The sequence below is a fragment of the Psammomys obesus genome, unplaced genomic scaffold (assembly GCF_907164565.1).
Source record: "Psammomys obesus unplaced genomic scaffold, mPsaObe1.curated_primary_1811, whole genome shotgun sequence".
NCBI lineage: Eukaryota > Metazoa > Chordata > Mammalia > Rodentia > Muridae > Psammomys > Psammomys obesus.
The window spans coordinates 6,401,767-6,473,509 of NW_026596091.1; the positions used below are offsets into that span (position 1 = coordinate 6,401,767).

General features: G+C 41.4%; 1 protein-coding gene across 1 annotated transcript; it reads right to left on the reverse strand.

Moving 5' to 3' along the window:
- Positions 1 to 39,667: 39,667 nt before the first annotated feature.
- On the reverse strand, positions 39,668 to 60,304 carry Gas2l3 (growth arrest specific 2 like 3). Its single transcript, XM_055627935.1, has 9 exons — positions 60,260 to 60,304; positions 59,773 to 59,801; positions 56,935 to 57,103; positions 55,460 to 55,575; positions 52,819 to 52,960; positions 48,867 to 48,930; positions 48,130 to 48,268; positions 43,261 to 43,368; positions 39,668 to 40,948 (listed from the first exon to the last, which is right to left on the reverse strand). Exons 2-9 carry the CDS (start codon positions 59,794 to 59,796, stop codon positions 39,668 to 39,670), a joined length of 2,043 nt encoding a protein of 680 aa, XP_055483910.1. The 5' UTR covers positions 59,797 to 59,801; positions 60,260 to 60,304.
- Between the last annotated feature and the right edge of the window lie 11,439 nt (positions 60,305 to 71,743).

Here is a 71,743-nt window from a genome sequence, read left to right on the forward strand (position 1 = left end):
GATAGGCTAAGGGCAGATGGTAGGAGAGGAGGACTCCCTCTTTCTGTGGTCTAAGGGAAGAGGATTGGGGGAAGATGGCGGGAAGGAGGGAGTGGAAGAATTCGAGGGAGGGGCCTACAATCAAGATAGAAAGTGAATAAATTATAAAAACTAAAAAAATAAATTAAAAAGTGGAAAAAAATACCTCTCAATGAAGGTAGAAGTTCAGATTTCATAGAGATGTCCTATTTAACCAAACACATTTGCTAAAATTTTCTACTTTATCTGTTCTCAAATTTCAAAAATCAAATAAAGTAATTTCTGGTCATGGAGCCTTTTATATCCAGCCCATGTACATCAAAATGGTAAACTATAAATATTAAATATAAGAATTCAAACTTATAGTCACAATAAAAATAAAAGTGTTTAAGAGTTTTCCCCAACAGTGAGTGAAGGCTGTAGCTACAGACTTAAAAGCTCAGGAGGTGATCCAAGTCCCAACAGAGATTTATCAAGCCAAATAAGTAGGAACATTTACACATAATAAATCAGAAATAAAGCAGCCCCTGAGAGAAAGAAAAAGTCATTAAAGCTAGAAAGAAAAAAAAAAACTACAAAAGTGACAGTCAGATGTAAAATTCACAACCAGCAAAAACAAACACCAGAACAAATGTAGTGATGTTTCCAACATGCTAACAAAAATCAACACTCTGTCTCGAGTCTACACCCAGCCAAAAGATGCCTCATTTGCTTGAATTTCGTATATGTGAAGGCATTCCCTGTTCATAAAATTAAGGACAAATAAAAAGAGAAAAATATTTTTTAAGCAAAATAATCCCCCCCCCAACACACACACACAAGAGCAGAAAGGAAATGCCTGTCTTCCCACAGAAGCTCAGCAGGGTTGTTATTGGAGTTTCCCTCACAATTACTAAAGGAAGTGGGAAAGTAAATTCATGAGGAAGGGAAGGATGCAATTATTGACTATAAAATAGCAATAATTACCAGCTATAAAAATAGACATAATAATTATTTCTTATTGAAGCTTTGGGGGATAAAACTGTAGATCACAAAGACTCAAAAGGTGATGGGAATGGTTATGAGGTAAAAGGCTGAGTTCCTGTTCTGTCAGAGACTTGTATTTTGTATGTGCTGAAAATTTAAATGTAACCAGGAAAACAAGTGAAACAGCGAATGAAAAAAGAAAGAAAGGGAGGACATGACTGCTCCTAGGTACGGCAGAGGAGAAGGTTTATTGTAGATAAGAGGGAGAGCATAGCCAGAGGCAGAGGCATCTAGGAGAGTCCAGGGTAAACATAGCCAGATTGAGCTGAGCCATGTGAAAGGTGGGGGGGAGGGGGGAGAGAGGAGAGAGGAGCTGCCTGCAAAAAGGGGTAGCTTGACTGGGCTAAGAGACTGGCCAGGAGAGTAAAGAGTAGACCAAAAGGAAAGACCAGGTAACCCAAAATGCCTGGATTACATAAGGAAGGGCAGCTAGGGGAAGGGCAGCCTAGTCCAGACTGGAGAAGTTTAAGGTGTGTGGGGTGGAGGGCAGACTATGCCAGCCAGGAAGGCCCAGTAACAGGTAGAAACTGAGGGATGCTGGGAGAACCTGGCAGCCAGCATCTGCTTTGATATGTTAATGGCCATCTCAGCCCATCCTCTCAGGTTTGACACCTAACAAATAGAATGTTAACAAGCTTGTAAATTGAAGAAGAGAGAAAGAGAACATAAGATGGTAAAGCTTTGAAAAGCAGGGGAAAAACAAATTATGAGACCAGAAACTCACCATGGGTTAGTGACATCAAATATATCTCTCTTTGGTAAGGGTGGGCAGGTTAAATTCATGCAGTAGAGACTCCTGAACTGAACTAAACAAGTAAGATGCTTTCCTGTAACTCATCCGCTTGTCTTCTGAATATTTGTATTTACACCCATAGATTACTGTATACTCACATTCTTTTTGCAGTGGCTGGTAGTTCCTGCAGAGATGATTAACCGGTCAAAGTACTAAGAAAAAGTAACTGTAGAGTAATCAGCCCTAAATACATTTGCATCACTCTCTCTTAGGTCCAAGGAACATCCCTGAAGAAACGATGGAAAGGATGTAAGAGCCAGAAGGATGGAAAGAGTGTTGCAGAATGGCTGTGTCATTACACTCATGAACTCCTGGCAGCTATGACTAACTGCACAAGATAGGGCTTGTCAGCACTGAGTCATGGTGCGGAGGGACTCACAAGGACCCACACTTTGCCTGGGGAGCAGTTAATAGTTGCTGGGGTGGGGTTGACATCTTCCTCAAAGGCAGAGCCATATTTAGTTTTCCACCTTGCTGGAAAAATCTCTTTCTTGGTTCGTCATCTTTCTGCTTCATGTTCAGCATTCTACAGAATAATTAAGCTCACAAAAACAAAACAAGAGTTAGAAAGGGACTCATTTGGAGGAGGAAAGGACTCAGCAAAAGTAGAAAGAGATGTGAAAGAGTAATGGTGTGAATAGGATAAAAATAAATTATAGACATCCATAATGAAACATGATTATGTATAAATTATATCCTAATAAATGATGTGTGCACAAAACGTATCGAAGCAGGATGCAGCTGTTTTCTCTGAGCATATGTACACTCCTGTGTTCATACGTGTGTGTGTGTGTGTGTGTGTGTGTGTGTGTGTGTGTGTTGGGGATACTCTTCATCAGTCTACATGCTCTTTGTTCAAGACATTAGCAGAAGTCTTATGGACCAAGTAGCCCGACTTTAACCTGTGCACATATCCTTTTACATTCTGCCATTCAATTGCTTTTACCCATTCATTAAAAACAAAACAAAACAAACAAACAAACAAAAACCCTTCATCTAAAAAGCACAGACTTCGGAATAAGACACGGAGTGGTAAGTAAGCACAAAAGCGAGATCTGGGGCTGGAGATACAACAGAGCTTTCAGAGCATTCCGTCTTCTGCCAGAGGACCTGGGTCAAGTGACTCAAAACCATCTGTAACTCCACTTTCAGGAGAGTCAATGGCCTCTTCTGGGCTATGTGGAAATGTACACATGTCATGCACAGGAATACATGCACGCAAAACACCCATACACATAAAATAAAAATTTAAAAATATTTGTAAAAGAAGAAAGTGAGATCTACAAAAGTGATCCGAGATATCTCCAAGAGCTCAGCTGTTTGCACACTGTATGTTAAATGGGTCAACATTCTGAGTTCTTGATGTAGCCCTTAACATCCCCAGGAAGGGACTGTTCACACATCACTGATTATTCATCTGACAGTTTTAGCCAGGAGACCTTCATTCCTTCCCAGGGCCTGCATAAATCAATTATAACACACTGTGCAATTATCATTCTTGCAAACTGACTGCTTGTGGCAGATTTAAATTCCATTTTGCAAAAAAGCCAAAAATAAAAAATGAAAAAATCCCAACCTCTCCTTTGGCTCATAGGCTCAGAAGCCAGAAAGCAGCTGAGCAACTGCCACGGTTTTGCTCTTGAATGAATGGAACTAATTACAGAGTTGTCTGCAGTGGGGATGGGCCCTCAGCAGTCAGTGTGTAAATAGGGACAATTAGAGCCTGTTTTAAGCACACATTATGTCCAAAAAAAGAAACAGAGTTTCAGACTTTAATTACTTTCATAGGGATTATTACATTAAACAGAACCTGACCATTTTTTTCTCAATACAGTTCAATGAACATGACAATTCTCTGTCATAAGAATGCTCTAATTTTAACTCTTCCACAGATGGTTTGGTAAGGATCTGAAGTTGACTCTTCTCATCTTTTCTCACTGGGTTTATTTTAATCCTATATCGCAGTTTAAAATAATTTGCATAGTATTGAAATATGTCTGCAGTGTACTTTGCTCTTACTCTTTAAAACTTTTAATTCTGATGTTTAAAATTTAAGCAATTGACCATTTATGAAACCTTCACTCTACTTGCCACACATGGTACCCAACACTTCGGAAAGCATGATTTTGCTTAGTCACAGTGTCTACCTTAAAGGGAGTGTGTCTTGGTTAGGGTTACTATTGCTGTAATGAAACAACATGCTCAAAAGTATCCTTGGGAGGAAAGGGTTTATTTAGCTTCATACAGAGTCACAGTCCATGAGAAAAGTCAAGGCAGGAACTCAAACAAGATAGGAGCTGATGCAGAGACCATGAGGATTGCTGCTTACTGGCTTGCTCAGCCTGCTTTCTTATAGAAACCAAGACCTCTAGCCCTGGTGGCACGATGAGAGGTGGCATCACCTACAATGGGCTAGGCCCTCCCTCACTGATCACTTTTGAAGGAAATGCCCTATAGGCTTGCCTACAGCCCAACTTCATGTAAGCATCTCCTCAGTTGAGTTTCCCTCTTCTCAGATGACTTTAGCTTGTCTCCTGTAGACATAGAACTATCCAGCACAGGGTGTCACCCACTTCATACTAAAGGAATTGAGATGTACTGAGCTGCCAAGGTCATACAGCCAGTAAGTTTTAGCTCTCAGATACAAAACTGTTTTCAGAGCCCTCACTCTGGGGATTTCCATGTACTGCCAGCAGAATTTAGAACTCAGAGGCACACACGGCCCTGACTAGGGCCTTGGCTAGGGTGACATTGTACTTTTCCAAGTACTTCAGGAGTGTAGGTTATGGGTGTGGCCGTGTGCATGTGTTTCTGTACAGTTCTAGGACAAGGAACCTTGCAATACCTATCTAGTGCAAAAAGTTAGGGACATTGTGGTAGGAGTAGAGAGAGAAACAGCCAAAGAAACTCCTCAGATCAGGCGGCTCGTACTCTAGTCCAGTTTTAGGTTCTGTTGGAACAAAGGGTTTCCTTTTCCCCATGACCTGTTAAGTATGTGGATAGGTAATTTCTTTGAGAAGCTCTTTCTTTTTCCAAATATAGTTTTATTCTTTGGTTTTCTCATTTCAGACCACCTCAGATTGCATTCTCTCAGCGACATGATAATAATCCATCTTAGGTAACATGCTACAGATACATCCAGTTTCCGGTCACACTTTCTTTCTTCACGAAGCAACCACCATTCTCAGTAGAGTGTTTGCCCTTCTCTAGCCAGGTCATCCACTGTCTGGGTTTGTCTGCAACAGAGACTGTTGTAGTCACTGTTCTATTGCAGTGAAGAGACACCATGACCACATCAACTCTTAAAAAAGAAGCATTTAACTTTAACTGGGTCTGGCTCACAGTTTCAGAGGGTTAGTCTGTTATCACCATGTGGGAAGCATGGCAGCATTCAGGCAGACATGGTGCTGGAGAAGGAGCTGAGAGTTCTATATCTGATCTGCAGGCAACAGGAAGACAAGTTTCATTCTTTTAACGAGTTCATAAATGCTATTTCCACTGCCACAATTAAGTCTCTTTTTATAACTCTACCTCAAAAATAAAACTTGTAAACTTACGTGTGCAGTGCATATGGGGCCTATGTTTGTTTGCAGATAACAGAAGTAATTTCTTTCCTGATAATACCTCTCAGTTTCCCATAGAAAGAAAATATTTATACTTAGCATTTTTGCTATATTGGCTCTGAATATGATTTATCTAGAAGTAATATACATATGTTTGTACAGCAAGATCCAGCTCATTACAGTAGATTCATGGTAAAATAATTGATAGCTGCATTCAAAAAAAATCTACTGAGAAAAGGATTACATAGGATTTTTAAAAATCTTTTATTATTCTCCATATTCTTTCTTTGAGAAGTTCCATGCAATTTCTATTCCTTTGTTATTGACATATATGTTCTGAATCTACATTGTTCCAATTTGAAATTATTTGTAGATTACTGTTGGTAAAGCACTTTTTAATCTTTATGCGAATGTTATGTGAACGTACATTAATTTTTCTATCTTCACAACTCTGAAATTACATGGAAGACAAGTACTTAATCGACTCTGTACCACTTAAACTAGAACAAGTGTTCAATAGAAGTTTTCTGGAAATCTATACACCTAAAGAAAATAAACAAGAAAGAGGACCCGGGGTAAGATGATCAGTCCTCACTTAGAAAGATAAATGGGAGGTGCTTTGGACATAGGAGAAAACAAGTAACAGGACAGGAGCCTACCTCAGAGGGCCTCTGAAAGACTCTACTGAACAGTGTATCAAAGCAGATGCTGAGACTCATAACCAAACCTACGACAAAGTGCAGGGAATTATATGAAAGAAGGGGGAGTTTGTATGATGTGGAAAGGATAGGAGCTCCACAAGGACCAAATATATCTGGGCACAGGGGTCTTTTCTGAGACTGACACTCCACCAAGGATCATGTATGGATATAACCTAGAACCTTTGCTTGGATGAAGCCCGTGGTAGCTCAGTAACCAATTGGTTTCCCATAATAAGGGTAACAGTGACTATTTTTGACAGGAACTCAATGGCAGGCTCTTTGACTCCCCCACCCCCGCAAGGGAGGAGCCCTGCTAGGCCACAGAGGTGGACTTTGCAGCCAGTCCTGAAGATATCTGATAAACTAGGGTCAGATTAAAGGGAAGGAGGTCCTCCCCACTCAGTGGACTTGGAAAGGAGCAGGGAGGAGATGAGGGAGGGAGGGAGGGTTTGGGAGAGAATGAGGGAGGGGGATACAGCTAGGATACAGAGTTAATAAAATATAACTAAGAATAAAAAAATTAAAAAAAAACAACAGGAAGACAAAGTCTGCAACTATCTTGATTTTTTGAAACCTCAAAACACACGTCTATCGATACACTTCCTCCAACAAGGCCTCAGCTAATCCTTCCCCAGTAGTGCCACTCCCTAGTAACTAAACATTCAAATAATCAAGCCTATGGGGCCATCCTTATTCAAACCACCGCAGAGAATATATCTGTAATGGAAGTTTTGATTTCTTTAAAAACTCAGTTATGTTATGCAGAGATTTTTTGTTTTAATCCCAAGTGTGGGATTTTAGTTTGTCCACAGCTGATAATTGCCTCATGCAGGGGGGTAGTCTTTGCCAGCTGAAATTAGTTGAATTCTGAGGACTTTGAGGGGTTTTAAATACAAGAAGGCATGGCAGCTTGGAGGAGACAAATGGAGAACTGCTTACTGTGTTTGCTGGTTACCTGGCCTGCTAGATACCCTGACGACTGAGATTGGTATTGCCCCCAAAAGAACCTGATGACTCTACCCAGCCAGAAGTCAAGAGGACTAGATCCTCTGTCCCTTCTCACCTTCTTTTTCTCCTACCTAGGGCTGGGGAGTTGGAAGAGAAGTAGAGGCTTAAGGACCCCCAAATAAAGCAGAGTTTAAAAAACTAGCAAATACATACCTATACCAGGACATATGATTTTCAGTGCTAACCCAAAGAACGTTCTAGTGAGATTGTTGTTCACACTATCAAACACAGTTTATATTTTCATATATATATATATGCATATGTGTATATAAATCATGTGTTATTGTTCTCTTTATGTGAATAGTTTCATGCTTTAATACCATTGTACTTTGGTATTATTATTAATTTTGTTTTGTTTTGTTTTGTTTTGAGTCAGGGTCTTACTATGTAGCTCTGGCTGTCCTGGAACTTGCTCTGTAGACCAGGCTGGCTTTGAACTCACAGAGCTCCGTCTGCCTCAGCCCCCTAAGTGCTGAGACTAAAGGCATGCTCCACTGCACCCAGATTTTGATAATTTAAAAGCTGTGTATATTTGTGATTTTGAGTCATGTAAATAATTATAGTTCAACTCCATTCACTTTCACAGTTCCAGAATATTGTTTATTTATAACCAAAACTTATTTATCTTTTCTGCTACTAATGGAATCTCTTGTTTATTGCTGGCTATTCATTTCAAACAGGGCTGTAATTAGCATTAAGAACATGTATCCATGTGTACACATGAGAGACTTTGGGAGGACAGTTGCTGTTTTAGGTCACTTTTAATGGGTAGCTGAGAAACTGCTCTCCAATATGCTCTATGAAATATGCTTCTTAGCTTTGTTTGAGGGTTTCCACATTGTCCTTTGGCTGTCAGAGTTAGTATGTTGAGAATTTTTAAATATTGAAATTAAAGGGATATGAGATTTCCATTTTATTTTTAACAGTATCACCATTGCATCTGTTCCTTACTGATATTTTAGTTGCCATTTATTTATTTGTTTGTTTGTTTGTTTGTTTATATGTGTATTGTAGTTTGCATGTGTCAGAGAACAACTTGTGCTTCTCAGTTGTCAGGCATGGTGGAGAACCTTTGCCCTCTGAGCCACCACTAGCTTCCCCACTGATTTTTATGTACATGAAAGCAGAAGTGGTCACTGGATCTTGATTCTGTAGGATAATGGCTTTACTTGGTATGAATGCCTTGAGGACAGAACGCAGGTCTAATGATGCTTTGAGGGCCCAGGGCCCATCACAAAACCTGCCACAGGGTTTTCTCCATACTTTACTCAGTCCACGCTCTTTGGTTCTGTTGGTTATCTCACTTGCCAGCTTAAGGACTTTGAGAATCCTCTGTGAGATGGGCCTCTGGGCATGTCTGTTTTTCTTTCTTCCCTCAACCCTCCTAGTCTGTCTGGCTTTGTTGAAGGGGGCCTTTACGTATGGAGAGGGAGGGGGAAAGGAGGTCTGGTAGAGATTATTTTAGTAAAATATAATCAAACATTTTTTTTAAGTCTTAAAAAATAAACATAAAGCAGCCTTTTCTCCCGGGCAACTAAGCAGAAAGTTTTTGTTTACCGGAACACACTGATGAAACCGAGTGTGCGGAATGTGTGTAGGTACACGCAGTAACACAGCCAGAGCTTCCTGACGCTGGCCCCAGCGATGTCACTGCAACGTGACTGACACCTTCTTCACGCCTCCTGGTCTGGCTTGAAGAGGAGGGTTGCGACTTGCCAGATAGAAAAACGGAGGAAGTGCTTTGCCTCGTGTACCCGGGGTATAGTTGCCAAAATTTTGTCTCATAGTACAACACCAACTAGGATTGTATTTCTTGGGGAATTCCTTCATTTTAGATAGCACTGTTCTTCTCTGTTTGCTTCCTCATCGCTTGTGTGACGTAATCAGCATCATCCTGTTGTAGGTCCTCAGAAAGGCCCACCTTTTTGATCTCCACCATATGGTCAGACGTCATGACAGAAAGTGTGGTTAACTCTAATCAATTCTATCACTGAAAGGTCTCCAGCCAGTATGGATGATGACTTCCCCATAGCTGGATAGATATCCCCCCAAAAAATATGTTTCCTATTCTTGATTACTTTTCTTGCTCAAATTTATATAGATATCCAATATTCATTCATTGCTTTATCCAGCAAATGTTTGTCAAGTCTGCACTGTCTTCTCACTACTGTTCTTAATGTCTGAATACATCAGTAAACAGACGAGATTAGATCCCCTGACCTTGGGAAGGGATTTTTGTGTTACATACTTAGCTCCAAGCTAAGGTGGATGAAGACACAGTAGACCAGGTAGGCTTTATGAACATGAAACCATAGTTATCCCTGAAGGACCGTGTACATACAATATCCCCAGGTGAGGCTGGTAGGGTAGCTCAGTGGGTAAAGACATTTGCCACCAAGCCTAACAACTGAAGTTCAAACCTTAGACTCCGTACCGTAGAAGGAGAGAAACTACTCCTTCAAGCTGCCTACATAAGCCTCTTGAGGATCCTTTCTGGGACACTCAAGAAAAATGGCCACTCCTTCCCAATGAACACTTTTTATCTGCTAACCCAACTGAATCTGCAGTCATTCTGCTAAAAGCCCATCTTCACAGCCAAAGAGCAAGCCTGCACTCGACGTTTAGCTCCATGTGGAGGAACCCCTGTCTACTTCGTTTACCATAATGCAAAGCTGAGATCGTAGTAACACATCTACATTTGATTCATGATAGATAGAAAGCCCTGAATTAACGAATAATGAATGAGTGTCTGACTACTCATTGAATGAATTAAAAGTGTTAGGCTATAGAGGGGTTGAACTAATTTTTATCAATCATCTAATGAGTGACATTTACTAACTGCTGTTAATAATTGTAAAGTTAGCAATCCCCAAATACCAAGCTATATGGCATAGCTCCCCTGCATTGTTCTCATATACATTATATATTATGTTTTTAGCATGTATGATATGTATTATATTAACATCTGATATGTATTAATATTACGTATCTCCGTATGTCAGATGGCTCATAAGAAATTAGTTAGTGTACATAGTGTGGAAGATAGCATGAAATAACCACTGTTAAATTTTCAAAAGAGCTGGAGAGATGGTTCAGAGGTTAAGAGCACTGGCTGCTCTTCCAGAGGTCCTGAGTTCAATTCCCAGCAACCACATGGTGCCTCACAACTACCTATAGTGAGATCTGGTGCACAAGGACACAGGTAGGCAGAAGGCTGTATAAATAATAAATAAATAAATGTAAAAATTTTTCAAAAGGGCCTTAACCCCAAAGATGATACAAAGTCTCCCAATCTGCGCAGCACACCAAGATGCATTTACCATTATTATTTTTTTCACATTTTTGCACAGTCCATTGATAGCATGTGAAAATTAAGACAATACACTTAATTTCCTTAAAAAGCCAACCAGAGCATACAATCTTGAGATTTTAAAGTGTGACTAAAGTGAAGGACCACTTTATGTACTTCATGAATATCACAGATTTTTTTTTTTCTTTTAAAAAACCAAAGGCCTTTTCCTAGGGTGCTCTCCAGACACTTCAAAAGAGAAGTATCTATTTGCAAATCCAAACAGGTGGCTCCTGTTGACCTCAGCAGAGTGACCAGCTCACTGTGGGACCTCACAGAATGTAGACAGGAATGATCACCTTCTACTGTCCTCACCAAAGCTGGCAAACGCAGAACTGGAGGGAAGCCCTGGTTTACATTCTTAGTTCTTCTTCTGAATTGTTTCACTTCGTATCTTAGAGCCCAAATATTTCCTTCCTCCTGCTGATACTTCATAACTAGAGATAAATTACCTTAATTCTTTTTCTTCCTTCCACAACTTCCTTTTTTTTTAGACAAATGCTCTTTTCCTCTTTGTGGAAGGCACAGATCTACCTCCGAGCTACCAGCCGACTTCTGTTGGGTGGCACTGGGAAAACTACCTTGTGCTGGAAGATGGGAGGCCCGTGGCTCCCCTGCTGTTGCTCTGCTCTGAGCTGCGGAGACAGAACGTCCCGGATTCCAGGCTCAGCCAGCGGAAGCACCAGTGGACCATGAGAGGACAACAGAAAGAAACCGAAGTATTTCTCTTTTTCTCTGGCTGCCTTAGGCAATATCACTGGCAGCATCTGAAGCTCCTTCTTGGCTCCAGCTCCTGCCAGACAGACCTGCTGTGGTTTCAGTTTCCTCAAACAGAGAGGCACCAAGGGAGTCCTGCGGATCTCAGTTGAGCCTGGCATCAGATATGCCTGTAGCACTTGGCTGTGCTCTCATGTGTGAGCGAAGACACCTTCTAAAACTCACCCCATCCATGTTTTTTGTTTTGGTTTGGTTTTTGGTCAGGTAGTAAGGAAGCTATTCAAAGGATAGACAGGTCAGATATGTTGTCAGGATCAACAATGGGCCACAGTTAAACTTAAGCCATTTTAACTTGCTTTTTTTCTCTGTGACTTTATTAATTTATTGTGCCAACTAAGAAGTAACTTCTCATTTATCAAGCAAGTTTTAATATTTTCAAATCATTATAATGAAACAGATAAATTACTACCTAGTGTACAACACATGTGGAAATTAATGGGGGAGGTGGCTTCCACTGTGACCATGGGAGGAAAAAGCCAAGGCAATGTGGCCTTCATTCTTTTTGGAATGGAGTGGGTAAAGGGGCAAAGCAAGAATGATTGTGTGTCTGTGTGTGTGTGGGTGTCTGTGTGTGTGTATGTACACCTGTGTTACAGTTTGTAGTCTAGGGCTCTCTGTGTATCCCAGACTGTTCCCAAAAGATACCAAAGATTTTTGAGCAGTATGATGTCAGGATTCCACAGGCCTGGCCTTGTAAAGCCATTTGGAGGGGCACTGCAGGCCTACAGCACTGCACAGCTATGGGAGTTGCCATTTACCTAGAGTAGGTTGTGAATGGTGTCCCCTAGAGTCATACAATTTGCAGCCTTGAGTCATGGGGAAAAATTGAGCATATGATGATATGACTCCTGGGAGGCCATTGTCCTCCAAAAGAAAGAAAAAGCCAAAAGTGTAAGCATGACAGAAAGATAGATGAATGTAAGACACATTCTAAAATAATTTGAGAGTTTAGTTGAGGTGGGGAAAGAGATATTAACAGAAATAAAGGAGTCAGGAGGAAATATAGTTTTCCTGGGGATGTTTAGAGATGGATAAGAAATATTTAGGGCATGACAGAAGAAGGCCAATGGCTAAGAACAAATAAATTGGGGCTCAGACAAATTGGGCTGCAAATAAACATCTAGAAAATATTCACAAAGAAACAGTACTGGAGACCATGGTTTCTAAGAAACTACCAAGAAAGAATATTTGTTAGAAGAGGGGCAAGGAATGGTGCTGTTCCAGGAACAGGAACATAACTGAGGAAGAAGGCAGGTCAGAAAACACTAGTAAATGATCATGTGATTCAAAAACTCAGGTCTGTGATAGAAAAACCAAATGACATTTCTTAAAAGACAAGCTATTCTCTTCTTCTTGCCCATGATGTCACTGACTCATTCATCAGGATGGACCCTCTAGCCTGGATCCCTCAACAACTGCAATGGAAGCAGACCAGATGCCCAATGCATTTCCAGCACAAGCTAAATGCCCCCAAGACGCTTACAGTTCCAGCAGCACAGCTTGGCTTCTCAGGCCCAATACAAGGTGGGCCCTTAGCATCAAAGAATTAGAGACTAAAGAAGAGAAGACATAATCAGAGACTCTGAAAAAGCTGGAAAACTTACCCAATACAGCAGTATTGAATGGGGGTTGGAGAAGGGCAACTTTAGAATTTGGGGAAAGGGAGAATCTGAAGATCTAAAGTCATGGTCATGGTCAACAGTGGCTCTGAAGGATTCCAAAGGCTGAATCTCCTCTGCACTCTGGAATACTATGGACTAGTATACTGGATATGTGGCCAACATACTCTTCTACAAGACATTCTGTGACCAGCATCACCAGCATAATTTTCTGCCTGGTAGAAACACCTAGTAGGAGGTAAACAGCTGACAGCCCAGCCTTTGTCTGAGATGATTTAATGTTAGGCTTTCCTCTATGAGTAGAGTGTTTTAGTTCAATTGTGCTGTCATAACAAAATAGAATAGGCTGGGTTACTGGTAAGTTGGGGTTTTTTTTTGTTGTTGTTTGTTTTGTTTTGTTTTAAATGTATTTCTCTCCATTCTGGAAACCAGAAGGCTTGGGGTATATAAAGATTCGTTCTTCCAAGTTGTGTCCCGCCCTGTGGGACTCAGTTATTCATGGGGGCGAAGGGGGTCAATCCTGAAAAAGATGGGGGAGAGAGAGAAAGGACACAAGCAGACGGTTGCCGGTCAAGTGTCTCTTTTAATGAACTTTGGTGTTTCTTTTAAAACGTGGTTTTGGTAGGGTGGGGGAGAGGGGCGAGAAATGGGAGTAGTAGTGGAAAAATACCAAGGCCCTTGGTGGGAAGTTCCCAAGGCTAAGAAGGTGGGTTAAAGAGTTACAAGGCCCGAAGATAACATCGGTGGTCACATCGGTGGTCACGGATGTGTCCCAAAGCAAACAGTTTTGGAAACAGTGGGTTGTAAGAAGCTATGGCCTGCTGGCGCCCAGTGCTTTTCTGGCAGGTCAGGCCCTTAGGAAGGGTCCCAGGGCTATGTTCCCAACATCTCCTCCCTATTTGTCTTTTAAAAGAGGAGGGGGAGGCCTCCTAGGACTCTCAGCGATTTTATAAACAGTTTGGGAATTTTATAGGTCTGGGGACTCACATTTACAAAGGTTCGGTGACTCAGGTCTCACTGTAATCGTAGGCAGGCCTAGGCCATTTCTGGTGCAATGGGAAGAATCCCTCAGAGTGCAAGGCCCTAGGTATATTAGCCGTCTTGATTATGTGAGAAAAATTATTTGTCACGAACGGCACAAACGGGGTCTGAGTCTGTTAGAAGAGTGGTGCTGGACCCTTACCCGTCATTGGATCGGCCTCCTCTGGGCGAGGTCGTCCTGTCTTAGGTGGGCGGAGACTTATCCACTCGTTCCGTCTCTGACTTGCCAGACCACTCACTTTGTGGTAGTGTAACGTGTTTGTTTTCCCGATAGGACCTATTTATCGCTTGGTTTTTAAGCAATTATATAAAACGAGCCAATCATTGCGCCAATTAATGAGAGTCAAAAAAAACCCAGGTCTAACTGGAAGAGCGGCCCCAGAACTTCCATCTCGGGCCAGGAGATACTAGGGTGGAGAAATCAAGGGGGCGGGAGGCCGGGGCATCAGGTGGAAGCTCCACAGCAGATTCTTCTTCCCCAGCCAGACGATGGTAGTGGACTCCAACAGGCTTGATTGCGGAGCTCACCTGGTTCTTAACAAAGTTTGTGAGACAATTAAAGGCCCAGGGGCCAAAAGAGAGAAGCAAAAGGATACCTACAAAAGGTCCTAGCAGACTGGGAAGCAGAGTGGTTAGCCATGGGGATGTGGAAAACCAATTTTGATACCAGGACTCTTGTATCTCTCTGTTCCATTTTCATTCCTCCAAACTGGAGCAAACCTTATCGATACTGCTTTGTACTAAACCTGTTTTGTCAGTGTAAAAGCAGCATTCTTCCTTGAGCGCAGCGCAGAGTCCACCTTCCTGGAGAAAAACCAAATCTAGACCGCGCCTGTTTTGTAAAACTACCTCAGATAAGGACACCATAGAATCTTTTAGGTCCTGTAAGCCTTTTTGCAAATCTTGTAGGTCTTTGTCCACTGCTAGGGAGAGTTGATTAAATTGTTGCTGGGAGGTAATTAGGGAGGCTATGCCTGTACCAGCTCCAGTGGCTCCAAGCCCTAGAATTACAGTTGGAGTAATGGCAGTTAAGGGCTCACGTTTAACTCGAGATGGACGTACCCCTTTTTCCCAAAACTGAAGGAACTCATCCTTAGAATGTATAGTCAGCCTTGGGAAAAGCCGTACAAGGACGCAGTAATCTCTATGGACTAAAAAGGTGGAGCTTACAAGATTAGGAGTAAGACCAGTGGAGCAGGCAAAATAAGTGCCATTAGGTGCAGCAATATATGTAAAGCCACCGGGGGAAGCATAGAAGGTCCCAATAGGCACGTTCCAATTCCGGACACCTGTGTGACTGTAAGGCTGACTCCCTCTGGGTGCTGCCACTGTAAGGCATTAGAATTATTAGTTGTAATTACTTCTAAGGGTAAGGCTATGCCCTCGTAGAAGGGTGGCCGTGGTGAGTAACACACCCAGCATTCCTGAAAATCAGTGGCGTTAATTTGATGTATGGCCTCTTCATTGAAGGGCAGAAGCAGAAGGAATGTAATTGACTTTGGCAGGGTTACTAAGTGACTAGAAATCACAGGATGGCCCACCAAGATGTGTTAATAATGATAATTTGGAAAGTTCCTCAGAAGAGTTACTTAGGGAGCCCTGAGGGAGATTAGGATTTAAGGTATTTCAGGAAGATGATCTTATCGAAAGCTCCAGGTCAGCCAGGAATGCACTATTGTATCTGGGCAGTAGTCCGGTCAAGCCAGATGCCAAAATTTAGGGGGCAGCAAGGTGCCAGAAGGTCCCCCTTTCTTTTATTTTTACAAGGCCATAATTGTATTGAAAAGAACAGGTCCTATTGAAAGAATTATCAATAAGATAAGCAGGGGACCAAGGAAAGGAAGGAGATAGGGAAGGAGCCCATTCCTGTGCTGCTTAAGTCCACCATGAACCTATATCAGCTGGAGGCAAAGGATCACAGTTGTTTTTTTTCTTCATTATTTCTGTAAAGAGATATAAAAGGAATATGTTCTCAGGGTAATTCTTTTACCCTGGACTGATGAGTGTTATTATTATTATCTATATGCTTTACTAATCATTCTGGCAACCATCTGGCTGCATCTATCTCTTTAGGATTGATGCAAACTGCTTCTCTGCCCTGTATCAGGACAGGATCTGGACCATGCCATTTGTTGTCCAAAGGATCTTTCCATAGGACAGTAGCAAACTCTCTTTCTGTATCCATATGCCAGAAACATTCCACAGCTGAATGTCCATATTTTCGAGTTTCTGGACCTTGTTAATTAAAGTGTTAATTAAAGCCTCACAGTACTTTTCCAGAGTACAGAAGAAAGTAACCGCCCCAGACTCTGGTCCTCTGCTTGGGCAGAGATAAGGAAGTGAGCAAGCAAAGACCTCCACTCTGCAAAGAATGACCAGATCTATGCTTGAGAGATAACATCACCTAGCAATCAACCCAAATGGACTCAATTCTTCTGAAGAGCCCCTGACCTTCTCTCAGGCTCGCTCCTCAGAGAAGACACAGGTTGAAGCTAATTGCTCTTTTATCTTTGGCTGTAGCCACATCCCCACTAGCAGGAGGTTCTGAACGTGAATTAAAGATCAGATATTCCTCAGGTGTCTGGCCAGGACTGACCAGACCTGAAAGTCAGCTACCTAATTCCTCATCCAATTATGAGTAGCCAGGACGGCAACCCCTGAACTTCCCTGTGCCTCATCTCCTAACAACCTGAGGCTTATGTCTCTGGGGGCCCACTCTTAAAATTTTTAAAAACATATTTCCAACATAGCCAGGGCTATTATCTGTTTTACGTTGTGTTGGAAGTTTTAATATAGCAATTGCTGACAGCGTATGAGCAATAACATTTTTTCCAGCTTTACCAGTTTGGAGTGTGGAAAATATAAACCCACTACAAGTGTCAACAAAAACATGAACATATTTTAAATTACCAAATTTAGGAATATGTGTAACATCCACTTGCCAAATAACATTAGGTACAAGGCCACAGGGATTGACCCCAAGATGGGAAGTAGGCAAAAGGACAACACAATAAGGACATTGTTTAAACAAGTCAGCTTTATAATTACCTTAGTTAAAGGTCCTGGAAGGTTAGAATGAGCTTGTAAATGTCCAATGTAAAAGGAAAAGTTTTTTTTTGTATTAAATTTTGAATTTGTAAAAATAATTTTAGCAGGAGAAGATGTTTAAATTTAATTTGCAGTCTCTAACCTAGGCAAAGACTAAGCTACATAGGCACTATCTGTAAAAATGTTTAAAGACTGTTTATTGAAACTTTAAAACACAGCCAATACTGCAGGTAACTGTTATTTGCACAGATGTGCTAGACACTTGAAAAGATGCATCAACAGGTTGGACTTTGTCATAATAAGCTTACGTATGTTAAAATGTCATATTTATTAGATCTCTGACAAGCTTGAAGAAGGCCAGCATATTTGAGTTACTCTTTATCTTTATCATCTGCTCTAAACTGTGTAAAAAAAAAAAAAAAAACTAAACAAAGACACTAGGTATAGCTTAACATCTTAACCAACTATAGTTGTTAGCATAACTTTAAATCTGTTCTTTTTGAACTAAAATTAAAGCAAACCTTTTAATCAGATACAGTTCATAGAGAAGCTAGCAAATCTTGCTGCTCCTACCGCTTGCATTAAAATTGAACAGTAAAAAGCTTTGCATTTAGCACTAATCAGATGACTGAACATAACTCAGAGACCTAAACAAAATGGTGGAAAACTCATAGCTCCACCCTCTTTATCTCCGGACCAGCATGGCGGCTGGCCATGTGTAACTGAACTCAGCTGTAAGCCCCAAACGAATATGGCAGCAAAACTACAGCTCCACGCTCTCTCTATTGCTGAACCATCATGGCGGCTAGCCACGTGTTAGCACAGGCTGCGACTGACAATACCAAACATAGCCATTAGGTGCTGATGATGATATAGCAAACACTGTGGAGCATCCACAACCTAACTCTCTGGCTTTTTATAATACATTTACTAACCTTTTGCAACATTCTGTATACCTTCAGGTTCCTAGCTTTCTTTTTCTGGCTTAACTAGACATTCTTACTTTTTTGCTCTTTTTCTCTTGCTTTTCAGACAACACAAAAACTCTCATCAAAATCCTTTCCATCCTAACATGATCCTGCTGGAGCCCAGTGTCTACGATTTGCTTTTTAAAGGCAAAGCCAAAACAAGTTACATTATTACAAAAGGTTCTGAAACTGCCAATTTTTTCTATAAACAAAGCAGTTTAACAAACAGCTCTCCACAAGATACATTTTAAAAACTGCGATTTTCTCAATTAGCACAAACAATACGGCAGGGTTTCATTTAGTAAAATTGATAAAATAAATACTCAAAATCATTGTCATACCCAAATGCCTGATAAACTTTAAGCATTTTATAGCCTTAAACATTTAAACATTTTTTAAAACCCGTTTTTGCAATATCAAAACAAAATACCCCTTTTGTAGGAGAGAAGTCACAAGGCATAACCATAAATCTAACAAAACTAGATTTTAAAACCAGAATTTACCAATGTAAACAACTTAATTTTTAAAACCAATGCCAATTTAAAATAACTCATTCTTTTAACCTAGAAGGAAATGAGAATTATTTGACCAAGGTTCTTTTTTTTTTTAACCCATACCAAGATGGCGGTTAAATTATAACCCACTTGTTAAAGTCAAGATGGCGGTGAGGCACTGAGGTACCTCATACACCACGTGGTAACCCATGCGTTCATAGATCTAATGAACACATAGACACACATTTTAAACAAGTTTCGTGAGGCCTTTTAGAACAGAAAACAGAAGGTACGAATACTGCACAGAGACATTGAGACAAAAAGAAACAATAACCAGCTGGCCAAATTTATTGAAAATACTGATGAAGTTAGGGGCGTCCCCCTGAACTTCGGCAGCTGTGACCACCTCGATCATGTCTTGCTACCCAGATACAGGCACCTCGAGCTCTGAGGAATTTTTAGAACAGAGAACAGAAGGTACTACACGCACAAACATTGCACAGAAACATTTAGACACGGCTGGCATACAAGAACAAAACACAGAGACAAAGACAAAAACAACCGCGGTACCTGCTTTTTAAACATTTAAATATATATACAGAGCATAACCATGATTTTAAGTCAGAACTAGAGAAATTCAGAATTTATCAGTGAACACAATTTAATCTTTAAAACTAGAAGTGGCTCCATCTTTCTGGTTTCTGTTCGAGAGCTGGCTGAAGCTGACACTGGCTGAAGCTGGGAGGGGGCTGAGTAAATTGCAGTCCTGCTGAGCTCTGCAGCTGGCAGAGGCAGGTCTTAGGCCTCTGAGGGTTTAGGCGTTCTCATCCACCCAGTTCTCTGAAATCCTGGCCCTTGGTAGAGGAGTGGGAAGGAGACAAGTAGAGTTCCAGTTCCTCCTGCTCACCGTGCTACGGCTCCGGCTCCGGCTCCAATCCATGCCCTTTGCCCCAGCCCACTTAGGGGCCTTCTTTGGGAAAAACGGGGAAAGCTAGGGAATTAACAGTAGTAACAGGGGGACAATTATTATCTTATCTCGACCTCTTTCTCTAAGGTCCTCGAGAGGGCAGGCTCCAACCTGATCCCACTTTTTGGCATATCTCTGGCCCATCAATAACAAACCATGGACAAATGTCTGACACAAAAACCAAGAACTTAATTAAGTCTTTTTTTCTTAACCCGAATTCCTCTCTCTCTGAGGGAAGTCTTTAATTCTTTAACGAATGATTGCCCCATCTTGAATTTAGACGGAAATGTAAAGCATTTACTTACCAGACTCTTGTTGTCCCACGGGTGATGGTACGGGAGCCTCTAATCTTGCCTTGGCCGAGGTCTTCGCTTCAGGGTCCGTCCGGAGAGACCCATACTTCGAGCCCTCACGTTGGGCGCCACTCTGTCCCGCCCTGCGGGACTCAGTTATTCGTGGGGGCGAAGGGGGTCAATCCTGAAAAAGATGGGGGAGAGAGAGAAAGGACACGAGCAGACGGTTGCCGGTCAAGTGTCTCTTTTAATGAACTTTGGTGTTTCTTTTAAAACGTGGTTTTGGTAGGGCGGGGGAGAGGGGCGAGAAAGGGGAGTAGTAGTGGAAAAATACCAAGGCCCTTGGTGGGAAGTTCCCAAGGCTAAGAAGGTGGGTTAAAGAGTTACAAGGCCCGAAGATAACATCGGTGGTCACATCGGTGGTCACGGATGTGTCCCAAAGCAAACAGTTTTGGAAACAGTGGGTTGTAAGAAGCTATGGCCTGCTGGCGCCCAGTGCTTTTCTGGCAGGTCAGGCCCTTAGGAAGGGTCCCAGGGCTATGTTCCCAACAAAGTTGGCATCTTGTCACTGTGTCCTGTGGAGGGGAATGGCGTGCTCTTACATGGCAGAAAAGATATACTTAGTCTTTCTAGCTCTTTTTTAAGGGCAGTGACCTCCACTGACAAAGATGGAGCCCTCATTCTCTAATCACTTTCTAACCTCCTGACACTGTTTCAACATGAATTTTCAGTGAACCCAAACATTTAAACCACGACATAGAGAAACCTTGGTTACTTCATTGTAACTGGAGATGGCATTAGAAACCACCTTTCTGAGTTACTAGGCATAAAGCACTTAGAACAATGTCTAGCATAAAAAAGTGTGGTCTCTAACCCCTTCAGGTTTTAGGAAGACATTCTCTTAGGTGGTGAAATCTGGCTGTTTTTACAATCACACAAATAAGGAAAGGTGTGGAGAGCAGCAAAGGTCTGTTGACCCAGGAGGCAAAAAGTAGGTAAGGCAAGAGATAAGGACAGAGATCCAAATATCTCTCCCAGCCTCGGAGCTGCCGTTAAATAGAAATTAATCTAGTTTACCCAACACAGTTGTACTATTTTGTCTAATAGAAAACAATTGAAGACTCAGAACAGGTTTTAAAAAAAAATTCCTTGAGTACTTTTAAAGGAGGCACTAAATTTTGTCATACTAGGACAAAATTTAAGAGATAATGATTGAGTTCTATCAGATAAACTCTGAACATTTATAACTATATCTACAAAATATTAACCTTTTAACAAAGTTAACTTATTGTTTATTTAATAATTCTCAAGAACTGGTGTAACTTATGGCTGTTTTTTTGGCATAATTGTTATCTAAAAGTAGGACTGGTACGTCTAGAAATTAGAAAGTATGTTAGTCAGTTTTGAATTGCTGTAACAAATGTCTCAGATAAGTCAACTTCGGATTCCAGCTTCATGGTTACTTGGCTCTGTGGTTTTGGATCTGTGGAGACAGTGAATGTGGTAGAAATACATGACTTGCCTTTGGTCTGTGGCTCCTCAGGAAAGGATGGGGTCCCAGTTACACCTTCAAAGGACTGCTTCCAAAGACTAAGCTTGCTCTGGAATAAGAATACCACACAAACCACCAGACTCTGGTCTCAGTTAGATCTGGATGGCCTTGAATGCCTTTTCCAAGCTGATCGATCAGGGTCACAGTAAGGACTCAGGAGTCTAACTGTGACATCTAGAAGTTCTCACATCAGAGTTTCTATAGAAAGAATCAAATGCAAACGACATGGGAGGGCAGTAACACATTTTGGCTAACCATACAAAGCAATATTATATTTTTGGCTAATTAGACAAAGTATTATCAGCTAACCTTTAAACTGACTGGTCCTAAGTGAGCTAAGTAAGGCAGAGCTTAGGGTCTTCAAGAGTCCATCCAAAGTGTACCAAGGTGTATAGATAAGAAAGGTACAACCAGAGTATAGCCAAGTGAATATATAACAAAGTGTGAGTTATGACACTATTGAATCATAAGGTCAGCTATGAACAACTGCTTCCAGAAAGTAGAGTTGAAAAAGTTTAAATATTTTAATTTAATTTCACCTTAGAAACAAAATGGAAGCTGAATTCAAAGATGGCTGCAGCTTTGTCTCGAATAATAGGCTACAACATTTCACTGCAGCTTTGTCTCAAATAGAAGGCTACAACAAACTTCCTGCCATTGTGTCCCAGCTCCCCCTGATGCCACCATTTCCCAATAATATCATGGACTTGGAGCTAATTTTTTTAAAGGGTCTTTGGGGGACATCTTGAAACACAACTATAAAGCAAGAACGTAGAAAAGTTTCTTTCCCACTCTGAAAAGGACTTTAAAAGATCCCCATGTACGCTCTTTAGCAAGTGATTTTCCTGGATCTAGGGATAAGACAGCCTTGCTGACTTGAACACTTTACTCCTTCTCTGCAACATCCATATATTTGAGGCTTTCTGGGCACCAAAAAATGCTGTTTGGGATTAGGAGGAGCTGTTTAATGGATACATTTGAATCATACTGGGCACAAGAACTTAAAAGGTTGATGCTGCAAGTTAATGGTTCCTTAACAAAAAAGACCTCTCTAGATAACACAAACCAAATTCAAGCAAGTATTGGGCTTTACCCAAGAGTATTAGACAAACGGTCTTCTATGAAAAACTATCTGGCATCAGCGTCTGCTGAGAAACATGAGAGCCAAACTATTCTTTGTCCTGACACAGTCAGCATCTAGAACACGCGGCTTGTCTGTTCACACACTGATTTGTCAAGGTTTGAAAGCTGCCAAGTCATTGGCTGACTGGTGACCTAGGCAGCAGTGGTCTGTTGCTAGAAGCTCTGACCAGCAAAGGCACAACAGCGATAAGCCAAACAGATTGTTTCTCGGATTGAACTCAAAAACAGTATCAGGTAGATTTTCCTTTTTGTTGCTTAGAGAAAATGAGAAACCTCAAAAGTAGAAGCTTGAAAAGAGAATATTCAAGGCAGAGAACAAAGGAGGAGGTGCGAAGCTGGCTGCAGGCGAGGAGATTGATCTGGATGACTCTTTAATCCAAGCTCCCATGAGGCTCACTGAACAGAGAGTTTTGGGGCTGATGCCAGATTCCTGCTGTCCTTTCGGCTGTGTGTGTCCATAAAAACAACTTGCTATTAGGAAAAGATGGAGTAAATTTGTTTCTTTTTAAAATTTATTTTATATATATATATATATATATGTATATATGTATATAGTATTCTACACACATGTACGCCTCCACACCAGAAGACAGCACCAGATCTCACTATAGATGGTTATGAGCCTCCGTGTGGTTGCTGGAACCTCTGAGCCATCTCTCCAGCCCATGAATTTGTTTCTTTAAACCCAAAGTGGTGGATTAAAGATGCCAGGTCTTGTCAGGATCCCCATGGGTCCCTTGGGTTATAGAGTCCCCAGGAAGCTGGCTCAGGAGAACTTTCCTATGGTTTATAGCTATTTATTTTACAGGATATCTTTCCTCTGTCATTTGCTAAGGCAGCAGAGACGTCCCAGGGAACGCCATTCCTCTTACTAATTAAAGTGGCTGGAAAGAAACAGTGTACTGCTCGGTGAACCGGTGGAGTTCTCACCAGTTTTCATGGTGGACTTGGTAGGTTTCACTCCATCTTTCAGAAAAGGATTTTTCTCATTTCCATGTCTTTTTTTTTTTTTTTAAAAAAAAAAAAACAAAACCAAATCATTTCTTAAGGCAGTGCCTCATGTAGCCCTGAATATATTTATATGTGCTGTGTAGCTGAGGCTGGGGTTGAACTTCTGATCCCCCTGCCTCAGCCTCCCAGGTACTGGATTACAGGTGTAGAGCTCCACACTGAGCTGTATATAATGTACCTGGCAGTGTTGGGGTGCAGTTTAATAAGAGTGGGTGCAGGTAACACTAAGGATTGGTCTTTCCTACCTGCACCCACTCATATTAAACTGCATCCTTAGATCCAAGATGTGTTTCTTGATCTTAAACCAATGACTTACCCAAAGACAGCTTGGGTTCATCTCTGATGAACTCTTATTTAGGACTTGACTCTTACTATTCTGTTTTCTGAGCAGCAGTTCTCAGCATCAGCTGTCTCTTGTTTTTTTCAGGCTTAAGCATAAATACTAGAATACTAGATGTTTGTTAGTTGGCTTTGTTCTGGCTTCTGTTTGTTTGTTTCATCTTTAAATGAGCTCCTGATCCCAAATCAATATGAGAAAATACAAACTGTTCTCATAGAGGTATTTTATCCCATGAGTAAAATAATCACACACACACAAAACCTTGAGTGGACAACTGTTTAAAAAAAATTTTCCTTTTGTGTGTGTGTGTTTTTACCTAAGCCATCGTAATAAATTTTTGACCTTAAGAATTGTGGATGGCTAATCACCAAACCCCTAACACTTAGCTGAGCATTAGAGTAAATGCTGAGTGCTAAGCATTGAAAACTGTTTGCTGAATAAGCAGCTGGATGGATTGGTGTTTACTGCTTTAGAACAAATAGTAAACACAGGTAACACAAGAAATGGGCTGGACTCCACCCAACTTACTGAGCAGCTCTGCTGGTGGATCCAGTGCCTGGAGCATCAGTGGCTACCTGAATGACTGTCTCTCCCACTTTGACTTCTTCCTGCTCCAACACTGTTTTAAAGAATTAAAACTGGACACACAGGGCGGGGCAAGATGGCGGCGCCGGGAGGACTCTCATTCTGAGGAGCAGCACAGCAGGATTGGCACAGTGACCAGCAATCAGAACTCGCGGCCATAAAACACAAGTGATTGTGTTTCACAGGTGAGAGGATACCCCACAGTGGGGGATTCAATCAGCTTTAACTCACCCGGCTAAACCGCAAAAGAGATCCCGGTTCCGCCAGGTGCTTGGTCGCCAGCCCAGAGCTACACGCCAGCGCGATCTGGTCACGGTCCCAGACTGAACTGTGGGCCCACAACACCATAGGCTGGATTTCCCAGTCGAGAGATAACCCTACGGAGCAGGAAACAATTGGGACCGACCTCAGGTCACCCAGACATCCCCTGAAAAGACTCGGGTTCCGAGGGTGCCCCAAGAACCAGCCCGGACCCAGAGCTGGGACCCAGGCGCCTGCACAGAGCCCTGCCTGTGCGCCTGATTCGCTGCCTCAGATAGAACTGTGGGCACCAGGGCACCAGGGCACCAGAGACTGTGTTTCACTGGCAGGTGCAAACCCACAGGGAGGGAAACTGCTGGTCTGATCTCAGAGCACTCAGCCGACACCCCCACCCCGAAACGGTCTAGGGAAAATAACCCAGTTTAGGCAGCAGCCAAGGCTCCGAACGACCAGAAAGGCAGAGCCACAAGCGGGCAACTGTGCCTGTGGGTTCTACTCGCCACCCCAGACAGAACAGCAGTCCCCAAAGCAAAGACTGCATGTCTCTGGCAGAAGAAAACTCCCAGCGGAGGGGGTCATCAGCTCTAACGCTTAGGACACCCAGCACCAAAACACTTCCTGGACTCACGCAGACTCTAGTGCAGGTAGGAGCGCTGTGCTCTGCCACCATTATTGAGTTCCCCTAGGGCACTGGGACACACAGCTGCATCCTCAGACCTACAAAAGCCAGAGAGCCATTACAGCAGCCCTCAGATACTGTGCCAAGGATCAACCAGTTATCCCTAGCTAGACTGTCAAAAATGTGGGAATCCCTGGTCCTTCAAGAGGGCTGCACCCACAGCGTCTGGACCAGAGCAGTGCCTGCAGCCGCCATCCCAGACAGGGACACACAGCTTCTGGTCCAGAGTAAGGCACCCAGCCTCCAGACCAGAGCAGCGCCCCCAGGCGCCAACTCAACCTAGGTGCACATTCTCCAGGTCCAGAGCGGAGCAATCAGCCTCTGGCCCAGAGACTTGCTGAGTGCACCTTTCACTTTCCTGGACAGAACTGTGCACCCCAGGATAACAGACTGAGTTTCCCTGTTGGGAGAAAACCCCACAGCTAGGGAATCAGCAGGTTCTTCAAGAGGACTGTACCTGGAAATTTAGTGAGCAGCAGCACACTAAATTTATAACAAGAAACCCAGCAGTGGGGCAGCTGCCTTGAGAAATTCTATGGGTAAGAGGAGATCCCCCCCTGCCTAACATAGACCACAGCTACTACTCAGGGCTATAAACCTGAGGTGAGCAGTGGCAACTCCTAAGAAACACTGGCCATACAGTGACCATAAACAAAAAGCAGAGAAGGACTCCTTCAGGAAAAATCATCTTCCGGCCAAGGGGATACTCCCTATCTCAGGACTCCAGGAAGCACAGAAACTAACAGCCAACACCTAAATCAGCCCAATGGGTAGAGGTCAGCGTAAAAGCTCAACCAACAAAAGACAGAGCAATATGGCATCTCCAGAACCAGGCCATCCAGGGGCGAACAGCCCTGAACAATGCAGCATAATAGAAAATCAAGAAGATGACCTTACATCTATGCTGATGAAGAGGATAATAGAGGAAACAAATAAAATACGTAAAGAATTAGAGGAAGATAAAACCAAACAGATCATGGCTATCCATAAAGAAATGGAGGAAGATAAAGATAAGCAGATTATGGCCATCCGTGAAGAAATACGGGAAGATGCAGCCAAACAGCTTGTGGCCTTCAGAGAAGAAATAATTAAATCACTGAAAGAAATAAAAGAGACAGAGTTGAAGGAACTAAAAGAAAAAGAGGAAAATACAAGCAGACAGGTGAAGGAAGTAAACAAAACAACTCAAGACCTGAAGATAGAACTAGAAAAATTAAAGAAAACACAAATGGAGGAAATAATGGAGAGGAAGAATTTAGGGAAGAAAACAGGAGCTACAGAGGTAAGCATAACCAACAGAATACAAGAAATGGAAGAAAGAATCTCAGGTGTAGAAGATACAATGGAAGAAATTGATGTATCTGTCAAAGAAAATGTTAAATCCAAAAAATCCTGACACAGACCGTCCAAGAAATCCAAGACAATATGAAAAGACAAAACCTAAGAATAATAGGAATAGAGGAAAAAGAAGACTCCCTTCTCCAAGGCCCAGAAAATATTTTCAACAAAATCATTGAAGAAAATTTCCCTAAGTTAAAGGAGAAGCCAGTAAGGATACATGAGGCCTACAGAACACCCAACAAATTTGACCAGAAAAGAAAATCCTCCCGTCACATAATAATCAAAACAGTAAGTATACAGAACAAAGAAAAAATACTAAAAGCTGCAAGGGAAAAAGGCCAAGTAACATATAACGGCAAACCCATTAGAATCACACCTGACTTTTCAACAGAAACTATAAAATCCAGAAGGGCCTGGACGGATATCATGCAGAACCTAAGAGAACACAGATGTCAACCCAGGCTACTATACCCTGCAAAACTCTCAGTCCTCATAGACGGAGAAAACAAGATATTCAAAGACAAAAACAAATTTCAACAATACCTACACACAAATCCAGCATTACAGAAGACACTGGAAGGGAAAATAAAACCCCAAAAAACTAGCTTCTGTCAAGAAAACACAGGAAATAATTAACCTTACTACAGTAAAACAAAAAGCAACCAAGCACACAACCTTATGACCACAGCCAACATCAAAATCAAAGGATCTAACAGCCACTGGTCATTAATCTCTCTCAACATCAATGGACTCAACTCTCCGGTAAAAAGACACAGATTAACAGAATGGATACGTAAACAAACCCAGCAATCTGTTGCATACAAGAAACACACCTAAGGCACAAAGATAGACATTACCTGAGGGTAAAAGGTTGGAAGAAGACTTTCCAAGCAAATGGACACAAGAAACAAGCAGGAGTAGCCATTCTAATATCTGATAAAATAGACTTTCATCCAAAATTAATAAAAAGAGATGAGGAAGGACAGTTCATACTCATCAAGGGAAAATTCCACCAGGAAGACAACACAATCCTGAACATCTATGCCCCAAATACAAGAGCACCCACATTTGTAAAAGAAACATTGATAAAATTTAAACCACATATAGATCCCCACACATTAATAGTGGGAGACTTCAACACCCCACTCTCAACAAAGGACAGGTCAACAAAACAGAAATTAAACAAAGAAACAATATCTCTGACAGAGGTCATGAATCAAATGGACCTCACAGACATTTACAGAACTTTACACCCAAACACAAAAGAATTTACCTTCTTCTCAGCACCTCATGGAACCTTCTCCAAAATAGACCATATAGTTGGCCACAAAGCAAGCCTCAACAGATACAAGAAGACTGAAATAATCCCTTGTATCCTGTCTGAACACCATGGAATAAAGCTGGACTTCAACAACAACAGAAATAGCAAAAAGCCTACACACATGGAAACTGAACAACTTGTTACTAAATGACAGCTGGGTCAGGGAAGAAATAAAGAAAGAAATTAAAGCCTTTCTAGAACTCAATGAAAATGAAGACACAACATACCCAAACTTGTGGGACACAATGAAAGCAGTGCTAAGAGGAAAGTTCATAGCACTAAGTGCCTTCAAGAAGAAATTCGAGACAGCTCATTCAAGCAACTTAATGGCCCACTTAAAAACCCTAGAAAAAGAAGAAGCAGACACACCAAAAAGGAGTAGATGGCTGGAAATAATCAAACTCAGGGCTGAAATCAATCAATTAGAAACAAATAAAACAATTCAAAGAATCAATGAAACCAAGAGCTGGTTCTTTGAGAAAATCAACAAGATCGACAAACCCTTAGCCAAGCTAACTAAAAGGCAGATAGACACCACCCAAATCAACAAAATCAGAAATGAAAAGGGGGACATAACTACAGACACTGAGGAAATCCAAACAATCATTAGGACTTACTTCAAAAGTCTATACTCAACAAAATTTGAAAATCTAAATGAAATGGACAATTTTCTTGATCGATTTGACTTACCAAAGCTGAATCAGGACCATGTAAATCAATTAAATAGTCCTATATCCCCCAAAGAAATAGAAGCAGTCATCAAAAGTCTCCCATCCAAAAAAAGCCCAGGACCAGATGGCTTCAGCGCAGAATTCTACCAGACCTTCAAAGAAGAGCTAACTCCAATTCTCTTCAAACTATTCCACAAAATAGAAACAGAAGGAACATTACCAAACTCATTCTATGAAGCCACAATCACCTTGGTGCCTAAACCTCACAAAGACTCAACAAAGAAAGAGAATTTCAGGCCAATCTCCCTTATGAACATTGATGCAACAATACTTAACAAAATACTTGCAAACCGAATCCAAGAACACATCAAAGATATTATCCACTATGACCAAGTAGGCTTCATCCCAGGTATGCAGGGGTGGTTCAATATACGGAAATCCATCAATGTGATCCACCATATTAACAAACTGAAAGAAAAAAACCACATGATAATCTCCCTAGATGCTGAAAAAGCATTTGACAAAATCCAACATCCATTCATGTTTAAAGTATTGGAGAGATCAGGGATACAAGGTACATATCTAAACATAGTAAAGGCAATATACAGCAAGCCTATAGACAACATCAAACTGAACAGAGAGAAACTTAAAGCAATCCCACTGAAATCAGGGACAAGACAAGGCTGCCCATTCTCTCCATATCTCTTCAACATAGTGCTGGAAGTCCTTGCTAGAGCAATAAGACAGTTGAAGGAGATCAAGGGGATACAGATGGGAAAGGAAGAAGTCAAATTATCACTATTTGCAGATGATATGATAGTATACATGAGTGACCCCAAAAACTCTACCAGGGAACTCCTACAGCTGATAAACACCTTCAGCAAAGTGGCCGGATACAAAATTAACTCAAAAAAATCAGTAGCACTCCTGTATACAAAAGACAAAAGGGCTGAGAAAGAAATTAGAGAAACAACACCATTCACAATAGCCACAAATGACATAAAGTACCTTGGTGTAACCCTAACCAAGCAAGTCAAAGACTTGTATGAAAAAAATTTCAAGTCTCTGAAGAAAAAATTAGAGGAAGATATGAGAAGATGGAAAGATCTCCCATGCTCATGGCTTGGCAGGATTAACATAGTAAAAATGGACATCTTACCAAAAGCAATCTACAGATTTAATGCAATTCCCATCAAATTGCCAACACAATTCTTTACAGACCTGGAAAGAAGAATTCTCAATTTCGTATGGAATAACATGAAACCGAGAATTGCTAAAACAATCCTCTACAATAAAAGATCTTCTGGAGGTATCTCCATCCCTGATCTCAAGCTGTACTATAGAGCAACAGTTATAAAAACTGCATGGTACTGGCATAGAAACAGAATGGTGGATCAATGGAATCGAACAGAAGACCCAGAAATAAACCCACACACTTACGGACACCTGATTTTTGACAAAGATGCCAAAACCATACAATGGAAAAAAGATAGCATCTTCAACAAATGGTGCTGGTCCAACTGGATGTCTACATGTAGAAAAATGAAAATAGATCCATACTTATCACCCTGCACAAAACTGAAGTCCAAGTGAATCAAAGACCTCAACATAAAACCAGACACATTAAATCGGCTAGAAAAAAAAGTGGGGAATACCCTAGAACTCATTGGTACAGGAGAAAACTTCCTGAACAGAACACCAACAGCACAGGCTCTAAGAGCAACAATCAATAAATGGGACCTCATGAAATTGAAAAGCTTCTGTAAAGCAAAGGACACCGTCATCAAAACAAAGCGACTGCTTACAGATTGGGAAAGAATCATCACCAACCCTTTATCTGACAGAGGACTCATATCCGATATATATAAAGAACTAAACAAGCTGAAAAGCAACAAACCAAGTAATCCACTTAAAAAATGGGGAACAGAGCTAAAGAGAGAATTCTCTGTAGAGGAATATCGAATGGCAGAGAAGCACTTAAAGAAATGCTCAACCTCATTAGCCATTAGGGAAATGCAAATCAAAACAACCCTGAGATTTCACCTTACACCCATCAGAATGGCCAAGATGAAAAACTCAAGGGACAACACATGCTGGAGAGGTTGTGGAGAAAGGGGAACCCTTCTCCACTGCTGGTGGGAATGTAAACTTGTATAACCACTCTGGAAATCAATCTGGCGCTTTCTCAGACAACTAGGAATAGCGCTTCCTCAAGATCCAGCCATACCACTCCTAGGCATATACCCAAAAGAGGCTCAAGTACACAAAAAGACATTTGCTCAACCATGTTTGTAGCAGCTTTATTTGTAATAGCCAGAAGCTGGAAACAACCCAGATGCCCCTCAACTGAAGAATGGATGCAGAAACTGTGGTACATTTATACAATGAAATATTACTCAGCAATGAAAAATAAGGAAATCATGAAATTTGCAGGTAAATGGTGGGACCTGGAAAGGATCATCCTGAGTGAGTTGTCCCAGAAGCAAAAAGACACGCATGGTATATACTCACTCATATAAACATACAACATAGAATAAACCCACTAAAATCTGTACATCTAAACAAACTAAGCAAAAGAGAGGGCCCTAACTAAAATGTTCAATCCCCATCCTGAAAGGCAAAGAGGATGGACATCAGAAGAAAAAGAAAATAGGAAACAACCTCGGAACCTGCTACAGAGGGCCTCTGAAAGCCAGAAGAAAACAGGAAACAACCTTGGAACCTGCCACAGAGGGCCTCTGAAAGGCTCTGCAGTATAGACTGTCAAAGCAGATGCTGAGCCTGATGGCCAACTGATGGGCAGAGTGAATGGAATTTTATGTAAGAAGTGGGAAATAGTAAGAGCTGGAGGGAACAGGAACTCCACAAGGAGAGCAACAGAACAAGATAATTTGAACACAGGGAACTTCCCAGAGACTCATACTCCAACCAAGGACTATTCGTGGAGATGACCTGGAACCCCTGCACAGGTGTAGCCCATGGCAGTTCAGTGTCCAAGTGGGTTACATAGTAATGGGAAGAGGGACTGCCTCTGACATAATCTGATTGGCCTGCTCGTTGATCACCTCCCCCTGAGGGGGGAGCAGCCTTACTAGGCCATGGTAGAGGACAATGCAGCCACTTTTGATGAGAACTGATAGACTAAGATCAGAAAGGAGAGGAGAACCTCCCCTATCAGTGGACTTGGGGAGTGGCATGCATGCAGAAAGGGGAGGGAGGGTGGGATCGGGAGGGGAGGAGGGAGGGGCTTATGGGGGATACAAAATGAATAAAATGTAATTAATAAAAAATTTAATAAAAAATTAAAAAAAAGAATTAAAACTGACCACATCAACGGTTGCTTGACCTAGGTCCCCAGATTTATTCAGTGTGAGGGTGGAAAGGGGTGGTGAGGAGACACTGGCTTAGGCAAATCACTGCGTGGTTGAGTTGGCTCTCACTACCTGAAATATTTAAAATAAGCCTGGGTGGTAAATGTGGGTATTTCCCACCTTTTACTTCTGTAAAAGCACTACAATCTCTAAACGTCCGCCCAAGTAAGGAAATCCATCACTTCAGGGCCTCTTATTCTTCTCCAAATAAGTGAGGTTGTCTTTGCTTTTCCAATCCTACATTTGGCATTTTCTCTGGAAAATTCTTGTTCTGTTGTGCGTCCGAAAAATGAAGCCTGGAGTTCATTTTACATAAGGAGAGTGTGTTTCCCTCGCTGATATGTCCTTCCCTCCCTTCACAAACTATCAGGTGTTGTGTTAAATGCGGACGTGGTGACGGATGAGATGGCAATCGGGTGCGGGTGGGGTAGACGATGGAAAATTCCCCTGCTGCGCTCAAAGCGGTAAAAATCTAAAGAAGAGCTCAGTTAAGTATCCACCCTCGCCTGAAGGCTCCGGCAGCCTTTGAGTGATATTCAGACTGACACATGAAGGTAGGGCCGACCCAACCGGGTCAAGAAAGCTGGGGGAAAAGAATGAAGTCAAAGAGGAGCTCTCGGCGCCCTGGCCTCCTGCTGGGATCTCCTCTCCGGCACTCTGGCACTCCGGTCCTTTCTTAACCTGCCCTTAAGCCTTGGAGATGCGGGATTTCAAAGGCTGTCATTCTCAGCAGGGATCATTTTTAAAGAGAGGAAAGGAAAGAAAGAGAAGAACCCGTAAGGACTCCTGGGGCTTCCTGAACTTCAGAAATCGGCCCTGCCGGTGCTTAAAGTAAAAGGAAATCACTTCAAATTGCAGTTTGCATTTTATCTCAAAGCTTGGATGCTGAATGTCACTCTCCACTCCTCTTCCAGCACACACCCACAATTCATCAAGCACGCGAGTTGCGTCCACGCAGCACTTACCAGGCGGCTTCCTCGGAACACAGCTCTAGCACACTGTCAAGGCTGTGCAGTGAAAACTGCTGACTCGAGAGTACGACTGTTGTTAAAAATGGTTTCAATAAAGGAGATTGTAGGGGATAGCTATATTGCTTACTTCCGCTATTCTATCTATAATTTTAATTGATATTAAATTCTATAGTATATTTAACTTGTTTTCTCTGAGTCATTCACTTACCTGCAATAATTACAGAGCACTTTTGCTCTATTTTATTCTACCTAATGCAGTAGTTCATTATTTTAATAACAATGTTTTAAACATAGTAAAGCACTTTATAATTAAACTGAAACTTAAGAATAAACTAATATCTAAATCTTAACATTCATAATATTTATGAAAAGGTTATTAATTAAAAACATTTATATTGAGATTTTTCTAAGAAAGTAAAAAAAAAAATAATAATGAAAAGAAGATCTTCAAAAAGATCATACATAAATCCTATTTTCTGGCTCACATTACCATAAAGAGCAATTCAACATTTTACGGGAGAATATTAGTAGTTTTTAAAAAAAATAACAAATCAGTGGCATGACTCAGTTGGCAAAGGCACTTGTCACCAAGGCTGATGACGAGTCCATTTTCTATAATCCATATGATAGAGAGGACGCTTGCAAATTGTCTTCTGGCCTTCATACACAAGTGCACCCACACACAGAAAATAAATGAAATAAAAAATTCCCTTTAAATAAACTTTAATTTAGCAGTTGTAGTAGGTATTTTACATATACTAAATAATGTAGTTTCCTCATATACTGAAAGTGAGTTCTAGGTTGGCAAGATGGCTTAGGGAGTGAAGGTACTTGCTGGGCAAGCCTGGTCGTCGGAATTTGATCCTGGAACTCACATAAAGCTGGAAGAGAAAAGTTGTTCTCTGACTTCTACACACTCACTGTGGCTTACGCACCAACTGTGTTCATGACATATACATATACAAATAAATGATGATGTAAATTAACACAAAACCCCCCCAAGCTTCATTGAGTTAGGGAACAATTGGACACAATTTTTATGAAGAGGAAAATGGGAAAAACAGTGGGGGAGGAATGGCAACACGGAGTGCTGAATAAGACCAAGGATGTTTGGAAAGATAAAGGGAATTATTTTATGACCACATAAAATTACATACATATAAAGAGAGAGAGATTAATTGAAGTTAACACCAGTTGGGGTGGCAATGTTCTTGCTCTCCCTAAAAACATGAGACTAATAAAAACCCGAGTGCCAGGCATGGAAAACCCCCTTTTGAGTTGTTGGTCAGGAGAATCCAAGAGAGCCCTGCCCAAAACAATATAGGCCATTGCCTTTGTCCTTGGTATTTTGCAGAAAAAGAAGGTATTGCACCACTTGGGACACGGGAGAAACTCATCTAGAATTTAGAGAACATATAACTGGCAGTTTCCTAAGCCAGTATAGGCTCTGCCGTGTTCTAGAGTGCATTCTCACATGCAGAGACCAGTGCAGCTCTCATCCCTCATCACAGCAGCTTCTTTTCATAGCAGACGGAGACCGTTACAGAAAGCCACAAAGGGTCAAAGGGCAGAGATCACTCAGCATGGAAAGCTTGCCCTTGGTTAATACATATACAACACAACCCCTGCACTTAAGGCTCAGGGAACCTCACAGAGGGGGGCAGACTGTAAACGCCTGAGGAGCAGGACATCTGCTGTGGGACAGTCTCTTTTAAAGAAAGAAGAGGAATTGACATGAAGAATGTGGGGAGATACGATTCTGGAAGAAACTGGAGGAAAGAGTGGGCATAAACAAGATCAGGATACAGTGTATAAAATCCTCCACAATAAAAAATTACTAAATGCCTACCATGTGCCAAACTTTGGGTCTTGAGAAGAGGCAGACAGCATAGCTATAATGCCCACCTTCCCAATGGATCTACTGTGGAGAATACCCATCGCATGGAATCCTTGGAAATCGAGGTGTTGTGATGTACACCCAAAGATCTTGACCATAATATCCATCTTCTTCTCTCTCCCATAGCAGCCCAACACTGTTGTTCAACTAGACAGTCACACAACTTCAATTCATTCTACTAGTTCATACCTTTGTAATATATTAAATAAATTAAAGGGACATAAGAAATTTGGTATGAAGTCATAAAAGATGGGACACAGAGGCTAATCTTAATTGGAATGTACTGAGGCTGTAACTGCAACCAGTAGTTGAACCGCCCCATCTAAATGGGGAAAGGTTGAAATATATTAACTTTCTATTATTTCTTTAAGATTGTTTTTTTTTCTACATGAATAGTATAGATGTTGCCAAGCCACTTAATAAAATTTGTCTGCATTCTCATATTTGCTCAAACAGGTTTTAAGTGTTCCTAAGGCTTTTGAAAATGTCATAAGATAAATTTACATTAACATTTTGTACATTTATAAAAGGCTAGGAAAACATAAAACTTCATTTGTGATTTTGGATTTTATTATTGGAAATAGCACAAGAAATAGATACTAGAATAACTGTTTTTTAAATAATTGCTCTACTCATTAAAAAGGAGACATAAAAAGACAAGGATTTCAAATACATTTACATTGTATCAGTGTATGAAATTGAAACAGGACTATGGGACTAGGAAATTTGAAATTCTATTACCAGTGACTTTCTGTAAACATAGTTTGTGTGACCTGTGGAATTTGACTTTAATAACTAATGATTATTCACCATGGGTCTGGTCTTTCTGAAACAACATCTAGGAGCACTACAATAAAAATATTTAAAATAACATAAAATTTAAAACTCTTCTCAATTTAGGAGTTTCATATACAAATTTCCAACATGGATCAAATAGTCAAAAATGCACTGAGAACACACACACATAAACCCAACAAAGCAAGCAGAGATTGATATATGTTTACATTTTAATACTTGAGAAAATATAAGTTAAAATGGATACAAATACTTCTGGCACAAAAAAGCAGATATATATACAAATTCAATTTCATGTAGAGTGTATGAAACTTGGATATAAGAATACATCATAACCTTTATTAGCTCCTTTTAAGGAAGTAACACTTTAAATTAGACAGCTATAAAAAGATCACACAAGAAATTATTTTCTCCAAAATATTCCTTTATCCACTAAGAACGACAGCTGGATATGGTGGCTCAAACCTGCAAACTCAGTACTCAGGAGGCTGAGCCAGGAGGATTGCTATGACCTCAAAGCCAGCCTGGGCTACATAATGAATCTTGTCTAAGAAAAAAAAAAAAAAAAAAAAACGCTTTAAAGAGGTGATGACATTTCAAGGTCACTAATTACTCCAAAGCATTCTGACAGTACACTTTTTATTCACTTTGTATCCCAGTGGTAGCCTCCTCCCAATCCCGCCCTCTCTCCCTCATCTCCTCCCATGCCCCTCTCCAAGTCCACTGATAGGAGAGGTCCTCCTTCCCTTCCATCTGACCTTAGTCCATCAGGTCTCATCAGGACTGGCTGCCTTGTCTTCCTCTGTGGCCTGGTAAGGTTTCCCCCCCTCTCAAGGGGAGGTGATCAAAGAGCCAGCCCCTGAGTTCATGTCAGAGACAGTTCCTGTTCCCCTTACTAGGGAATCCACTTGGAGATTGAACCACAATGTAAAAATAATCATTTCACTTTCCTGTTAAGTTTTATGTAATTATACATTAATAAATTATAGCAAAGAAAAATAAAAACATCTATTTAAAAAATGCATATTTTGTCTTCCAGGTACTTCAGCATCTTATGCTTAGTATTTTGTTTTATTAAATATTAAACACAAAACCTTAGATGATTTCATGTCGTTACTAAGAAGAAATGAATACAACTGCAATATAATTTTTTTTAATTGTGGCAGAGATTCATCAGCTCCTTTAGAAAACTTCAAAATATATTACAATGGATTTAATTTTTTTAATTTGTGAGAAAAAAGATTTAAGATGTATTTATTCATTACATGTATGATGTTTTGCCTGCATGTATGTGTACCATATGCATGCTTAGTGCCTGTGGAGGCCAGAAGAAGGCATCAGATATGCTCTACAAAATGGTGGATGGTTGTCAGCCACGATGTGAGCTCTGGAAAAGGAACACAGGTCCTCTGCAAGAATAACAAATGTTCTTAATTGCTGAGCCATTTCTTCAGCCCCACGGGATTTATTCACATAAAACCTACATATGGGGAAGACAACATACACAGAATGGGATAATTCATCCTAAATGACTATAGTTGGATAAATCCCCCTCTGCTGAAGAACAAATACACTTTATTTTCCAAATGAATAACTCTAAAGTTAATTCTGGAATCTGTGCCATCTGTCTGGGGAGTATCTTTATTCTTGATTACTCAGCACAAAAGATAACATTTATAAAATTGTGCAATCCACTGAACCACAGGCTAGGTCTACCTATAGCATAACTTACAATTTTCTTTAATTCTCAGACATTGCAGATCCAGAAACAGTTTATGATCCTCTCGATGGGGAGTAACCTCTATGAAGGTACAGGTGCTCCTCTGCTTTCTAAATATTGCCATTCTCGAGGCCCCAGATGGAAGGAAACAAGCCTAGTACTTGGTGGCTCTGTTGTAAGTATCTGAGATCTTTGATCGTACCCACAGTCCTCGGGTATACCCCTGGGGTATAAAATCACTGACACTTACACAAGGTTCTCCTGCTGTACAGCTAGAGGATGCCGGCAGCCAGCTAAGATGCTTAGTCACTCACTCATTGCACTTCTGTGTAAACTATCTTGTTTGGCTTTAGAAACCCTATTTAAAGGGGCTGGAGATGAAGCTCAGTGGTGATGCTTATCTAGCATGTGGGACACCCCAGAATGCATCCTCAGTATCACAAAGAAAATAAAGGAAGAGAAAGAGGATGGGCAGGAGATAAAACAGAAAGGAAGATAGAAAAGAGAGAAGTCAAAATGCCAATTTGTCTTTTTTTTTTTGAGACATGTCTCCAGGACATAGCTGAAGATGACCGTGAATTTCTGATCCTCCTGCCTCCATTTCCCAAGCGCTGGAATTATAAGCATGTAACACCATACCTGCTTTTCCCCCTAAAGCTTATGAAACTGATAATATCATAACGTTACTTAAAACCTTAAAACTTAGCACAGTACATTAATACACTTGAAATAGTGACAAGCCTGTACATAAATTATTTACAGTGTCCCTGTGGGTGGAAGGAATTCATGCTGTCATTATACCATTGGATGTTCCTAAAGAGAATCTGCCTACAGAACAGAAGGCAACACACATACACTGATACACTGTCTGTCTGCTGGCCCCTGGAAAACGGAGCACAATATAGCTTTATTGAAAAGATTAACATAATTTGGAGAACCTAATTAAAATCAACAGTGTGCTATCAAAAGAAGTACACGTTGCCTGATAGAATGTGTGCACAGATCACTAATTCTAAGACTCTCAACACCACCGTAACTGTACGTGCCTACGGACGCATGCGGTGTGCATAAAGTTTAGTGTGCACACGTGCATTAGACCAGAAATTGACTTTGGGTGTCTTCCTCCATTACTTATTAAGGCAGGATCTTGAAAAAACAAAAAAAGCTGGAGCTCATCAATTTGCCTACTGTAGCCAGCCAGCTTGTCCAGGACATCCTGTCTCTTCCTCCTGAGGCTGGAACTACAGGCAGAGCATCACGCCCACCAGATTGTGGCCAAGGTGCTGGAATCTCATCTCCAGTCCTCACGCCTCACAAGAACTGCCTCTCAATTTTAAGATCGTTAAAACGTAATTATGGTATCAAAACACATTATTTTAATGCAAAAATACTTATCTGTACACATAGGAAATATCTATTCACTTAAAATATTTTAATATGCCAAAAGCAATGAAATCTGTTTCGCTGCCATACTGCAGACTTCATCTAAAAATATAAGATACAAGTGTCTAGATTGTTATCTTAAAAAAAAAAAATCTTACTTCTTACTAAATTTCAGGTTATGTTTCAATTGTTTCAAAAAGTTAACTTGGTTGGGTTTTGTTGTGGTGGTTTTGTGTGTGTGTGTGTGTGTGTGTGTGTGTGTGTGTGTGTGTGTGTGTATTTTACCAAAAAAATACTGGTTATAAAATGCTACCAATATTATCAAAAGCCCGATTTAATTAAAAACAAAACAAATAAAACAGTCCCTTCTGATATAAAAGGCTGGAGATTTAAATAATAAGAATTTCATTTAATTCAGAATAATGTCAATCTAAGCAGCAGCAGCCATTGGATTGCTGGACTAGGATTCCTGATCAGGAAATTAACTTAGGTGCCTCCTGCAGCACATGTCAAACCGTTGCTAGGTTTACTGTGTAACCCTGCCTCAGCCATCAGAGCTGGGATTACAGGCACACACCAGCGCCAAGAGAACACTGCTTTGTGACAGACACAGTAACTAGTGTTTAAGAGCATTGGAGTTGCTATTAGCAGAAAATCTCCATAGTTAATACCTAGTCAAAAATACAGCGACTATAGTTACAGTTCTGATAGTGTTGTCGGACTTTTACGTCTCCCTCACGCAGTACACATCATCATTCATGCATTTGTCTATTAATATAAAAAAAGCACGTGAGTCCTCTCCTCACCCCAGCCTTGTTCCCTGCCTCCCTCTCCCATCTTGACCTCTTTTCTCCAGCCCTCTGCACAAATCGGAAGGTCTTTTGTGATCACTGGGGATCACCATTGACTGATTACCATTCCGCTTGGTCACCCTGATTTGTTAAAAACAATACAAATGTACTTATTTTCTAAGCTTCTTACTTCCAGTCATAACAAAATAATGGTCATCATCTTCCTTTTTCTTGGCAGTAGACTTTTTCTCTCCACTGTCTGTTCCCTTACCAGATGAGGGTGGTGTCCTGGCAGACGCTGGTGACTTGCCACTTTTGGGGGGCCCTTTAGCTGAGTACTGGCCCTTCATGGCAGTCTGTGCTGACTTTGAGACAGTTTCTGTCTTGGCAGCAGATTGAGGAACAGTCACAATGGACAGCGGGGTACGGCCAGGAGACTTCGAGGAGCCGGGTCTCGTATTCTGGCAGGTACCCTTACTCTGAGGTTGCTTTTTGGCAACTGCAACTATATTCTTACGTTTTGATTCCTGAGTAGCTTTTGCAGAGGACACAGCACAGCCAGGAGCGGCATGATTTGAACTCAAGGTAGACTGAAGTCCTTGTGCTGAGTCTGTCCTTGATTCCAGAGTGCTCTCAGGTGGCTGAGGCTGTCTCCCCGGACCTAGGGCTCTGGTTTTAGCACTGGGTTTTGTCACTTTTGCAGGCGACTGGAAAGGAGAAGGGTTAGGCCTTTGGTGCAGGGTTCCTTTAGGTAGCTTTGGGCACTTTGATGATAAATTTACAGGTGACCCATCCCTGGAAGAAAGATGATTGTGTTTCAAATGCTTTGGTTCCACTTTTCCAGAATGCTTACTTGGCAAAAGTCTGGGCTTGGCCAGCTCTCTTGACTTCTGGGCTGGACTAGCCTTGGTCTTGGTAGTCTTGGGGGCTGTGACGCAGTTTCTCAGTGACCCCGAGGCACACTGTGTAGCGCTAGTTTGGCCGGCTGGATTTAGAGCTGCCGGGGAAGAGGATGCACTGTTGGAAGGAGCATGTGTCCTTTTTGCTGTGTCCTTCAAAGACGCGACCCTGGGATGGGAAAGGGATGCTGGAGGATCTGGAGGTTTACGAGTAGACGACGGGGGAGCTCTCACTGTCGGTGCAGGGGGCGGCACACCTGGTGGGCGGACCTGCTTTTCCTTGCTTTTCGCAACACTCACTGGCGTGCCGGGTTTTAAATTCTGTTTCTGAAACATGCTAACCGCAGACAAAGGGTTCATTTCTGGAGGCTGAGGCGTTCTGGCAGGCGAATCTGGCACACTTTCATTAGAAACTCCTTTTTGAAAGGCTAAAATTTTTTGTTCTAGTGTAGCAAACTGCAGTATTCGACAGGGGTCATATTTCAGCAAAAATCCTTGCAGCGTATCCCAGCCTCCACCAACACGGACCATAACGTGTTTTCCATGAAGCATCTGTCACAAAAACAAAAATAAAAAATAAAACAGTGAAGCTGCAGGGTTTATAGTTTCAATTTGTTCACAATTATGATTTGCATTTTCTATGACCTGTGAAACCTGTATTCGCCAACAGCTTTATTTCAAATTGACAGTCTTGTATTAAAATAATAAATTTAGTATTAGATTAAACAACTAATAATAAAAGCCCTCCACTTTGTAATTAAAATATGTACAAATAATTTGTATCCTAAATCCACATAAGTAATATAGAAAACTGAAATAAAAAATATCGTTCAATGGACTGAGTACTGAAGGAAGAAAAGGAGATAGGAGAGGAGAAAGACAGGAAAAAACCTCATGACAGACAAAAAAGTAATTAGAAAAATAATGACAACTTGTACTTTAAATTTAAAAGTTATATTCGATCAATTTCATCTTTCAAACACATGTAAATTATTAGTATGTCCTGGCAGATAAGAATGTCTGAGAGATAAGAAAGTTAGGGCTAGCCTCAAATACACAGGCTTCCCCTGGCTCTGTGAAGGCAGCCCACACTGGATTCCAGGGCCCCGTCCACACAGCTGGGGGTCCTCCCATCTTGGAGCTCAGCTTTACAGTTTAGCTCGAAGTCCCATTCTGTGCATATCACCTTTACGCCACAGCTTAGGCAGGACTTAACTCCTGGCCCACATCAAAGATCCTGTCTTTCCAGTGAACAGCGGTGGATGCAGACTGGGGGCTGCACAAAGCGCTGAGTGAACGGGATGAATGAGAGCGCAGCACTGAGTCATTTCCACAGCATTCCCTCTAAGGTGCAGGAAACATTCTGGGGGAAGGGCGGAGTGATTTCATCTGCTGGGCAGGGCGCAGCCATTGCAGTGACGAACTACCAGCTGCAGGAGATGGCTGTGCTGAGCCTGCGCAAGGCTGGGCCCATCAGTCAGCCATGGATGGGGAGGGCTTTGGGAAGCCTACCTCTCCCTGCTGACTCCCTGCTAAGAACGGAAGACCCTACAGTCACTTGTTCTCAAATCTCTCTTCCAGTTAGTTTGGGCTAATTAATGTTAAGGAGTCAACTCAACCTGATTTCTGCTTCTATTTGCTATTGTTCAGATTCAGGAAGAGGGGAAATTGCCTTAAATTGTATATCCATTGATGATCCTACCAGACGCCACTGAATAGTTTCGATCCAACAGTTACTCAGATGGTCCTAATTAAACTCAGTCACAAACAAAGCCAAAAGTCATAAATCGGGATGATGAAATTGAGTTGATAGGGATCAGAAGAAGGTAAAAGAGAATGAAGGAGAATAATTAAAATACAATCTATACACGTACGAAATTGCTCAACAACAAAATTGGCAAATAAAAAATTTTGAAGAAAGCTACTTAAAAACAAATGAATTTGGGTGTTTCTCTATGAGCTGGGTACAGGGTGGGAATACTATGATTCTTTGTGAAGTAGAGAAAAATGCAGATGGCTTAATTGTATGTTTAAGTACTTTTATGTTATGTTCCTAAATAAAGAGAAAACAGTTCCTACATTATAACAAAAGTAGAAAGATGTTAAACAGGTGAACATTCCATTTTCTGATCAACAAAAGGGCTAAGTAATCAACTACAGCCAGGACAAAGAAAGGCCATGAACATGGGCATCATGGGCATACTGGCGCATGATCTAAAAGAGATCTGCTTACTCCTCAGAGTACCCATCATTGTGAATGGCAGTATGTTTATGTTTATTTTCTTACTACTAACATTAAACTTAGTGGACATTCTATTTTGTTCATTTCTTCTTAGGGAGTTGATGGATAATTATTCCATTTAAAAAAATCTGAAAAAAAAAAATGCAGTAACTCCCTAAAGTACATGACATTTTTTTCTTTGTATGTTTGTTTGGCTGGTTGGTTTTTGTTTTTGTTTTTGCAGACAGGGTTTCTTTGTGTAGCCCTGGCTGTCCTGGAACTCACTCTGTAGACCAGGCTGGCCTTGAACTCAGAGATCTGCCTGCCTCTGCCTCCCCAGTGCTGGGAATAAAGACGTATGCCACCACCACGCAGCTATATGAAGAGATTTCTCTTTATTTGGATAGTCTCAGCTGTCTTCTGGTTAGTCCCTTGAGTGTGAAAAGCATCTATTCAAACTCATTTGAAATCCATGAAATCAAGCATACCATATTTTCTCTTGTACAGTAAAATTCTTCCATCACTAGCACCCTCTATTCTAATTCTTTTACAAGTAAAGGGGATCAAAAGAAAGTTGGTAAAAAAAAAAAAATCAATTCCAAGACACATGTGTATGAATATAGGCTGTAAACAGCAGACCTACCCTTATAAAGAGTATTTTCTCTCCGAGCCGGTACCTTCCTTCTGATAAATATTCAATAGAAAATCGATGAGAACAACTACAAGGAGGATCCTCAGCAATGTGTTTAACCTGAGATTAAAAACAAGTATCAATATTCAGTGCCTAGTTAAAAACAACAACAACAACAGTCTATTAAAAGTTAAAATGCAAATCTCAAAGATAAAAATTCAAATTCAAAGCCTGTTCAACTATTGAATATCTCTTCTCCATTCCTTGCTGATAAATTTTGGAATCAGACACAGCTAATCTGGCAACATTCATCCTCGAGGATGTCCCCCTCCCTCTATCAGACCAAGGGAAACCAGGCAAGAAGCCACAATCACTGAAGGAGGGCTGACAATGGAGAAGGCAATAAAGTCAATTCAAAACACACGAGCTCATCATTAAGTCTGAACTGTTTTAAGCCTGAATAATTACATTTGTGTCAAAGGCCATCCCAGTCACAAACAGGCTAAGTAAGAATTCTCACTTTTCCCTTAAGACAATGCTAAACTAATATTGTGGGAACACAGATTTGTTGCAAGTTACTGCTAAAATAAGCAAAGCCATATGTCTATATGTTCATGAGTGGGTAAAATTCTTAATATTTCAATTTGGGAAGCATTTTTTCTAGAAGTATTTGCTCTAGTTCAAACACCTCATGAGGAAATGGAAGGAAGGCAAAACATAACTTACTTCTCGCTCTCAAAATCTTGTTTTTTCTTAACAGTTTCAAACATGCACACAATGTATTTTGACCATATCTACCTCCGAGTCCCCCACTTCAACCCCTGTCTCGCACGTGTTTATGTCCCCCTGCCAACATCATCCCTTCTCTTTGACAGTCCACTGAGTACAGGAAGTGCTGCCATATACAAGTGGGTGCTGGGTTAGCCACTGGATCGTGGACAAGGGGCCTCACCTGAAAGTTCTGACTCTCCCTCCCTAATATCTATAGATGCCAACCTGCATCTCAGTTAGGGGTGAGACCTGGCAATCCTGGCTGGCCCCGCCCATGCTGGAATGCTGCCTGCTTGACCTCGCTGTGCAGGCTTATGCAGGCAAGCACAAACACTGAGTTCATGAGTACATCAGTACTATTTCACAATGCGCCTCCATGGCCTCTGGCTCTCAGTCTTTGGACCTTCCTTTCCTTGAGAGAGGCCTCAAGGAAATGGTAAAATTAAAGTAGCTAGGAAAAGACATTCTATATTGTAAACAAAGAAAATAAAGTAAATTGATTAAATGAAGATGTATTTTGAAATATGTTTAAATGAAAAACATTACATATTAGCAACTAAGACAAATATTGGGTTTCTCCTCAAATTACATTAAAAAAAAAAAAAAAAAGGTCTGTTTGAGGCCAGCCTTGTCTACATAGTGAGCTCCAGGCCAGCCAGGGTGGCATGGTGAGACCCTGTCTTAAAACAACAACAAAGTCATAATTATTTTTCAAACGTACTTATCACACCAAGTATATCAGAATATATTCATTTAATTGAACTTAATCCTAATGTTTTAAACACCCTCTACAGATATGCCCAATTTAGCTGTGCACTAAGAGAAATTTATGCTTGCCTTAATTATCTACCAAAAATAAGTTAACAATCACGGAGTCACAGGGTCTGATGAGAATATTATACTAACACAATCTATTTCCCTATGCTGTTCATTTAACAAGAAAATTTCCTTGTAAACAAAGGGGGTTGATCCCTACAAGTCCTCAATAAAGTTCTCTTGTTCACAGACTGAGCACATAGGCACAGAGTGAACATACACACATATTCATTCACCGTCACATTCGACACACACATGAAACAAGACACTGAAATCAGGCGAAGCTGGGAACTACTACATGTTTCTACGCTAGTTAACTACAGTAACTTCACAGGAGGTGTTTCTTTTAGCCATTATGTGATGCAAAATTTCATCTGCATATTTAAAGGCTCCAACATGATGAATCAAATAGTAATTGTCCTATATGCTAAATAACAACCCAGGACATCTGTATACCATATCCATGTATAGGAGGCCATAGAATGTACATATGTAAAGAAATATGCCTGCTTTTATTTTTCACAATAAAAATTCAGATCAGAGCCACTTATTTTCCCGATTAGACTGTCCAAATCCGTGCTAACATTCGGCAATATGAAGTTGTTTGTGCTAGCAGTCATCAGTGGCAGAGTCTACACAAGGTAGTGAGCTGTGGTTAGGAGCTTTTTCTAGATCTACTGACTACATAATTAACAACACTAAAGGAAATAGCTAAAGAAAACAATCTACAATAAAATTGCCTTATTTTCATTCTCACCCCAATATTTTTGTCCATATAGACATAGTTTTTATTATATCAGCATTTTCTCCCTGCTACATTCTATGACATGACTGTCATAGCAATCACATACAATTATTATTCTATGATGATACTGATTCCTAGTTTATGAAGCCTTTGCTCTACTGGAGGATTTTTACATTACTTAATTTTTCTACCATTAGAAATAATAGTACAATAAACATTTTTATTTTATAAACTTAATTATAGTAACATTTTAAAAAGAGTATTTTTGCAGCTCTTAATATTTATTTTTCAAAACTACATATCAGCTTTCATTAACCATAGTAATTCCTAAGTATAGTTTCACCACGATTTATACAGCTTTTAGTTTTCCAGCTTTTAAAACTTTTGCTACTGGAACAAAATGGTATTGTGGAAATTTTAACTTTCTTTAATTATCAAATTTCAACATTATATTTTCTTTTTGTCTGAACACAGTCCCTGCACATGTGCCCATTTCTATCAAATGTACTGCATTCACATACCAAATTATATACTAAATTTTTCATTTAATAAAATGTTTCTTTTTGTTTCCTTTGTTAATTATCATTCTTTAAGGTGTCTAAAACTTAAAGGTTTAGAAATATTGTTTAAGATCTGCAAACAAGTACTTGTGGTGTGGCTCAGCCCTAGCACACACCTTTACTCCGTGACCTCTGAGGATTAAATAACGTCAACCCTTGGTCGAGAGGTGGAGCAAGAAACCAGCTGACAGGAAGTAAACAAAAGGAGGGCATTGAGAGAAGGGTATTTAAGACAGCTTGAAGAAGAGAGGGCTTTTGGCTTTTTCCTCCTAGATCATGGGTGGAGTAGGAAGATCTTTTTCCTTCTAGGACATGGGCACTTTCTCTGTGTCTAGTAGGCTTTCACCCCAGTACCTGGCTCCTGAGTCTTGACTGGTAAAATCAAACGACTGGGAGTTTCTTTCATTATAACAACAGTTTTTATCTACTATATTATTTCTGCTTCCCATTCTGATACTTATAATCATCAAATATACCAATGAGATAATAAAGGTAAATAATTTTGATCTAATAATTTTTTTCAGACTGACATTCTTAATCTGTCTTACAAAGTAATCTGAATATTTATTCTATTTTATTTTATGTATATGTCTGTATGTGTCTGCCAGTGTATAAGTGCATATTTTATATGTATGTCTGTATAGATGTGAGTGTGCACGCATGTGTGAACTCATGTACATGGAGGTAAGAAGTCTATATCAAGTAGGTCTTTTTGTCCTCCTCCTTCTTCTGAGCTCATCAACTGGCTAGATGGTAGGCCTGCGAGTGCCAACAAACTGAGTGTCTCTGCCTCTCCCAACTCCTCCTCCACCCCACAGGACAAGGATTACACAATCCTCAGGATGAAGATTGACCCCCCCCGCCACCCCACCCAGTCCCAGCTAGTTTCTGCATTGGCGCAGTAGATCCGAGTTCAGTCTCTCATGCTTGTACAATGGGCCCACTACCAATTGCTTCCCAGGCCCCGGGCTGAATGACTTATCAAACAAATTATATTTAAAAAGAAAAGAAGCAATTAAAAATATTTACTACTGATGATCTGTTCTTATTATCAAATAACTTTATGCATTAAACTTTTCTTTAAAACACTGCAAATGTAAATGACAGCAAGCAGAAAATGCCTGACATTCCGACTACCTCCACCACTTACACTGTAGAATCTACAGAAGATCTGGAGCCTGAAAGGGCTTGACTCTACCAGTGTCTACAGCACAAACAGGCACTGTTGAGAAGACCACCATGACATGGCCCGCCATATAAAAACTGCATATTGTCTAGGAGGGACAATGTTCAGGGAAACTCCATCAGTTTCTTCTTGCAACTTCTCTTCCTCTCTTATCCTTCTGGTATCTGTGCATCATCTGCTTCAACCACCTTGGATCTCTCTCTCCTCAAAATCACTCAAGAATTCTACTCCGAGACACGGCTTATAATTGTTCCTTTTGTTTCATTTCTCACTACTCCGTTCAAATGTAAACTCTCATCATCTTATGCTTGGGGTAGTACCATAAAACAAACACAATATAACCAAAAAAGCAATCCTTTATTATTTACAAATCAGATTATAATGCTATCATATTTAAAAAAAAAAAAAAACCTCATTGACTTCTTGTGACCTTTAACCCATCACTCTCCGAGTACACATCCATTCTTCACATACTCCCCAAATTCCTCAGGCAGTGGAGATTAGTAAATATATTCTGAATAAAAACCATTTCTCGTTTGGTTGGTCGGTTGGTTTTGGTTTTAGACAGGGTTTCTCTGTCCTGTGTACCCTTGACTGTCCTGGACTTGCTTTGTAGACCAGGCTGGCCTGGAACTCACAGAGATCCACCTGCCTCTGCTTCCCTGAGTACTAGGATTAAAGGCGTGCTTCACCACGCCTGGCTCCATTTTCTTTTATAGTAAGTATTTCTGGTAGCAATTTAGAAATAAATAAAACATGTGACTTCAGCTGGCACAATTTTAAAAAGCACAGCAAATACTTACTGCCTCATGTAGTTCTTCATGCTGACAGCACGTTTTGGGTATGCTGAAGGAGTCTTCAGGCCCAGAGGCATTAAGCAAGGTCTCCTCCAACTCAATCTCTTTCTCAAGTTTCACTAAGACTGGTGGCTCAACTCCATATCTGCAAACAAAGTCAGGGAAGCGGATCACCCCGTGTGTACCCAGCGGATCATCCGTGTGTACCTGACTACACCTCTGCAGAGCAAGTTGGGGACGGGTTACTTCTGGAGTGAAGTCTGTCTGTATGACTTTCCTACAAACTGTCTCACTGAGACAGCTACGGGTCCTTTTCAAATGCTTTGGATTGCCCAAAATCCAAACTACAATCTCTGTATCATAGCATATATGTGTCCTAGAGTCCTGAAAAGCGGCTTTAAAACCAAACTGGTGGTGGACAGGGCTGCTGCAGGCATGAGGGATTCTTACCAAATTCTCCTGATCTGTTTTGAACTGCTTCAAGTTACACATTTCTACCCTGCTCTTAACCTCAAAGTTTTAGGTAGCATTTTCACAATTTCATATGAAATGAAGGTAAATGAAGAAAACAAATGTTGACACATGCTCATGTAGATAAAATAAAGACACAGAACGATAAAACAGAAAATTGCTTACTTCATTTACTCAAGAATCATATTCTTTGGGTATAGAAACTATGATAAAATTAAGTGGCTTAAAGCTATTTATGATGTTGAAATTCTGAAATATTGAGACATACGTACCTTGAAACAATTCGACCAATCTCGAGAAGGCAAAGGTACACCTGTCTGGGGTCTTTATGTAAAACTGTGGAAAAAAATAAGACCATACGTTTCAAGACTCAGATGATAGTTGGAAAATACATTCTGGCAGAGCAGAGAGTGTAGGGAAAGAATAATGAAGACAACAGGCTTATTTGTTTAAAGGGACACTTTTATTGTCTCTACATAGTAATTTCTTCTATACTAAAATAAACAAACAAATAAATAAACTAGCAAGCACAAAGAGAATGGAGAGTGGCCTAGGGTATTTACTTATATAGTATTTCAGGCTATAAAACTATGGATTTAATATCACTAAATTACATTGAAGCCTAGGGCGTCATAAAGGTTCTCGCTGTATAAATATCAGGACTGGAATTCGGACATCCAGCACCATGCAAAGCCAGGAATGGGGGCATACATCTGAAACCACAGTGCTGGGGTAGATAAGGGCAAGATCCGCAGGATCAAAGGCCACCCCACCCACGGGAATTGATGAGTTCCAAGTTTAGCCAAGAAGCCCTGCCTCAAAAATAATGTGGAGAACCCCAACACCAAAGACACCTGACCTTGACCCCTGCCCTCCCCAGAACACACATTACAGACGTCTCAGCAGGAGATAGTGTTAGGAGACAGGCACTTCAAGTTTACTCTATGTAGTTCTCAAACGTAACAAAAACAGGAAGTAGCAATTTGTAACTTACTCTGTGAAGCACTATTATCTTCAAAACAAACACAGAAGCCAGAGAACTATATCATAAGTTTTCATAAGAAAACTAAAAACCAGTTTCTAAGCCTCACAGAAATGAATGTAGCAATCTTCAACACACTAGCAATAAAATCCAGCAGCATACAGAAATTACATGCAATGAACAAGTAGGATTTATGCCAGGAATGCAAATGGCTGAATATATGAAAATAAACCAATGTAATTAATGGAAAACAGGGGTCCTACACCACAAAATAGAGGATGACACAAAAACAAAAGAATATGAAGGAATCTTCTCAAACTCATAAAGGGCATCCATGAAAACCGTACAGCTAATAGCATTCTGAAAGCATTTACATGTAAGTAAACCGCAGAAAATCTGTCTCCTAAGCCAGGGTAAAGATAATGGCATCACTCTCATCAGTCCTATTCAACACTGCACTGTCCCAGGCCTCAACACAATAAAAGGTGAACAGGTAAAAACCTGTGTTGTCTTTGTTAAGCAGTAATACTTAGATATGCAAAGTTCAAAAAATAAGGAAACGAGACAGACTTAAAAAAATTTCAGTTTGAAGCTAGAGATGGCTCAGCAGTGATGAGCACTGATGCTCTTTCAGAGGACCCAGGTTCACTTCCCAGAACCCACGTGACAGCTGCAAACTGTCTGAACTCCAGACTAAAAGAATGTGACACCAGCTTCTGGCCTCCCCAGGCACCAGGCACGTATGTGATACACAGGCAACATGCAGACAAAACATTCATGTGTATGTGTGTGCATATATATGTGTATATGTACATAATATGTATGTATGTAAAACAAAATTTCTAAAAATTTAAAAACTTTAGACAACAAAGGATACTATTAAAAAGTGAAGAATGGAAGAAAATATTTGCAAGTTATATTTGATGGGGTGAAACATCTAAAATACATGCAAAACCTTTGCTAGTCCATAAAAAAGATAAATAGAAATTTTTAAAATGAACAATGGATAGTAGCCCTTTGTGAGATGTAGGATTGGTAAAGATCTTTTCCTAATCTGTACAGACTACCATTTTGTTTTATTGAAGTGCCCTTGGCCTTTCATGTGCATTTTAGTTTCAAGAGGTCCCATTTATTAATTATAGATTTTAGAGTTTGAGCTGCTGGTGCTAACCAGGGCCCAGAGGAACTTGAAGAAGCTGAAGCACCAACCAAGGACTGCATGGACTGGACCCTACACAGATGTAGCTGATGGTTAGCTTGGCCTTCATGTGGGCCACCTAGAAAGAGGGCCAGGAACTGTCCCTGACATGGACTCTGTTGCCTGCTTTCTGATCACTCCCCCCTTGCCAGGCCACAGGGGAGGACAAGCTAAGTCCTACCTAATGAGATGGGGTAGATGGGGAGGGGGAGAAGGGGCTCCCCTTATCTGAGGAATAGCGGAGGTGGAGGGGGGAAAGGAAGAGAGAGTGGGACTGGGAGGAGAGAACAGAGGGGGCTAAAATCAGAGGGGATGTAAAGTGAATTAATTAATTAATTTTAACAAAATGAGCAAAGGAGGAGAAGGAACAATAGAAGGAGGAGGAACAGAAGAGAGGTTCTATCATGGCCTGGTTCTATCATGGCCCTCAGCGCTTATGACTCTTCAACTTTCCTTTCCTGGTCCTCAGAGTCAGAAACTGTAAGGAACTTTGGAACCCTAACCTAACGTGCAAGGTGTTCTGAGCACAAACACTGACTGCACTGATCGGTAGGGCAGCTGCTCTTTGACGTATGAACAGCGTCTTTTACATACACAAAACCAAACAGTCTGTTTCCTCTGAAACAGGTCTTGCCTGATCTATGGCTCGGGCTCAGATTACGGGTGTGTGTGTACCAACACTAGCTATAAAATATTACCATTTAAGGCAGCAAAAAGACCTCCATTTGAACTTAAAATCTACAGAAATAAAGGAATTTATCATGAAATATTTCTAACCGTTCTTATAAATAACCTAAAAATAGTATGTTTATTTTTTATAACTACTTTGAGTTCCAAGCAAATGTAAAAAAGAAATGATCACTTCAATGCCTACAAATGAGTTACTTGTATTGACAGTATTTTTCTTAGTCCTACACTGCCCTTCAGCACTGCTGGAAGATGTCTTTCACATTTAAAAATAAATGGCAATCTTAGGCCTTTTCACAAAGAGTAAGCTCCAAAGGAGAGAATTCAAAGCATCCTCTCCTGCCTCTGATCTCTAAGCTGGATGGCCCTTTAATAAACATCACTGTCAGTAACAATCAGCACACCTGGGTTACAGCACACACAGCCTGCAGGGTCCACGGCATCCTTCTGCACTCTGGGGTAGCCAGAAGCGCACTGAACAGGCTACTGATTACGGGAGCCGGCCACACTGTACAGTGTCCGTGAAGGACTAAACACTAACAAATTCAACTAAAAGTCTGCTTGCTTTTAATCACCAACATGAATCAGGAGCTGTGAACGGAGCCAGTGATGAAACCTCTGTCTGGGAATACAGTGTCCGCTTTGGGGTGTGGCTTTCTTATCACAGCAGTGTACATTCCATGCGTATGCATTTTTATACACGCATATGTTCACGTCTACATACCTATCAATGCTTTGGATTCTGTGTTGTGTGTGTGTGTGTGTGTGTGTGTGTGTGTGTGTGTGTGTGTGTGCACAAAACAGCCAGGCAGTTGCTTCATTAGTACCATATAGACGCTTTTGCTGACTTAAGTAAATGAGAAAAACACATCGACAATTTTTCAGTGGAGCATGTTTTGTTTGTTGGTTTGTTTTTGAGACAGGGTTTCTCTGGGTAGCCCTAGCTGTCCTGGACTCACTCTGTAGACCAAGCTGGCCTCAAACCTCTGCCTCCCAAGTGCTGAGATGAAAGACGTGTGCCACCACTGCCCAATTCTGAGCATGATTTCTTTAATGAAATGTCAAAAGCATTATTCCTTTTAGATAATAAAGGTGGCAGCTACTATTTATAATTAAATCTAAATACTGTAAGCACATTTCACCTGTTATTTCTATAATGATATGGTTAAAGAGGAATTGCTAGTAATTTAGACCTGGTAGGGTCCATCTTCAGCAGCCAACTCAGAGAATTCTACATATATAAGCCTGTATTAATATGAGGGGAAGCTGTGGCACCCCGAGTCACTGTCTAGAAATAAATGTAGAAATGAGGGAGAGACGCAGCCCTCCCAGTTAACACTCCAGCAACAGTACCTACCTAGCCCTTCCGATTCAAAGAGGTACGTTTCATCAACCCCGATGTGCCGACACCAGTGAAGGAAGTTTGCAGTGTTGTCTCTGGCAAAGAACGAACCAGACGCAGCATCTTTCTTACATGGCACTTTTCTCATTGGAAAATTCTAGAAAAGACATGAGGACAAAAAAAAAAAAAAAAAAAAACAAAAAACCGATATTTTACTAGGTGTTTATTTTTAGCAACACAAAGTAAATGTTACATGCATTAAGTGTAACTAAAGACCACAGAAGTTGGAGGGAAAACAATTATCTTCAAGAACGATTTTCTTCTTTTATTTTGTTTTCCAGAAACAAATGCTTAGGAAAACTGAACAACTCAAAACAACACAAGAGCTTCAAAACTGAAAATGACAGCCTGGTAACTACAAAGCATCTCCACGGTGTCTCTCCACAGGGTTCATCCTGAACAGGAGCCTACCCTATGCTACAGATTAACAAATCCTCTGTGTTGCCTCTTCTTCACAGAGTCACAAAGGTCGCCCTGGGCTTCTTTGAGAGACTATAAAATATGGGAGTATTTGTTCACTTTTAAATCAGGTTCCTTGGTGACCTAAGTCTCATAAATCCTGAAGTTTTTATTTTTGTTTTTTAAATATTCTAGCCCAAGAGTACTCTGATATTCCTGCTGCGGCTGAGGCAGAAGAGGGGAGTCCTTTTGCTTTTACTTTTCATTTGGCAATTCTTATGTTTTTAATACAATAGGTACAGTTGGTCTTTCTCCACCACTGCCAGTTTCTTTCTCCCTAGCAACAACTGTGATTACCAAATCTACGCTTCTCTTTTTGGGTGCTATTATTTTCTAGAACGGAAATAGCCTGCATGCATGATTAAATACAGAATATATTATCATTACCAAAAATATACAAATAAATATAGCAAAATACAAAGATGATTAGTATTAACTGAAATCCTCTCACTGACATTTCAATAAAATCTCAATGCAAAGCAATGCATATGTACTTGGAAAACACCGTGCAGACAAAAGTCTACAACCCGATTTGTGTATGTGCATGCGTGTGCATGTACTTTGAAAAGAATGTGCACTAGATAAGCTGTGGACATATTTAAGACTTTAAGAGGACACACTTAAATAATCAATTCTAAAAAAATATAATATTCCAAAGTGTTTAGGTACCATAATTAATTTTTATGAGTTCTCTATTGATTAGCAGGTTATTCTTAACTTTTACATTATTTCTATCTGTGATTTTCTTAGATTGAATTCCTAGAAGTAGAGAATTTTATATACCAAAGGATGTACTTTATTTTCAGTATTACATATATGATACATCTGTGTGCATGTATGTGTCTACAGACACGGAGCTGTCTCACTCATTTCCCTCCCAGAACAAGGATACTACTTTATGTTTCACTATTAGTGTGTCCAAGCTCCAAACTCTCAAAAGCACTTAATAAAAACACTTTCTCTGATAATAAAAAAGAAACCTAATCTGCTTTAGAGCATCACTTTAAAATTATCTTTTAAAAATGTTATGTATTCCACGAATCTTTTTAAATTTGCCACTAAGGCAGCAGATGAAAACTATACAGATGATGATAATACCAACAAGAGAGGTAACCTGTGTGCCAGTGTCTTAGTCATGGCTACTGTTGCTGTGATCAAACCCCACGACCAAGAGCAAGTTCAGGAGGAAAGGGTTTACTTGGATTATATTTCCGAATCACTTCATCATCAAAGGAAGTCAGGTTAGGAGGGCAGGAAACTGGAGGCAGGAGCTGAAGCAGAGGCCATGGAGGAGTGCTGCTTACTGGCTTGCTCCCCATGGCTTGCTCAGCCTGCTTTCTTATGGTACTACCCACAATGGACTAAGCCCTCCCCTGCTGATCACTAACTGAGCAAATGCCCACACCTGCACCCCATATAGACATTTTAAGCTGGAGTTCCCTCCTTCCAGACAGTAGGAATTTTTAAACTGGAGTTCCCTCCTTCTAGCTTGTGTCAACTGGACATAAAACTAGCCTGCATAGTGAAGAACTACCACAAACTCTCTTCTCGAATATAGTAACTGTAGAAGGTTCTACCAATGTTTTTAGGATCTAGCTGCTGGAGATCACCTATCCTAGATACTATTTATAGACTCAATATCAGTGAGCGTTCACAAATACTCCCACAAGTACATCCTTCAGTTGTTGTTTCTGGTGTGTATATACACTTGTGTATGCACTTGTGTGCATGCTCATGGAGATTTGGCTTTTAGGACAGGGACTCTCAGTGACCCTGAAACTCACTGATGAGGTGGACTAGTGGGCCAGTGAGCCTTTGGGATCTGCCTGCCTCTGTCTCCTAGCGCTGGAACTGCAGCCACGAGCTGCCACGTCCATCCTTTCTTTACACGAGTGCTGGGGATCTGAACTCAGGCCCTCGTGTGACATGACAGGCACTTTGCCAACCCAGCCGTCTCACAAGCCGCAAGGTTAATGTTACTACCTCTATTTCAGAAATATTACTTTTCAAATGCCCAAAAAGTTAAATCAACTTTTTGAAGTCTCACAGCTGGTTACAGGATGGAAATACAGCCACAGAGAGATAGTGAGATGCGGACAAGAACAACTGACGTCACTGCTGTCAAATATCTACTTACCCCTGGTTCTTCAGAGTGGCAGGCTTTGACCATGTTTTGAAGAACATTGATTAGCTGGCACAACAGCACTCCATTATCAAGTTCTTCCAATAATCTTTCTGCCTTTATGTCAACACCTAAAAGCACATTGTAAAGCTAAGACCCATCTAGAAGCAGCAAATTCAAAACCAATGGCTGAAACTTAAATATAATCAGATAACAGCAGGAAAACTAAACAAATAAGAGATATATTAAAACAAATAATGTCTAGTGAAATCAAAGACAAGAGCAAAACCTGTGATGCTTAAAGTTCAGAAAAAATACATGTATGTTAGATGAACTCACTGCATGTTGGCACCACCTGTACAGGAAAAAATGTCCTTCTAAGTGAGAAGGATTTTGTTACAAATTATACATTAAATACGGTGCCAGATAACTAACCTGGGGACATCAACTTTTGCCTCTAACATAACTTCTTTAAAAGCATTACAAACTTTAAAAACGTTCCCACCACCGAGCTGATACCAGACAAAACTAGAGTGACTGTTCATGTGTGTTCATCTTCGAAGGGCCTCAGTCCTCTTCAGGCTTGTCCTTCTCATGAAAATCTCAGAACGCTGCAGGAGAGTCTAGAGGTAAGTAACTTGAGGAGCTCCAAAGAAAGCTTCTCAGCAAAGTGGGAGGTCCTGAGTTTGGGTCCCCGAACCTAAAAGTGAGGTGTGTTGGTGTGCCTACGGCCAAGTCAGGCAGATCTTGGGAGCTTGCGGCATCTAAGCTAGCATGCACATGGTTGCACACACACACAAACACAAACATTTACACGAACATGTAAGTCCCCACGCACCCGCACAATGGACACATACACATATACACACGCACACATAAACATGTATACATACACACATGCATACACAGACATCTACACATGCATACTTATACAGGCATACATACACGAAACAAAAGTGGTATTTTCCTCCCCACTGGAAAGAAAGTTCAGAGACTCATCATAATCTTGAATAGAGTAAAACAACGTGATGCCAGGCATTCTCCAACTGGCATTTTCTTTTTGGTTTCCTTTGCTTCTACCTCTCCATGCTCAGAAATAGACTTTTACATAACTAAAGTAGATCTTCCATTTATAACTTTATAGCTCTTACAAGACTGGGATAAAACAGCAAAAAAGTAAAGCAAAGCTAGATGTAAATAAATTTTTAAAATATATTAATATTAATCATAAAATATTGATTATTCAAAATGACTGGCCACGTCAGTAAAACTTCAAGTTTCCTATAATGCAAGACGGAAGGTTGAGGGTGAGAGTATCTTTTTAACTGTATTATACTATATAACCTAAACTATACAGACTGTGAAAACAAGGACCCAATTCTGTTGCTCACTGCAGTGCCACCGGGATCTGGAGCAGTCAATCACTTCTTAAATGAAGATTGAAAAACCAAACAAAACAATTGGTGTCTCCGTAAAGCCTTAAGCCTTACCTAGTAAGCCAGACAACCAGATAGAGAGATCTTCTTGCATAGGCAGCAGCGTGGCTTCATGGCGCACAGCTATCCACTCGTCATACTGACAAACATCAGCCAGTCCCGGGCCGTGTCTGGGCGTCAGGGGACACCTGGGACTTAGAGGCAGATCTTCCCCAAACCACACCTTGACAAAATAAAAAGCAGCTGAGAGAAGGCAATCTGCTTAAAGTCACCGTACTCCACATGTTTGAATAAGTAGACATAAGCAATACAGAATAAGCCAAACTGCACATTAGAAAATATACACATTAGAAGCAAACTGGAATATCTGGAATGTTCTTCATAGTTAATGCAGTGGTTGATGCCAGAGAACACAAAATGAATGACTGGATTCTACTGCAGAGCTAAGAGGATAAAAATTCAACCAAAAAAAAAATTTTTTTTCTCCACTTGTCAGCTCAGGAGTGTACTAGTAACTAAACCAGAATCCCTCCCTATACCTTAGCTAGATAATGGGTTAATAACACCTGCCTTACAAGATTTGTTTGCAGCATCTAGCACTGTCCCTGACAGACAGCAGAAATCAAACAGATGTCTATTGAGCAGATAAGTAAGTGAATATATAGATGGCATCTGCAAACTTGAAATCATAATCGTGGTGTTTTAAAAATTGACTTTTTTTTTTTAATGAAATGTGTGTGGGAGGGTTGTGCATTATTAGTGCATGTGCCCGTGGAGGCCAGGAGAGGGTGTCAGATTCTTTGGAGCTGGAGTGACAGGTGGCCGTGAGCCACTTGATATGGGTTCTAGGACCAAACTCAAGTCCTCTGTAGGAGCAGCTGTGCTCTTGACCACTGAGCCATCATTCCAGCCCCTACAATGCTTTCTTTATTTTCTTTTCCGAATACTTTGATTAAACCAATGGAACAGCAAACCACGCCTGTAAGCAAACCTGGTTTATCATCTGTATTTTTACGACCTAAAACTAAAACATTTTAAAATGACTGTTATACAAGTACCCAAATACCCATCTAACAGTGTCTTTGTTTGTTTGGCCTACTGACCTGCAAAGGCCAAAACGGTTGCTGATATTTTAAAATAAAAAAAATAAAGAATAAAATTACATAAATATATTATCAAACAAACACGTGGAAATATTTGAAATATAAGCAGATTTGCTCTCAGATTGCTTATAGAAAAGACTCAATTGTGCAAATTATGAAAGAGAGAACCATAATGTCACTTTAAAAAAAAAAAGTACAAATGGCTTTTGTCCTCAAGATGAGTATTAGAGCCCACATGAGGTGAGCAGGAAGTTCTTCAAGGGAGGTGACCTGGATGTAAACAGGAGCCTGAGTGATGCCTACGGTGACCCTGTGCAAGGTGTCTGGCTCTGATCAGAAGGGCTCCATGGGGGCAGAGCCGCACAGCTCATTAGAGTGTCAGAGTACATGAGCTGTGTGTCCCCACACCAGGGAGAAGGCGGCAGTAACAAGAGTGTGGCCACATACCTAAAGAATTATTGATCAGGAGGCAGTTTTCTCACTGCTAGAGAAAGGAACAAATACACAGTGGGAGGGGAAAATGAACCTTATGATATTTTAACAGAAAACAAAGTAGCACTCAAAGGATAAAGGACATATCAAAAAGTCATAGGAGCTCTAGTTAAAACAAAAATAGAACAAACAAACAAAAACCAAGAACAAGACATCACGAAGTTCAGTTTCTGTTGACCAACGACTACTGAGCGTGGGGTCTGCTTGCAGTGCGGCTGATATGCCCGGCATCACGCCACTGACGAAAGGTGATTTTCCGTCTCCCAGCAGGTAACAACCACAAACAGCTTCTTGACTCTGGGTGGGACTTCATGAGTGCTTCCCTTCTCTTTGCTGGGATTTCTGTCCTGCTTGAACTTATGCAGACAAACTATAACATTTCCAATCTCCTCTGGCAAGTATAAACTTACATTAGAGAAAGAATTACCAAAGAAACAAACCCCTGAAACTCGTCCTGGGCAATCCCAGCCGGTTCTCCATGTGTGCTGTACCTCACTGCTTCACAACTAGCCTGCAAAACATGAATTACTGTCCTCACCCTGTAGGTGATGAACCAGGCAGAGCAGGCATGACAACTTGCCAGCCTCTCACGACGAGGCTGGCAAAAGTGGGATCGGAACTCAGCTGTGACTGGCTCTAAAGTTCTGACTTTCAAAAGATGGATTTATTAGCAACTGACTGTATCTTTCAAGGTAGAAAGATTCAGTTTCGCTCTTGCCTTTGATTTAATATTTAATTGTCCTATTACTGTCTATCCAAGGAAAGAAAACAAAAGGACAGAAAGACAATGAACACAGCAAACACCAACTTCATACTGCCATGACTTCTGTGATTCCCCATGGCGGGCTTTGCCCAATCACAAACAGCAACAACAACAAACAAACAAACAACAAAAACAAAAGAAAAAACCTACTCTTTAAAGATTCTGATTTTAACACAATCAGGTAAAGGCTCACTGATAAAGTGACGCGCAGTACCTCACCAAGACTTGTTGCTTGTATTTGTACTTTGCTAACTGCTCCTTCAGCTGCAGTTACGATCACGGGCCACACTGTAAAGAGGGGATGCTATAAAGCATGCTACTTATTTTCCACTGACCCACTAACCCCCAAATTCTTTGATTCTTTCAGCTATCTTGCACAAGTAAAACTCAGAATTAAAATGTTCTTGGAACTAGAAAGTTGAAATACAGTATTCCTATTGTTAAAATGTGGTGTTAAAAAAACGCCATAAAAGGAATTAAATCAATAATATCAATTCATAGTTTACATTTATCTTTCACAAAAAGAAAACTTACTTGGATTGCAGGCTGCATGGTCATCTACCCTGAGGTGGAGAGAGAAGGAATTAGGATGCAGATTACGGCACAGGTCCTGCTCCCTCAAACCCCAAATGATGAGAATGAGGTGTGTGCCTTATTGCCTCTTTGACCACACACCTGAGACATTCTCATCTAGTTAGGATAACGTGACAGCGAGGAACTCACATCACTTTTCACTTTTGCCTCCAAAAGGGCATCTGTTACTCGAATGAGAAAGACCTAAAACAGTTTGAAGCACTGGCCCCAGCGAGTGAGGAAGAATTCCTGGCAAAGCCTGCTTCACAGAGCAGTCGCCCACCCCCAAAACTGATACTGAGACTCAGGCATCTTCCCTTGTTGTGATCACATTTTGATGAGTCATTTGAACTTTATGAATCACATGCTTAGCCATAAGCTTTTTCTACTAGACAACAAGACAGTAAAAAAGTATCAATTTCAACTATGAATTAAAAATACTCAATACCTTCCTGTGAAAATTTGTCAGAAACAAAAGAAACAGCAGTGATGGCTCCAAAGCTCTGTCTGCTCTTGAAATCTGCAAAAGAAAGACAAACTTTAGTAAATTAAATCAGGTCAATACAATTCTTTAATATATTTTCAGGAAGAAAATAAATGAAAGACCTAAAGACAGAATAATAGAAATTGCATAAAAGCATGTGTTTGTTGCTTCTTTATGGCAGTTAACATACTGTATTTTTATTAAAAACTACCACTGAAAGATTTTGAGAGAAAATTTAAAAACTATTTATAAGGCAAAAATGTTACCTGTTTCCAAAGTTATGTCCTCCCCCTGAGCTCCCTCACAATATTGCATGCAAGCCAACTATACACCCTGCATTCTCGACAGACAAGCAGACCCTGAGCCAAAGCTAACTGAGGAGCTGAATGAACATCATATCACATTTTCGTTGCAGAAGGCAAAAGACCACAGCATGCCCTTTTTGCTCTCATTTTTCCTTCTCTCCGCCCCAGCAAAAGGCCAAAGCGCAATGAGCATTGCTAACAGCCTGTTATGCTGCGCACCAGCTAATCCAGTGGGGAATACATTTTCTTTTAGCATAAATAACCCTTTGTCCCCAACAAAGGTCCACAGTGTGAAGCTTCCAAGACCACCTCTTCAAAAACGCAGCAAAGAAGCCGTGCCCATTAAAATGAAGTTCCCCCTAAGCAGACAAGAGCTCTAACAGTTGGAGCTGCCGACCACCAACAAAAGAAAGCTGCAATTACAAGGCGTGTGCACACCCAGAACAGTGGCACATTCACAAAGGGGCCGTCACAAGAATGTTCAGCAGCTGCACATTTTATGGAAAATTCAACAAAATCAGTTTTATGAAGGAAACGAAGAATTTGTGTACAACGTTCAGTCCCTTGAACTTTAGCAAAAGTCACGTTTTCAAATTCTTCTGGAGCAGCAGATAACACTGCTGAAACGACAGAGCTATAACCACTTGCGTTACCCTTAGAAATATTTCTTTAGATGTAGGATGGCTCAGCTGCACAATGCTTGTCCAGCATGTGCAAGGATGTGGGCTCAGCCCATGGTACCACAGTAGGTAAATTAACTAATTTGTAATAAAATAGCTCTCGGGTATGTTGCAACAGACCCTCAGCTCTACAAAGCTACTATGTACACTATTCCTTTGGGGGAACACTTCCAGAACTGTCCAGCCTGACTCAGTTAACTGGTTATTAATGAGTACTCAACCATGGTCCAGACACAGAGAGCCAGTTTTTTATAAAATTTAGCTGTTCATATCCTCTTGTCAGCCAGTTCCATACCAAGAGCAGCTTAGTGGTCAGCCCAGGCCCTGGTGAGCACCACATCCTCAGTTTTTCCTTTTGCTCCTTTTATCCTTTCTTCCTCATTTCTAATCTTCCCTGAGTCTCAGCCTTAATCTGAACCACAGGACTTCATCCCTGGGGATGCACTTCATTTGGCTTTTTTATTTCTCCCCTGTCTTATTGGAGAAGCTGACTTCAATTCTTTACTAGCCTTAAAAGGATTTTTTGGTTGTTGGGTTTTTTCCCCCTTTAGAGTGACTAAAAACAAACAAACAAACAAACAAACAAAAAAACAAAAAACAAGAACTTTCTTATGACAACTGCATCCTGCTCCTGATGGGAATCTCTCACCAGCAAACATAACGCCTAAGTTAAGAATATTATACTTAAACTATACTGAAAATGTGTGAAACAGGATATGCTCCACATGCAACCAACCCTCTCACCCTAAAAAGCGATAATGAGGTCCTTGTAATTATCCGTAAGGCTCTTCTTCCAATCTGACCTCAGATCATGGCGAGAAAGCCATTCTACGGAACCTTCCTTCCCAGGGCTGCAAAGGCTCTGCACCACAATACAAAATACGATGGGAAGGACTTACAGCCCCATGACACAATCCCGATGTGAATCTGGGGTCAACCAGGGAAAGGTACGAAATGGGCAAACAAACACATCGTTTGTTCAGGGAAAAAATTGCTGCTGCACTGTACTGAGCCACCAGGTGACAGCCAGTACATATGAGCCGCAAGGACCAGGTGCCAAGCTGGGACAGCAAAAAAGAGGAGCATTGCTATAGTATGCTTCAACATGTGTCAAAATGCTGCACCATTTTAATGTCTTTTTATAAATAGTATTTCAAGAATATAGTATTCCTGCTAGGTGCCGAAATTTAAAATTTTTAGCTTTAAAATTCTGAGTTAAATATTTACTAGCTGCTTAGCAGAGAAAGCAGAAATTCTGTATCTATACCAAATATTTTTTCATCTATTTTAAAGTACATACTAAAATACTCACCATCAAAACAGCACTACGGTGGTACAAAGTACTAGATTCATCTGGGTTCAATTCCTGCCCCAACATAAACCAGCCACCTGAGCGTGATGTGGCCAACTTCTTGGAACCTAAAAGTTCATCAGAAAAACAAGAGGATCACCATGACCCTCAGATGGCTGTTGTAGAAGTAAAATGAGATGATACATGTAAAATCCCTGGCACAGGAGCACTTAACAAATGACTTACTATTAAATATATGATGAGACATAATTATAGTTCATTTAACAACATTTACAAAATTGACACGGTAACACAAGACTGACAGTACTCAAACACCACTACATATAACTTAGAAGGCTGCTTTTACTAATAAATGTACGGTTATAAATGAAAATAAAAATTGGAATAGAGCCACATTAAAACTTGAAGTCGGAATATGAAACTTGGGGTTCCCTTTGCTAGAATAAGTCTTCATAAACCTGTGATTTCAGTATGTGTGATGTGCAGGTGTCTACACAAGTGTATGGGGGCACAAGCACACACACGTTGGGGCCACCGCAGATTATCAAGGATCTATTTCCATCTCTGCCTTGCTGCCTTGAGACAGTTCTCCCACTGAGCTGCAGGCGCTCCCTAAGGTATTCTGGCTGGCCAGTGAGCTCTTAGGATTTGCCTGTCTCCACTGCACCATGATGGGGTTATGGACATGTGCAAGCAAGCCCTGCTGTACACAGGTTCTGAGAATTCGAACTTAAGGCCTTACCTGTCCATAAAAAGTGTTCTTATTCTCTAAGCCATGTCCTCAGCCCATTTGTATTTTAAACAGAGTCTTTGCCCCATCCAGCCTCATTTCTGGGTCCATTCAGCCTTATTTCTTCTTTCAGGATAGATTCTGTCTCAGGTGATAATACACAGATTCGTGCATTCAGTAAACATGTATCCATATCCTTTACAGAATCAGCCATCCTAACCAAGATAAACATGGTGACCAAGTTACTGCCCTTACAGAGATAACAACAAACACCACTGGAGAAGACGGAAAGAAAACGTAGCCAAATAAATCAACGCTGTTAAACCATGCCAATGCTTTAAAACAAGGAGCAAAATCCCTCAAGAGAAAAATAACAGGAGCCTACTTTAGACCTATGTTGAATGAAATAATTTTTCTGTAAGAAAAGCATAAATGTGAAGAGTGGTAAGAGTTTTGTCGAGAAAGGAAGAAGGGTTCTCTACGGGGGTGGGCTCCACGTGAAAAAAGCATGACACATTCCAAGAACTCAAAGCAGCACAGTGGCTGACGGGTAGAGCAATTCTGGAGAGTGGCCTCACCACACAGGCAGCGTGGAGAAAATTAGATTTGACTCTAAATGCAGCGGGAAACCACTAAACAGCTTTAATGAAGGAGTGGCAGCATGATCTCATTCATAGTTTTAAAAAGCTCTCTTAGGACAAAGGGATACAGAAGTAAAATAGGAGTGAGTTTAGCAAAGAAAAGCAGAAAACAAAATACAAGCGGCCAGAGATTAAGAAAAAGAGCTGAAGGAAAGGATGGGAGGAGAACCAGGGAGAGGCGGGATGGGGAGGGCAAAGCAGTGAGGATCTGCAGGAGAGGGAGAGAAATCTGAAGGGTGAAGAGATAGGAAGCCCCAGTAATAGTTCAATGACTGAACTGGTAGCCAACGTATCTCCCCTGCAGCTACAAATAACATTTCTATAAACCTCTGTCTTAGTCACTGTTCTATTGCTGTGAAGAGACAACACAACCAAGAAAACTCTCTTAAAAGAAAGCATTTAACTGGGGGCTGGCCTGCAGGTGCAGAGGTCAGTCCATTATCATCATGGGGACATGACGGCATGCAGGCTGACATGATGCTGGAGAAGGAGCTGAGAGCTGCCTCCTGATCACAGGCCCACAGAGAGACTCTGCTTGTCATGGACTTTTGACGGCTTAAAGTACCTGCAAGTGACGTGAGCTGATAAGTCAGAGGGCTTGCTGATAAAAGCAAATGACTAAGGCTGAGAGCATTCAGAGTTTAGGAATGCAGGACAGAATACTGCACAGCGGGGCAAGGACTCTGACCACTGTGGCACTCACAGAAGCGTGTGGCTGCTCCTCTGCAGACATACTTGTCTGTTACACTGTAATCTGTACCAGAGAGAGGGCACCTAGAGATGACCCTTCTTAATTACCAGAGCCCGCAAACATCTGCCCTAACCTGAAAAAGGGAAACAGGCAGATAGAAAAAGGAAAAAAAAAAAAAAAGACCTTGAGATGAGACTGTATCCAGGCAGAGCCCTTTAAAAAAGTTGAAGACAGGCCAGTCATAAGAGGCAAAGAGAGGTCATGATGGGAAAAAGTCGGAGGCAGAGATCTGAGATTCTAGACAAGGGCTGAGAAGATGGAAGGAGCCAAGGAATGCGGGGGCTTGCTGGACACTGGAAAAGGCAACGTGGACTCTTCCTTCGGAGAGAAGTATCACCGCCTTGCCCATACCTTCTTTCAAAAGCACCATGAAAACTCCTGACTTTTTATCCTGAAACCCTAAGACAGTAAGTCCATGCTGCTTTGAATATTCGTTAACACTTGGAAAGCTGAAGCAGGAAGACAAAGACTACAAAGCCTGGGCTGCCTAACAACACCCTGCTCAAAGCAATATTAGATTGGTACCTAATATTAGATTGGTACCAATATTAGATTGGCATATTATTAAAGGTTAACAGGTAACATGAAATAAAGGCATAAATCCATGGTATATTCATTTACCAAAAAAAAAAAAAAAAAAGCACCTTCCATCGTAGATGAAGGCTTTCCAGAAAAATAAAAATGCTGGACTGAGACGTAACAGTGACAGAGCACCTGGCTAGTACACACAGGTCCTGCATTCAGTCTCCAGCACTGCAAGAAAGCAGGGTTATTTACAAAATCTAGACGCTGATCCCTTGTTGAAGAATTTGAAAATTTCTCTTGCAGATATTATCTTGGCAGATTTCTGCCAAACAGATTCTTTTGTTTGGAAGATATTGAATCTGAACAAATTTTCAGTTTAGTTTTGTGATAAAAAGGAAAAAAAAAAGTTAATTTTTTAAAATTGTTTGTTGAGGAAGGTAGGTACATTTGAGTTCAGGTACCCAAAAGGCTAGGAGGATGTCCCATCCCCTGGAGCTGAAGTTAGGTAGAGGTGGTTTTGAGCTACCCTGAGACAGGAAAGCTGGGAACTAAAGTTGGGACTTCTACTATAGCAGTACATGATCTTAACCACTGAGCCATCTCTCCAACCTCTTACCCCCCACCAAAAAAAACCTTTTAAAACAAGTTTAAATTCAGTCCAACACCATCGCTTCAACTAAAAGACAAGGGAACATGAGAAAAATATATGTAATTTTCCATTAACACAAACCTCAAGAAGCTTATGGAACATTCATACTTAAAATATGAGTGTGGGTAAAAATTAAAAATTTATCTCTAGACATGGTGTTACACACCTGTAATCCCGCACTCAGAAGGCTAAGTCATGAGGGTTGTCACAAGTTTGAAGGTATCCTGTTTTACAAAGCAACAGTTACTGTTTTTTAATTGCTGTGATGATACACCATGACTAAGGTAGCCTATAGAAACAAGAGTTTACTGGGGCTTAAAGTTTCCGGGGATGAGTCAGCCTGTGGCCATCCCTGGCAGCAAACAGGGAAGCATGGCACTAGAGCAGTAGCTGAGAACTTTCTATCTCTGTCTAGAGGCAGAGCAGGAGCTAAGAGCTGACATCTGATCCACAAGCATGAGGTGGGGAGAGCTACCTGGGAATGGCTTGGGCTTTTGAAACCTCAGGGATGGACCCCACAATGACACACCTCCAACAAGGCCACACTTTCTAATCCTTCCCAAACAGTTCCGTCAACTGGGGACCAAGTAGTCAAACAGATGAGCCTGGGGTTGGGGGGGGAGGGGCTTTCTCATTCAAACCACCACACAACACAGATCAAAAGAAAAAAAAAAAGGGGGAAAGAGGAAAGAACAGGGAAAGAGTGAAAAAAAGGGGAGAGAGGGAAGAAAGAAGAAAAGAATTCTTAACAGAGCCAAACATTTTTTAAACACCCAACTTTAATTTTGGCCAGAAATATAATTAGGTCAGAGGCTGGGGTAAAGTGCCTGCCTTAATATGTGTAAAGAAACACACACACACTCCACCATAACTGATATAATACCTTTTACAATAAATTCATGTTGCCTGAGAGTAAGTCACCTCTGTCAGACAACACTTCGGCGATACCTGGCACATGACTGACTGATGGGGAAATACAGCGACCTCCCAATATCCTGTCAGCAAAAAGCCCAAACCACATGTCACTGTGCGCTCTTACAGTCAAGATCTGTGAAGGCTTATACCTCACATGTGAAACACTTAGTAACTTTCTGCTAACCAAGACACCTGCTGTGTCCCGGTGTAACTCGACAAGAACTCACTGGGCTCTTAGAAGAAGAAACAACTAATGTAATTTTAACCATTGTCTTGCAAAAATTTTTTATTTCTGAGACAGTTCTCTATAATAGTGAAATTCTAATTAAGTGTAAACTCAACTTGAGATGAATTAGATTGGCTTCCCATTCTCTCAATATATATCTCATCCTTAGGTATATAATAGTGTCTGTAATCCAAATGTGAGCAAGTATAAGGAAAGGATAAAATATATTCACACACTACTGAAAGAGAGTCAACCGTAATAACGTGTACACGTTAATTACAGTTCTTTACTTTCTCAACGGTAAGTCTAAAAACCATTACTGAGGTAGGCGGCTTTGCCCTTTTTCTCCCATGTCAACGCAGCAGATGGAGTATGCAGTGTCACTTGGCCACAGTGAGTGTTTGAAACCGATGAGTCAGATACAACGTCAGGCTCTGCACCATAATATTCTTACTAGTTTCCTCCTAAAGGGGATCAAAGGTGTGAGAAAATTCCAATTTTTAATCATTCCGTGGGTAAGTGCCAGAGCCGTGAACTCACAGCGCAGTACACAGCTGCTTATGTAAGGGCGGTCATTCCCGTCCTCGCAGGGGCTGCGCAAACCCCAAACTCTGACCGAGCCCCGGCCCGCAGGAAAACGCATTTCTTCATTTTAAAGAAAGGCTACAGAGCACGCCAATGTGTCTGACTCAGCCCCTAGGTTTAAAGCGGCCACGACGGGACCAGGGACACCGCACAGGGATGCAGGCTCCCTAAACGGCAGCCCCGCCTTCCGGGACATCCCGCGCGCCTCCCAACCCAGGGCTGTGGGTGGGAGAGCGCTGCGCAAGGGCTCCGCTGGGGTCCCCTCGGGGGAACAGGGAAGACCCTGCACGAGGCCAGCAGCAGCGGGACAGTGAGCCGTGCTCCGCGGAGAGGGTGCCGGGCCGCCCTGCGCTGGAGCTCCGCCTCGCGCGCGCCCGCCGGCCGGCTCACGCTCGCAGCCCCGCGGACCCGCCGGGCCGGCAGGTGTCGAAGGCGAGCGGGGCGTCACCGTCCCGGCAGCCAATCGCGGAGCTCGGGGGGCCCACCGCACGGAGCCCACCTGAACTTCCCCCGGACGGCAGGGATTCCGGGGTGGGCGAGTCCGGAGGAGGCGCGGCCGCGGGACACCAGGGCGGACACGGAAAGCTCAGGAGGAAGGGGGAGCCCAACAGGGAGGTCACTCACCAGCCCGGGAGCGCGGCCACTCTCCCTGCCCGCGACTCGGGATCCAGCCGTGCGTGCTCGCACGCCCCCCGCCAACCGCCGCCGTTCGCCGCCGAGCGCGGCCGCCTGTTTCGAAGGAGCCAATCGGAGCCGGGGGCGTGGCCCGGACGCCCCGCCCCCAGAGGTTTCCCGCAGCGCCTGGACCCGTAGGGACCTTTCCCTGGGCACGGGGAGGCTGAGACGGAGCGCCGTCCGCGGCAGCGACAACCCCTCCTGTTTGTCCAGGCGTGCAGCTCAGTCCCTCTGAAGGCTGCTTCTGAGCGCCCTGGAGCGCTGCTCTTCTCAGAAGATGGAGCTGCTCCCAACCCTAAAATCAGCTCACGTCCGGACAGACTGACGTTTCCAGAAATACAAACCAACCCAGCAGGGACCCGTCCTAAGCAGAAGTCTTTCAGACATAGCCGACCCCCACCCCCTTATTCCGGGCCATCAAAGATAAAGAGAGAGAGAGGAACCCCGCAGTCACCGCTGGACGCCAGAGGAGGATGTTGGCTCTTCCTTCAGGAAACGTGGGGGAAGGGGGAAGTGCATGTCAAAGCAACACTGTAACCATGTGATTGTTACACTGTGGTGATAGACGCAAGTTAACTTCAAAAGTGGCTTTTAATGTGGGTTGGTCATTACTGGCTAAAAGCCTGGAGGCTTGTGTTCTGGCCCAAGCTCTTCGCCTCCCGCCACTGCGTTCCTTTTAAGTCGTGACACCTCGGTGGTGCATGCTTCTCCATCTCTAAAGTGTGGGCACTGAACGGAAACGTGGTCTCCACAAAAACAATGTAGCACAGTGTTGCTTTCATAAGAAACAAAACAATTTCAGTCTTCAGAGAGCTGAGTGCAGTGGAAATAGAAGTCCGCGGAAAGGGTTGATGGTCGGAGGTTTGGAAGTGGCTAAATCTTGAAGGAACAGCAAGAATCGGCCAGAGGAAGTCATTGCAAAGAAAGAATGATTCTTAGGCAGGGGAAGAACAAACGTAGGACATGGCACATGGAATGTTCTGGAAGTAATCGTTTTGAATAATCAAAGTTGACCTGGAGAGACAGAGCAGTAGCAGTTTGAGGGTAATGTGTGCAGAAGGTAGGCCTGGTAGATACTGAGAAATGCAGATGCCTTCCTGGAAGCAGATGAGATGAAGGAATTCATTTGTGGGGTTTCCTTATTTTTGGCGGGGGGGGGGGGGAGGTTTGCCAGTGAGGATTCATTTTCAAAGATTTTGAAAAAAGGGAAAAGGATAGTTTGTCATTTAAAAAACAAAACTAAACTAAAATGACAGCTCCCTGAACTAGCTTAGAAGGCGGTGTGAAGGAAGTGTCTGCAAGCGCCTGAGAGGGTGATTTATCTGGCCGTGGATATTATGTGGTGGCGCTGGTCTCAGGAATACAGGTAAAACAAGCTGTGGGAGACGACCAGTGTGCATTGTCCTTGGGTGTATTCAGTTTGAAGCGTGAAACAAACATGGACGGAGAGATGTTCCCGTAAGAGTTGATTGTCTAGAGCTACTTCGGCCCGTCTACGCGGAAGGTAAGTATCAGAGGTGCTCCCCATCAGGCTCTGCCCTAAGGACCGGCCATCCTGCTCCCCAGGATTCTGTGTAAGAGAACAAGGCTGTCATTAAAAATTGTCAAACACGTGATGAATGGACTTGATGATATCAGACTGTCATTGTTCCTCTTTCTTGTTTTATAATTGCAGTTCATTTCAGAACTTTTTGCTGACTACAACAGCAGTACAAATTCACTGAGTCTGTTAAAACCACCCTGTGTTTCCCAATATATCTGTTTAGAACTATGGGGCTATGTATATGTCTCTTCTTTTAGCCAGGTTTTGATGTTTTAAGTTAGATACCAAAATATGTACCCTTCTCTACGAAACCTTGAGGATAACTGTCTAAATCCCCAGCACCCCCCCAAAAAAATTGATTGATTAGTAATAAATACATTGTGCTATACAAGTTTTGTTTGATGAATTGCTGCTTAGCAATGGCTTTTTTCTTACGTGTATACCTTATGCCTAAATATTTGAATACCACTTATTTAAAACGGAAACTATGTTCAGTGAGAAATGTAAATAAACAATCGCCCTTCACCCAGAGCTCTTAATATTTTTAAGTTTCTGTTGAAACCTTGCAGCGGCCTTTGAAAGGGCTGTTTTGTTTTTTATTCCTTTGCCTATTTGGTTACAAGGACACAGGCCAGTGTGGTTTCGAGTGTTCCAGAGGCTGGAAATCTGCCCAGACCACTCCTGTCTGCCTGTATCCCTCACTGCACTTTGATGGTGAATCCCCATCCAGATCCTTTGATTTAGCTCGCTTCCCTCTCACTTCACTTAGTTTCCCTTTTCTCATTCATAACTTCACTAGTTATGAATTATTAGTTCCTAATTATTAGTTCCTGATTATTACTCCATCCCCTAAGCACACTGACCAGCTTGCCTACCTACCTCGGTTTTAACACTGCAATTAGTAATTGAAGGTTCCATCAAATAGGCTATAATTTCCTTTCGTGTGTAGGCTTTCTGATTGGTGGTTACGTAATAGCCATGTTTCACAGGTTGTCTCTTTAATTGAAACTGGCATGCGTGTTTCAATTGGGGGGGTTGTTGTGGGGGCACCAGCTCCCTTCCACCAGATGGCAGTCATTCTGGCTCCAGCTGCAAAGTATGCCCCACCTCAGGAAGCACCCTGTTAGGAAGCCTGCGTTTGTAAATTTAAGCTGCATTACATTAGGACTTAGTCCCCTGACTGAAAAGCTTTTTTTCAGATACAGAGGATCCTCCAAAAGTCCCATCATCCTTGAAATAATCTCTTTACAGACCTACAAGGATGCTTTTGTTGCTTAAGATAGACTGTGGTTGATTTTCATTTTGCTTTGAATTAGTTCCTCAGACCTTTTGTTTTGGAACTGGTTTTAAGGCTTTGAAATTATTAATTGTCAGCTATGGATTGTGGATTATGTGAAGTTCTGAGTGAACTCTCTGGGTAATGGAGATCTTGACTTATTCATAATTAAATTACACCTTCAGAAGGTGGTCAGCTTAGATCCAAATACACTAAGAACAATTCTGGTCCCTGTGCTACTGTGACATCATATAGCTGAGGCGGGGACTGGAGAATGCTTCTTCATGCTGCTGTTCTTGCTGTGTAGTTACTTTTTTTATATCTCTGTTCAGATAGAGATGGTATTGTCTCCTAGCGTTCTGGCATTACCACAAGTTTGGCAGCATAAGAATGCTGTGGATTTATGTTAATAAATGTGTTTTGCAAACAACATTATGGTTTTTATGATAACAACAGTTGTGGTTAATACCTATGTAGTAAGTAAGTTAAGTATTGGGCACTCCAATTCATGTCCACCTGGCCCTCAAACTATGACTTTATTTGGAAGTAGGCTTTTTCCCCAAATCTGTTTAGAGTCCATTATAACCGACACACACACACACACACACACACACACACACACACACACACACACA

What these genes read in the sequence shown, in the direction of transcription:
- Gas2l3 (XM_055627935.1), bottom strand. Translation starts at nt 59,796, where the DNA reads ATGACCATGCAGCCTGCAATCCAA. An exon ending in CCATGCAGCCTGCAATCCAA is followed by an intron (nt 57,104 to 59,772) that starts GTAAGTTTTCTT and finishes TATTTTGTCAAG; the next exon opens with GTGTGGTTTGGGGAAGATCT. An exon ending in AGAAAATACTCTTTATAAGG is followed by an intron (nt 40,949 to 43,260) that starts GTAGGTCTGCTG and finishes TTTTTGTGACAG; the next exon opens with ATGCTTCATGGAAAACACGT.